This window comes from Dermacentor albipictus, chromosome 7 (genome assembly GCF_038994185.2).
Source record: "Dermacentor albipictus isolate Rhodes 1998 colony chromosome 7, USDA_Dalb.pri_finalv2, whole genome shotgun sequence".
Lineage (NCBI taxonomy): Eukaryota > Metazoa > Arthropoda > Arachnida > Ixodida > Ixodidae > Dermacentor > Dermacentor albipictus.
In genome coordinates this window covers 52,050,391-52,119,276 of record NC_091827.1, presented here as the reverse complement: position 1 = coordinate 52,119,276, position 68,886 = coordinate 52,050,391, and the positions used below count along the sequence as shown (strand labels likewise).

The 68,886-nt window shown below is 42.8% G+C and overlaps 1 protein-coding gene and 1 long non-coding RNA gene across 4 annotated transcripts; both read left to right on the top strand.

Annotated features, from left to right (window-relative positions):
* Nucleotides 1-10,827: 10,827 nt before the first annotated feature.
* Nucleotides 10,828-43,658, top strand: LOC135910140 (uncharacterized). 3 transcript variants are annotated; one of them, XM_065442178.2, is made up of 9 exons: nucleotides 10,828-10,871; nucleotides 18,147-18,220; nucleotides 20,769-20,852; nucleotides 24,139-24,316; nucleotides 29,071-29,138; nucleotides 33,366-33,435; nucleotides 39,338-39,424; nucleotides 41,063-41,164; nucleotides 43,448-43,658. In XM_065442178.2, exons 3-9 carry the CDS (start codon nucleotides 20,829-20,831, stop codon nucleotides 43,477-43,479), a joined length of 561 nt encoding a protein of 186 aa, XP_065298250.1. In that variant the 5' UTR covers nucleotides 10,828-10,871; nucleotides 18,147-18,220; nucleotides 20,769-20,828; the 3' UTR covers nucleotides 43,480-43,658. The 3 variants fall into 3 exon arrangements, with proteins under 3 accessions (XP_065298250.1, XP_065298249.1, XP_065298248.1); XM_065442177.1 differs by lacking the exon at nucleotides 10,828-10,871 and adding an exon at nucleotides 11,633-11,709; XM_065442176.1 differs by lacking the exon at nucleotides 10,828-10,871 and adding an exon at nucleotides 11,639-11,709 and having other exon boundaries at nucleotides 24,215-24,316.
* Nucleotides 43,659-49,193: 5,535 nt separating this feature from the next.
* On the top strand, nucleotides 49,194-66,417 carry LOC135910134 (uncharacterized). The gene is made up of 5 exons (XR_010566913.1): nucleotides 49,194-49,336; nucleotides 50,055-50,213; nucleotides 55,255-55,344; nucleotides 65,061-65,162; nucleotides 66,283-66,417. It is a non-coding gene; the product is annotated as an uncharacterized lncRNA (long non-coding RNA).
* The last annotated feature ends 2,469 nt before the right edge of the window (nucleotides 66,418-68,886 follow it).

Genomic DNA, 68,886 nt, shown 5'->3' with positions numbered 1-68,886 from the left:
GTAACAACAGCAGCAGAGGACGATGTCGGTTACCACCATATAATGACACCAGCGGCGCAAACAGCACTCCTACGGACTGAGGCGCGTTTTCGACATTTCTGGGGTTAGGATCTGAATAGGTGCGAAGGACCCTAAGCGAGAAAATCGTAAATAGTGACGTCATGTCTGAGTAAGTTATTACGTTCTTTGTTCTGTATATATAATTTCTTACGTACTTGTGTGTAAGCCATCTGAAGTTTACCTAAATGACGATTATATGTGTACTTCGAAGAATAAACGTTACAATTCCACTCTTTGAAGAGAGATGACCAGCGAAGCTGTGTTGGCGGACCCTTTAATGACGAACTGCACCTTCGCCTCGGGTCGGCCCGGCGTTGCACTATATTTTAGGTCGCCTCACGTATAGTGCATGCTTAACGCCAGCGTCACCTCCGCCGGGAGTCGGCCCGGCACTGCAGAATCTTTGGGATATTTTTCTACACCTGGACACGATAGTAGGGAAAGTGGTCCTTTACAGCTTTGCCGTAAAAAAAGGTGAATTTGGCTCAGATAAAAAAAAACTTCACAATTAGTGGTTTGAGCGAAGACTTACGCTTTTAAAAGTATTTGTTCATTTTTCAGGAGTATTTGGCCATATCCACTCAAAATGTTACGATCGTCAGGTTGCATGGGGCGCATTTGAAACGCTCCAGTGTTTTCGCTGAACAAAACGCGAAACAGTGAAACAGCAAAACAAGAAATGAGTGTTTTACCCGTGCGCTTCTCTTCAGCGCATGCGATAGCAAATAACGAAGGTAATTTAGAGCAGTACGGAAGTGCAGTTACAGCCCTCACTTGGGCAAAAACACACGCCGGGCTTTTATGTGAACCGGAGGGCAAAGACGGCAAATTATATGTCATTGCACACTCATTCACCAGCACTTTGAGCAATACTTTCAGGCTCGGCCTACATTTTTAATGCACTACCTTCTGAATCGGCCCTTGCAGGCTGTTAAACAGATGGCAGGAAAAGCACGCTGCAGGTGAGAAGATTGCTTCACAATAAAAAAAGGCTGCTTTTTAAGCAGGTCTGTGGACTCTTGCCCTCCCCGCAACATCCAACCGATGCTGTTTGCGGGACAGGTGCTAGTTTTGTCACTAATAAAGGAAATTGGTTACGTCTATTCAATGGTCCGCTACAATAATATGAATGTCTGACATTTGATAGCTCGTTGATTGTTTTTTCTGTATCTGTACAATTCTGCGTCAGCTTGCTTTGGTGGTATGACCTGTTTTATTGTGAACGATTGCACATCACCCGGTTGAGCAGTAATTGCTACTAAGTAATTTGAATTCCTTTACACTATATTTGTATATAGAAATGGTGAAAATGCAACGACATAACTTTTGCAGCCATTCGCATTACCACAATAGACAAATATTTATTTTATTCAGCATGCAGAATGTCTCAAACTTCAATTCCTCGAGCTCCATTTCTGCGCTGCTGTCGCTTGTCGGAAGTGAACAAATAGTAGCCGCATTGGGATAGTCGTCTTCCCACAACGGAACCAATACAAGAGCAGACAAAGAATTGCTCTCGCCAATTTCCATATATTTCTATAGGTGTATAAAGCCTAATGTGTGTATAAGTTGAGAGACTCAATTGAAGATCAGAAATGTTTTAATTCTATTTTGTAGAGCATTATATTGTGCCTTCCTTGAAAACAAATTGCAGCTTTCATAGACCGCATAGGAGTCGCCCACCATTCAAAGGAGCCTGCGAAAGGAAGTGCTGATTATACACACAGTGATTGAGGTTACAATGTCAACTGTTCACTTGTGTCTGGAGTATTTTAAGACATAAATAAATGTTTTCTCAGGGTACTGAGCTGAAACATCACACTGTAGCACCATAATCATCATCATCATCATCATCGGCATCGTCATCATCATCATCATCATAAGCCTATTTAAGTCCACTGCAGGACGAAGGCTGTGATCTACCATCACCCCTGCCCTGCGCCAACCGATTCCAGCTAGAACACACAAATTTCCTAATTTTGTCGCACCACCTAGCCGTCTGCCGTCTTCTACTGCGGTTCCCTTCGCTTGGTACCTACTCTGTCACCCTAATAGTCCAACGGTTATCTAATCTGGGCATTACATGACCTGCCCAGTGCCATTTTTTTATCTTAATGTCTATTAGAACATCGTCTATACCCATTTGCTCTCTGATCCAAACGGCTCTCTTTCTGTCTCTTAAAGTTATGCCTTCCATTCTTTGTTCTATCACTCTCTGAGCGGTTCTTAACTTGTTATCAAGCTTATTTGTCAGTCTCCAAGTCTCTTCGCCATATGTCAGCACCGGTAAAATGCACTGATTGTATACTTTCCTTCTCAATGATAACGGTAAGCTCCCAGTCAGGAGCTCACGATGTCTAACGTTGCTTTGAGTCTGCTCTGTAACGCAGCACTAATCCTAAGCATGGGCAGTCTAAGGGAAAATTTGGGTAAGATAACTTCACGGCACGCGATCTCATGGCAGTCAATAGTAGTGCTGAAATGGTGATGCACAGACGTGTATGGTCTTGGTTGACATTCTCGAATCTGTGTTTAGTGCCTGAACGCAAATGCCCAAAAGTTTGCGCCAGGTGGCATTCTGCGCGGGTGGCAATTTGTAAGAGCATCGACCACGTCTATTTGAAGATATGGTTGCGACTACCACCTGCGGGATATAGTATCTTTAGCTACAAATTTCTACTATTAAAATATGAATGTTATAACTGGTTCCACACTACTTCTAAATTTACTTATTTTTTAATCAAACATATTTCTGAGCTTCACACTTCCTAGGCGTCTTCATATATCAACAATTTATTCTCCTGACAAAATCTAGTCGCTTTGTTTAGCTTAGTCATCTTGATTTATGACGTGTTTCAGAGCGCAGCCTGCAGGCGCCCGTTGCTGGGTTGAGCGTCAAGGTGCCTCGTCGTAATCGCGCGAGCGCGCTCGGGCTACGGCTGGGGTGTTCGTCGTCGTCTACTTCCACAGCTAGCTCCGATGGCGCTCATCATTCAAGCGTTACCATCATAGGGGAAAAAACCGATAGGTTGGAGCATGGAGCAACGCGATTGAAGCCGAATGTGTGGTCGCAACACGTGACTAGCAATAGAGACGAAATGTGACCACAGATACAGGCAGGGCAGCCGAGCACCTGCCGGCCGCGGGCGTATTGAATAAAATCTACCCATAAATTACAGAATCATCTACCGGGCAACATACGCCTCAGCGAATCTCGGTTCTTGCTCCGTGATCTCGACGCGAGAGGTCACGCGTTGGGGCAAGACTGAGCAATGAATTGAGCAAAGTGACTGGCGTCACGGAGAATTCGCTTGCCGAGGCTGGCTGCGTGACGTAATGCTGTCGCGTACCTTTTTCCGTGCTTCATGTTTTTCATACTAACCTTACCTCTACGAAGGTGCTGGCGGCACTGGCCCACTGCCAGCTGGGGTGGTGATTTCGGTCTCAGGTTCCATGCCTCAATATATGGCGAATAGAAAATACGCATCAAGCTGCACCCAAATTTTGCCTTAAGGAGTATCGTAATTGTCGGATACATCTTTTTTTATTTGAGGACATCGTCATTCAAGCGCTGTGCTAAATGATTCATGAGATGATGAAATTTTACTGTGAGCAAGTGCAAAATATAGTGTATAAATGCATAAAATGAAACATATTGGTCCAAGCTGGCAATATTGTGGTTTGAAATTGTACCTAGAAACAGCATACCTGCTATATGCTTACATACTACGATGCGTACCAAGGCGTCAAATGCAATAGCATGCAATGCACATCATTGGCAGTAAGGTCAGACTTCTCAGGTGCTATACAAATTGTAAAGCCTGGCAAGTCTTCCGTAATGTAGAGCAACAAGACGATACATATTTAAGCCTGCGTGGGCGTAGAGCAATACAAGAAAATGCCCTTGAATACAGACGTGTTTTGATAGCTACTCGAGCACAAAGACTAGCACACACGAGATCAAAATTGATTGCTGAAGTACGTATCGCACAACCTTGCATTTTAAACAATAATTGTTGTGTGGCAATGCAAATTACCAATACAAAAAATCAGTGTATAGTCCATTTCTTAAGCAGCTGCGCAGTAGTCGTTTATTTGAAGATCTCCAGAAGAAGCTAGGTAATCTCTCAGGGATAGAAATTTTTCTACCTAATCAATTTGGGGCTAAGAATAACTCATCTGCTAGAACAAAAACGTTTTGAATTAATTACAGATTCAAGCAAACAATGTTCCCAATTAGAAATGGCGAGTACCTAGAAAGAAGATCATACAGAACAGGTTCTTTGATAGTTTTGAACATGGGTGTTCCCTCTTATTAGAGAGAACGTTACAGTTAAAGCTACGTAAATATACATGAACATTTAAAATGCAACACATCATTCAAAATCTTGAGTCAGCCTAGTTAGATGCGATAATTAATAGATTCCAATGTATTTATATACTTTATTTTATTTCCAGGAGTTGCGAATCCAACCAAGAGAACCCAGCTGCACGAGCTTGACGACAACCTATTGGCCATGCCAGATTTGTTGAACATTTAACTGCTTAACAATAAGCACTTGATGACATAAACTACAAATGGCGTCAGATTCTACAGGCCTCCATATTTCGTCTAGATTTACATCTTACGCTAAATATTGAAATATTTGCAACACTTTCAAAATATAAAAACCGGCTTCTCGAGGAACCCCAAGGTGTCCATATCTCATTCTGCAAAGAATATTATTCCTAATAGAGATGTAATATTTCAAATTATATAACAACCATGCAACAGTAACTTTCTTTTTGAACAGTGCGAAGCTCAAGGACCAGATGAGTGCACATACCCAGCGCTCAATTTACAAGAGTTACGTGTGCACTCGTCTCGTCCTTGTCCTTTGCGCTGCTGAAAAACAATGTCACAGCAGCTTGCCCAAGCTTCCACACCGTATGTACAAGTAGTTGTGTTGCTACAAAGTATCCTAAATGAAATATAGCAAAATTTTATCGAAAATATTGTATTGAGCATTCTATAGCACCAAACAAAACCTATCATTGCCTTTACGCACATTTTTATATAGGATATGCTTGCTATCAGAATATACCTGTCAGTATTAGAAAGCAGGAGCAGATATCTACTCACTGCTGCATGCGGTCCTTTTAAAACATGCTAAGAAGCTCAGCCACAGCTAAACAAAATCCTATTAGAGCCACGGCCTACACACAAAGAACAGCTGTGATTGCTTAACGCATGGCGCACCATCCAGCGACAACAAAGTAAAATAAAAGTAAAGCAATGCAGATAAAATGAACCACTACCTGTCTGCATCAGAAGCTCAGTTATTACTGGAAATTAAATGTGCAAGTGTTGTATAAACACCATTTTTTTTTACTGAACTAGCAACACCTTACAGTTACTAAACCGTCGCCAAAGTACAAACAAAAATTATGACGTGACCTTGTGACAGAACGCCGCAAGTTCATTGGTCTCCCTCGTACCATGACATTCCACTCTCTCTCTCCAAAAGACATCACCTTCATGTAACAGCCAGACCGAACCGGTTCCAAAGCACACCGTTACAGAATATGGCCCCTGCATTCTAAAGTGCTGTGTGCAGCTGTGTTACATATCAGGAAATACAGGTCTCTAAATGTGCAAAGGCTTTAAATTTACAGTTTCGCTCGAAAGAATGAGCTATCACAAGGATATCGAGGACGATTGTCGTCGGTTACTGCGCAGCGTAAACACCCCCGCCCAGATCGACATTTGCAATCCACTAACAATTCAGTCCGCCGTAGACTCAGTGCATGACCTGAAAGGTGCAAGTCTGACGCACTGCAATTTCACAACCGCATGATTGCAGCGAAGATTGACTTACGCACACAGCGAACGTGACTCCACTCAGTCGATGCGAGGGTAGCCATGTTATCCGTCGGCGGGGCCACCAGCCGTGTGGCTCATGGCGTTAGTACACGCCGATTGGTGGAAGCTCGTGTGCATTCCCCTTTGAGGGCCAAATGCCGGTGCGTTCTGAAGTTGTACCTGACGATAGATAGATAGATAGATAGATAGATAGATAGATAGATAGATAGATAGATAGATAGATAGATAGATAGATAGATAGATAGATAGATAGATAGATAGATAGATAGATAGATGGACGGACGGACGGACGGACGGACGGACGGACGGACGGACGGACGGACGGACGGACGGACGGACGGACGGACGGACGGACGGACGGACGGACGGACGGACGGACGGACAGACAGACAGACAGACAGACAGACAGACAGACAGACAGACAGACAGACAGACAGACAGACAGACAGACAGACAGACAGACAGACAGACAGACAGACAGACAGACAGACAGACAGACAGACAGACAGACAGACAGACAGACAGACAGACAGACAGACAGACAGACAGACAGACAGACAGACAGACAGACAGACAGACAGACAGACAGACAGACAGACAGACAGACAGACAGACAGACAGACAGACAGACAGACAGACAGACAGACAGACAGACAGACAGACAGACAGACAGACAGACAGACAGACAGACAGACAGACAGACAGACAGACAGACAGACAGACAGACAGACAGACAGACAGACAGACAGACAGACAGACAGACAGACAGACAGACAGACAGACAGACAGACAGACAGACAGACAGACAGACAGACAGACAGACAGACAGACAGACAGACAGACAGACAGACAGACAGACAGACAGACAGACAGACAGACAGACAGACAGACAGACAGACAGACAGACAGACAGACAGACAGACAGACAGACAGACAGACAGACAGACAGACAGACAGACAGACAGACAGACAGACAGACAGACAGACAGACAGACAGACAGACAGACAGACAGACAGACAGACAGACAGACAGACAGACAGACAGACAGACAGACAGACAGACAGACAGACAGACAGACAGACAGACAGACAGACAGACAGACAGACAGACAGACAGACAGACAGACAGACAGACAGACAGACAGACAGACAGACAGACAGACAGACAGACAGACAGACAGACAGACAGACAGACAGACAGACAGACAGACAGACAGACAGACAGACAGACAGACAGACAGACAGACAGACAGACAGACAGACAGACAGACAGACAGACAGACAGACAGACAGACAGACAGACAGACAGACAGACAGACAGACAGACAGACAGACAGACAGACAGACAGACAGACAGACAGACAGACAGACAGACAGACAGACAGACAGACAGACAGACAGACAGACAGACAGACAGACAGACAGACAGACAGACAGACAGACAGACAGACAGACAGACAGACAGACAGACAGACAGACAGACAGACAGACAGACAGACAGACAGACAGACAGACAGACAGACAGACAGACAGACAGACAGACAGACAGACAGACAGACAGACAGACAGACAGACAGACAGACAGACAGACAGACAGACAGACAGACAGACAGACAGACAGACAGACAGACAGACAGACAGACAGACAGACAGACAGACAGACAGACAGACAGACAGACAGACAGACAGACAGACAGACAGACAGACAGACAGACAGACAGACAGACAGACAGACAGACAGACAGACAGACAGACAGACAGACAGACAGACAGACAGACAGACAGACAGACAGACAGACAGACAGACAGACAGACAGACAGACAGACAGACAGACAGACAGACAGACAGACAGACAGACAGACAGACAGACAGACAGACAGACAGACAGACAGACAGACAGACAGACAGACAGACAGACAGACAGACAGACAGACAGACAGACAGACAGACAGACAGACAGACAGACAGACAGACAGACAGACAGACAGACAGACAGACAGACAGACAGACAGACAGACAGACAGACAGACAGACAGACAGACAGACAGACAGACAGACAGACAGACAGACAGACAGACAGACAGACAGACAGACAGACAGACAGACAGACAGACAGACAGACAGACAGACAGACAGACAGACAGACAGACAGACAGACAGACAGACAGACAGACAGACAGACAGACAGACAGACAGACAGACAGACAGACAGACAGACAGACAGACAGACAGACAGACAGACAGACAGACAGACAGACAGACAGACAGACAGACAGACAGACAGACAGACAGACAGACAGACAGACAGACAGACAGACAGACAGACAGACAGACAGACAGACAGACAGACAGACAGACAGACAGACAGACAGACAGACAGACAGACAGACAGACAGACAGACAGACAGACAGACAGACAGACAGACAGACAGACAGACAGACAGACAGACAGACAGACAGATAGATAGATAGATAGATAGATAGATAGATAGATAGATAGATAGATAGATAGATAGATAGATAGATAGATAGATAGATAGATAGATAGATAGATAGATAGATAGATAGATAGATAGATAGATAGATAGATAGATGTGCTGAAGACGGTTGAACTAGGCAAACATTTTTATTCGCCTTATAGCAATGCCATTCGCAAAAAAAAGTGGATTGCAGCCTCAACAGCAACTACGTTGTCTGCAATTGTACGTACCTATGATTATGCCCTGTGGTTTGTGCTGAAACGATGACAGTATTTGCAATCCAGCGATGAAACGTTAAATACAAATCGGCCGGAGCCGTATATGAAAGCAGTACCGCATCCCACATTTCAGTGTACCGTTAGCGGTTACGTGCAAAATACTAGCAGATGTGGGCTGATACCAGAAACGGTGTAGTCTGAGTCAGCTTCTCAAAAGTGCCAGGTTACACGAAGAAAGAACTCGACAAACTAGCGTGTAACGCATGTGCAAAATGTCCCGAAAACCTTGTCTGCCTTGGCGACATTTAGTACGCTTGGGCTAGTGCTCCCGACGTTGGAGAATTGGGCTGCTGCGCTCAAAAGCAGAGATTTGATTACATTGTCGCACTTGCGTTTCTGTTTACAACAGACGCCTGAAGTTTGGCGAGACAGGACTAACGTATTTGTCGCAAAGTGCCAGGAATGAGGAAAGTTATTCGTCGGAATATAATACCATAGATAACTACACTTAAACGAATAAACGACTGTTATTTTGCCTATTATACCTGATATGAACCACATAGCGATTCATTGGAGGTGGAGTGGTCGGGACTGAGGCCGTAGTCTTGAAAATGGAGGTAATAACTTATATACGTAAAACATGACAATTACTCGACAACATTCCAGCACTGTTTCGCTAAAACAGTGCTTTTAAAAAAATCGTTTACTCTCAATATATCTTGTGCTAGGTGTTTCAATAAAGACTAGATACAAAATGCAGTAACAGGTTTAGTAATACTGCTTTCTCAACAGCTGGCTGAACATACTTAGGATCATTTTCTTGCAGCTAAGTTATCTTGAGCCGCAAGATGGTCATTCGCCTCCTTAATCAAGCACAAACAACATGATTTCTTCAGAAATACCTTTACTTTCCTTCCTCCTTCAATTGGATAGGTACCTATTACGGAAAGACTAGCTCGGAAAGACTTAAAGTGTCTATGAAAGTGCCACGTCAACAATAGTATTTCCTGCTCTTGAAAAAATCTCGGCTTTACCTTGTAAACAAACAAAATACGGGGTTTGTGGCTCACTCAGTGCCAGATGCTGAATGCCTACGTAAGCGTTCTCGTACGTCCTGAGCTAAGAGACTGGCAAGGCTGACTTGGTCACCAAATTTGCTGGTTCTGAGGAAAATCTCATTGGCTGCTTAGTCCTTATTCAACGACCATGAATAGGGCTTGTTGAAGATTCATATTTGATAACCAGAATCAGAAAATAAGACCATTTCTCTTTCTGCACGGAGACATTTTCGCTTCGTACGTCGGTTGGCTGCAGGCGCCGCAGGCGAGAACACGCAGAAGAAATCTTTTGTATTATGTTCGCCTGCGCAGTGCTCCTTCAGTCGGCTTTCGCACGTCGCGAAGCGCCAAGTTTTTTGCTATGTGTAACCTGCTGCTGCAGTGTACTGCAGTGTTCCAATGGACACTTAGATTACTCTTCTTTTCATACCCCTTTGAATTGATCCTCTGGAAAGGGCACTCCTACACTAGCCAATTTTTATCATAGGCGTCCTTGCGAATTGAATTCGAGACCCTATAAGCATACCTGGGTTAGTATTATCGCCAACCTTGCTTTCGCATTGTTGCACTTGACAGTCTTCATAAAACTTTGAAAGTGTATTATTTCTATGGGTGTGTTTTTATGGGTATTTTTATCGTGCATTTGCAAACCTGCATACGTGTAACAGGATATTTCGCATTAGAAATTGCCAACGTACAGCTCAAGGTATTTTGTCTTCGCTGTGCCCGAACAATGCGATTGTTTAAGCAACATTTTCTTACCTCTTTTACTCCGGTCGACAGCTGAAAAGCAGTTGCAACTTCCACTGACTTTGTGTGGTGTACAGCGTCGATAGCAATCGAGATCAGCAAAAAAAAGGGGGGTGGGGCACTGCACAAATTTTGCCTGGGACCGACGCTGGCAAAATCATTGCATTTGCATGTGATGTAGACATATTTTTTTATAAATTTTTGATCCTATTTGGAGCAGTCTAAAAGAAGGGACACGTGTTGGTTCACGTAGAGTAACATATTCACATAAATTCTAAGCAGACAATGAAGAACGGGTGTGCACTATGTCTGCCTGTGCAACGGGTGCATATATCACATGTGCGAGAGACCACATGTCTAATAGAAGGTGAGAATTCCCTTTCCAGTAAAATTTTCAAATCAGACGCGAAACAACGACTTCGGATATTTCATGCACTCATAGTAAGTTACATGTCCTGTAGTATATCTTTCCAGTGCCTACACGTGTACTCTTGGTACATTTCTTATCGGTTAGAGCTTTCGTAAAGCAACATATTTAAATTCATTCAGAGTTTTTTCATGCGACTGCTAGGTTAGATTTGTTACGTGTCAAATACTATTAAAGACTGTATAACATAATCAAATGTTTTCGTTGCGATCGTTACAATAATAAACAATGCCTGATTCGATTGATGGGTGTTTCGTCCAAAGACCAGGAAATAAGGATATAATTACAAGGCACGCCATTGTGGGGCTGACAGTTTAAGCCGTCTCCCAAGTAAAACTATATTCGCATGTTTTCTTTTGCACTTTGGTAAAGTTGTTTAAATTGCCGGGTTTAACGTGCCAAAACCACTTTCTGGTTCTGAGGCACACCGTAGGGGGATGCAAGAAATTTTGACCACTTGGGGTTCTTCAATGCGCCGCTAAATCTAAGTACACGGGTACTTTTGCATTTCGCCCCCATTGAAATGCGGCCGCCATGGCCCTGATTTGATCCCGCGACCTCGTGCTCAGCCCAACACGATGTCTACTAAGCAATCACGGTGGGTGGTAACTTTCTCTCGTCCGTGAGTCTACCTTGATCTTTTTCCACATAAAAGGAAAAACTAGACACAATAAATATGACCTTGCGAGTATATGATTCATGTAGCATTGAAGATGGCTACTACACTTGCTGCCAGGTACAACAGAATAGCTTTACACTTCATTTTCTGTCTTTCAGGTAAGCCGTGATGAGGATTTTCTTTACGTTTTCCTGGTGGCTCCTTGTCGCGCTGCTTTCCGGGACTTCAAGCAAGTAAGCCACGGTTTTCGCAATAATATCATCATTATTACCACCGCAAACTAACATAATTCCCGTGAAATAGACTTTCTTCTATTGAGCTTGTTTCAGAAAGTAAGGTCCAGTTTTGTGAAAGCTATGGAAAATTATTGACAAGCACATTAAATTTAGGAGGTTGGGACACATCCGTCGCGACGAAAACGAAGATGAAGAGACTCGTGCGCGTGCTGTTGGCTAAGCTGGCAAGCGTCGCAATGCACTATGTAGATACATCGTGAAGTCTTCTGCATAAACAGCGCTTTACTCGCGTAGCGATTTGGTGGAGTTGGACTTTTCCTGCTGCTCACCACGGAACAGCTCAGCCACCATACTGTCCAGCTTTCTGCCATGGCTTCAGGTAATGACAATTCGACGGGACCGGCAGCATCAGTTCTAGCTAGCAGACACGTTCCGCTTCCTCAACTTCGCAATTCTTGCTTAGTCTCCCACCAGAATGGTCTCGACTTTGGCAATTGGCTCAGTATGTACGAGCGTGTTAGTATGAATACTTAGAAAGAGCCTCCCAGCTCGTTGGCAATTCTAATTTGAAACCGGACTGGTGCCAATTAGTGCCCTCGCAGAGATCCGTACTTGCCCTACGGTTTCCATCTCTCAAATAATTGAAAACCCCCGACTACAGGCCGATATGCTTCTGTTGTCGCCAAATCCGGCGCAGGTTTTTTTCCGAAGAAACTTTTATTCATTCGCTCGTCAAAATATATATATATATATATGGAAAGAAAATATACGGGAGCAAGTCCGAAAGCTCTGGGCTCTTGGGTAACCTCCTGACATCCTGACACTGACACTCGCACTAGTTGTACTGGTTCTGCAGCAATCTTCACCCTCTCCGTCCCTTTATCTCGGTTCACTGACCACCTGCCGCTACTCACTACACCATACTGCACCTGATCCTGACCTCCCTATGAATGATCTTCGCTGGACTCGCTCATATGCGACTTAACGCTGTCGATTTCCTTTACCTGAGCCTCACTACTATTCTTCTGTGACCACCAACGCTTTTTGCCGGACGGAAAACTATATTGTGCCGCCCTTGCAGATGATTGCGCATCGTGCCTTGGTTCCGAAGTGCTCCAATTTTGCTTCCTTTGAAACAAGACATAACTGCTCTAGTACTCGGGGATGACGCATTGGGCATACCACAAGATCAAGGAAAAAATCATGCTATTATGTCTTTTCCTGTTTCTCGGTCACTAAAAGACGTTCTAAGTTTTGCTATGGCTTCTTTTCTATTCTAAACGCCTCGTGCATGATTCCGCAAAGATTTCCCCACCACCTCCTGACTATCTAAAGAAAGACGTGCCTTTTACACAGGCGCCACTGAAGCGCCTCTTCTAACCTCCCCACCCTGCTCACTACAACACCTATCTTGGCCCACATTTACCTATCTGCTTCTTCAGAGGTCAGTAAAGACGCTAGCAGTCACTGTTTCGGCGCCGCATTAGCTTAGCACCAACGTGGTCGCAACCGCGCCAATGCCTATGAAAGCCAACTCTTGACATCAGCAGCGAATACCTACTAAACCTACTATACCTACTAAACGTCTGAGTGGTGTCCAAATTTAAGCCCCGTTAAAACCGCAGGCAGTTCTTTGTGATAACAGACGATAATGCCCCGTGCTGGCTGTCGTCACTGAAGGATCCCACAGGCCAGCTTTTTCACTGGACCCTGCGACAACAAATACAGCCCCATAAGGTTGTCAACGACACACTCACTTAGATCAACACGCAGACTGTTCGTGTTGTTACCCAATAGACAAACTACCTGCACTAACTGGGGCCGACCAAGTCGCTTGCGATTTTTCTTTCTGTTTCACAGTTTTTTCAACATCGCCTGCGCACAACGTCATGAGGTTTCATTCCGTACCATAACTGACCGTTTCAAGTTTTCACCTTCCGATAAGTCCCTCCATTTATTTATTTCAAAAGGATGGAATATCATACCATCCCAAAGTTCAACCGGATGGTCCTGCCTTCCTCCGTGTCTTTCCCAGACACCTGCGTGCCATTCTCATCCAAAACCTCACGACAAACGTACGACTGGAAACCTCGCCATCTGTCTCTCTTAAGACAGGGTCCATCGACGGTTCTTGTCCGGCTTTGCACAAGTCGTGCGAGGAGAGTCCACTGCGTTCCAGAAGTGCCAACGCTACGAAACACAGTCGACGCTACCTTACTTTGCAGGCTACCATCTGCAGCCTTTCGAAAACCCGTAAGAACCATTTTTTTGCGCTAGCTTGTACTTTGTGGACACTTTCCCTCTATACCTGTACCGACAAGTGTGACGCCGTCGCCACCAAGTACTCCACACGCTACGCCTCCATACGAGCGCTTCGAGCAGGCTACGTTACAGATGCCACCGATTTGCGGCTGCATGATGTTAATTTACAACCTGGAACACTACGCCAGCTGCTCACTGTTCGTGGCAGCACTTTCGGCTGGCGAGTCATCACCGATATCCTGAATTCAATGCGCCACAACTTCCCGCCGTCGTACTGCCCGCAAACAAAAAGGTCTCTCAGAACATCTGAATTGGACGCTTACAGACATGCTTCCGAAGTATGTTTCGCCTGACCACACAAATTAAGTTCTAGCTTTAACCTATGTAGCATTCGCCTATGTTTTCTTGCACCATGACAACAGAAAGCTGGTTGCTCTCCGATCTTCCTGCAGTCCGGTCGAGAGTCTACGCTACCTCAGGACAAACTGTTTCCATCTCCCATAGCCCCAGCTAGTGAATATGTACGTGATGACATTGGCTGAGACGGTCATTCAAGTCGCATTGCAAAAACTCGCCTCTTGACCTTGCAATAGAAGCAGCGGCGTTTCTACAATCAAGGACACCAAGACGTCCTCATTACGCGAAGCTATTTGGCGCTGCTCTAGTTCCACTCTCGACACGCTGGGCTCTGCGAAAAGCTACTTTCTCGGTACACAAGCACCTATATAGTAATGTGTGCTGTGAGGCTGGTTACGTATGATATGACCCCCACTACTTTACATTGAAATCTTCATCCAAACCAATTGATATCCACGCCCCTCGTCTTAAACTTTACTACTCCACTGCTGTCACCAAGATCTTCCGAACGAGGACAATGATGAAGAGACTCCCGCGCAAGCTGTTATTTTATCTGGCCAGCGTTGCAATCAGATGTGTAAATGCATCATGTGCTGTCGTCTGCGTGATCAGTGCTTCATTCGCGCAATATATAGAAAATGTGTTCGATGTAACCGTTACGCAAAAAAAGAACCATTTTTATGTATCGCACGAAGTAAGTAAATGCAGAATAAAATTCCTAGATTATGTTTACCTGAACCGGTCTGACAGTTTATACCAACGTAAGACTTAAGCCCACTAGCCCAGTATTTTATATACGACGCTGCAGACCCCGAAAAAGCTAATGTTAGCTTGATTTCCATTTCTTGGGGAAATTTGTTAGACAATTAAACAACTGGCGTAGTGATTTGTATGTAAAGATAACGCTATGAATTCCATGTAATTTTGATTTGCTTTCTTTTTGTTACGTATGGAGCTGTGTTAATGTTTCAAATGTATGTTTCCTATAGCACGCAAACTCGACTTTGGCTATCCGTCCGAACAATCTGTGCATCAGGCACGTACCCAGGATTTTTTTTTTTCGGGGGGGGGGGGGGGGGGGGGGGGGCGGGGGCAACCCAAGGTAGCGTTTCTATGCAATATGGGCGGAGGTATCTTTACTAGTACAAATGTTCATAACTCCCAATATTCGCCATAAAGACGCGTAAACCCGCAAAATAAAAATGAAATAAGGTGTATCTCGCAGGTACGCCGGTGAGATACACATCTCCTTTACTAGGCAAACAAGGAACCATGTCAAATTTAGTCGCGCAGGGAAGAAATGTAAAATAAAGCTTACTAAAGTTGAATACAGCTAAAAAAACAGCATTTGACAACGAAGGCACACGGCCCACACAGGGTTGTGTAACTCCGCCAGCCAATCACATTTCTAAAGATTGGATGCGCTTTGTAGACGATGACAATGAAGAAGACGGGACAGGCGCAAACTAATAACTGGGGTTTATTCGAGGGAAACACTTAAATATCAGTTCATGCCAGCGCAGGTGCATCAGGGTATCAGCAGCATATAAGAGGAGATCACGTCCAAAGGGCGTCCCATCTTTCCAGATACAATGAACCAACTTGCCCAACAATGCATTCTGCTAAGCCAATCACAGTAGCAAACAAAATCATCATCATGCGGTCTTTTCAAAATGGCGTCGTACTTTATACCTCCGGAGTGTCTGCTATTCTTAAAGAGTCTCTTCATCGACGGAAAGAATGAGGTGTGCAACAGACATTGAAAAAATGTATGCAGTCTGAGCATTTCACTTTTGAAAAGTCTACCTGCCACGGTTTCTTACTGGCTATGATGTTGGTCTGCGACGCACGAGGTTGCGGGATCGAATCCCGGCCACGGCGGCGGCATGTTCTATTGGGGTGAAACGCGAAAACACCCATGGTACTTAAATTTAGGTGCACGTTAAAGAACCCCAAGTGGTCCGGAGTCCCTCACTATGGCGTGCCTCGTGTTTTCGGCACGTAAAACTCCATAATTAATTAATTAAATCTTCAAAAGCCTGCGGTGCAGTTCATTTCACTCCTGAGCACGTCTTACTCATGAAACTTCACTGCCAACTGAAGTGCAACTTTACAAGATACTGCATAGTTGCAGCGAAGCAAGCATTTTATTTCAGTTCAGTAAAGAATTAGGCATTTACATTCCACTATAATAGGCAGGAGAAAACGTATAAATTTACGCCCTACTAATTTTATTTTTGTGCTTACCGCCTGGTTCGTGTAACAAGTAAAGCTTGAAGTACGAATTATTCACAGCCTCGCGGAGGAACAGTGGCTGGCGGTTATATAACAGCGTGTGGGGGCTTCACTGTAGACTTTAGTTGTATCCGACTGTAGCAGCGTTTTTTATTTGCTCTGGATGAATTATAGAGAAATATACATTTGCGGAGCAATCACAGTTCTTTTGGATCCTTCGTTTACTGCTGTAACAAGTTAGGTGCCACAACCGACTCGTATTGTTACTTGGGAAGTTGCGTCAAAATGCGTGGCCGCCATTCCCGTGTAACGGTGTAGAGCGAAGGACGCTGTGGTTATAGACGTACTGCGCCCATTGCTGAAGGTTAGAAAAACACCTATACATAGGCACAGCAGAGAAGTGGCAACATCAGGTGGCTCGACTGATAACTGTAAAAGCGTCATTCAGAACACACGGAATTGTTCTCCATTTCCGGTGGCATTTTATCAACTTACTTTTTAAATAAAAAGATGTTGAACAATAAAGATTTTCATAAACAACGGTTAAATTTATTAATATTCGCTTTTTCTTGTTTGGCTGTTGCCTTGGCACTCTCTTAGAAGATCGCTTAATTTCTCAACTCCTTCTCAACGAAGACATGAAGGTCAGTTCTATGGCTGGGTCGGATAAAACGCTAATAGTAGGACTTTGACCAATTACACATTTATTTATAGGCTACCAATTTTATATTTATTTCTTCGTCGTAATAGTATTGCGGGTGATTCACTTAATTGCGATCATGACTAATGATACAGAAACTGTTCACGTAGTTTCTTGAATATGTGGCTCATAACAGTGCAGGAAAAGTTCCCAAACTACGACTTTACCACTGCGACTCCACAACCAATTAAGGACGTGCAATTGCAAATTATCTGTGCCCATGATCAAGAATATGAAGAAGACAGCTTTTGTTAAAGAACACCTTTTCTTTATCCCTTGATGTGTAAACTGAAATTGAACATCCATTTGAGGCAGCACTGCAAGCACCCTCGTGAATTCATCATTTTCAGGCCGTTTGTTTGAGTTGCCAGTAAATTTTGATATTTTCTCAGCAGTGCCTTTCCCATATCGTTTTATTCCTGCATGGAGCACTGCGTTCGAGGAGGATAAGATTAGTTCTCATAAGAAATGTGTAACTGAATATTCGATTTATTATTTGCTAAACTGAAGTTGGAAGCACGTACTCCCACTATCCCTAAATAAATTCAAAGTTAGCTGTTTTACTTTCGCTCTTTCTTTAAGTCATAAATGTGTTATATGTGCAGAACATATGCGTACAAAAGAAGGTAGTGCTGAATCTAAAGTAATTGCATCGAGAAAGTTCTACTAGGCGATCGCGTTTTGCTGAGACTCCAGAGTTTCATACAGCTTTGAATGTGCGGAGTGGTGATTTCGAAATGAGAAACTCATTTTACCGCAGATAAATAAGTTGCAGCTGAATATCCCGTGTACGTCTTCCATTAAAACAATCTTGAAGCATATGTATTTATTGATGCTTCTCATAAAAGTACGTAAAAGCGTGCTTAATATATTTTTCCAGGCCCCGCAGGTATCGCCAAAGATATGAAAATCACAACTTCGGCCTTGGCTCTTTAGTACATTTTACAGAAAGGCGTAAGTAGTCCCTGTTTACTGTTTGCGGCAAAATATCCCCCGCGAGAAGTTTCAAGTGGCAGTAAGTTATATTAGTGTGCATGAACATCTTGAATAGGCCGAGTTTAACCTTAAATCTTTGTTTTAATGGTAATGACGTGACCCCTCAGGTAAGTAAAATGGCAGTTACCAAAGCCACTGATAGTGACGGAGCAAAGACTCAGGTGTGTTGTGTTCCTCTACTTAGAAGAAATTGCATTTTACTGTGACAGAATATGTGTGGAATCAGAAAGCGTGTTCCTCAAGTCACCATCACCAACGGTGAGAGGAAATATGCGGTATTCTTACCGACAGCTGGCATGGCATGCACACTGGGCGTTCGAAGTCACATGATCTCTTACGGATACCATAGGCAGCGCCAGCCGCGTGAGGGCGGATAGCGAAGGACTAAACTCCAGTGCCTTCCTTGTAAGCGCATCAAAATGAACTCGCAATGTTTTCAGTTTTTATGAAGTAGAAGCAAACTTGAAGGACGGAACCTTTTTTTTTTTTTTGACCACCGAACGAGGAAACAAAGTGGAGACATCGTCTTACCCCGAACAACCTATACACGCACAAAGTCAGGTAGCCTTTCGCGTTTCGCTTTTAGAATGAGCTTCGTGTGTGCAATCACCAGTTTTTCGACGAGACTCTGCGGGGAAACCATGCTATAAGCGAAGCAGAGGACAAATGTCTAGCTAACGCTATGCCATGCGATCACTGTGCACTGACAAGCGCTGACGGACTTCCCTCGGTGCATTTCACAAACTATCGAGGCTTCAAGCAAGCATCTATCTGCGGAAGCTGTATTCTTCCTCGCGAGAACTCAATGAGATAAGCAATAACATCTGCCTCCTTTCGCCCTCGGGCACAGTTTCTGCAACGTAGCAACAGTTTCCTCTCGTGCTGCTTCCTGTCAGCGCGTCGCCCTCACAGTCATCTCTCTCCACACTACCGCGTATTCTTATGAAAACCTTCTCGCGAGCTCAAGTTGCTCAAATACACTGCTAAAAATTCGAGAGCAAGGCGGAGTCATATGCGAGTGCACGTCCAGGAACGAACGTACAGCTGCGCTTGTTATGTACATTGCTACTCGTAAAACAAGGAGTGTTATTTTACTTATTACGCTAATATGTTGCCATCGGTTCCAGTGCGTCTCCCTACGAGTGCTATCGCCATGTTTATTTCAACTCTAAGGTTGAATAACGGGCAACACTCTGCCGCAACCTGTCGTTAAAATGCAGTGGAATGCCTTGCGTCTGGGAAGTCAACTTTAGTCGTGGAGAAGAAATCGCTCCACTGGCATTGAATATTCTTCTGCGATTACGTGAAGAAATGTGGGTTGATGTCTTAAATACCAGACACTACGATATTTACTAAACGTATATTTTAGTTATTCATTCATTCATTTATTTCAAGATACCCACAGGCCCCGTGAGGAGAAATGAGTAAGGGTGACATCACTTCGAGAAAGTTGTACACATAACCACCGCACAGATGAAGTCGCAAAGTCATACGTCGTGGCAGCCAAATTATTCTTTGCAAGGCTAGGTTTATTCTTCACCAAATACAAGCACAATATGCTATATAGGCTGAAACTTCTGTGGACAGTATTCGTTTATGAGGCCAAGCATGTGCATTTCAGTGCAATTTCAATAAACGCATGAATAGACAGAACATGAAGAATAGAAAAAAGTATTCAAGGCGAGGAAGGTTACACGTCTACCTATGTTTTCCTCTTGCTATTTTCTGCTCGTTTATTTTCTGTTCTTCGAAATGTGCCAGTTCGCACAACTGACGTTAGGAATAATTTTCCTAACTCTGAGTCCAAAAGGCAAATTTATCTCCACTTAGGCGACTTGTCTGCGAAAATTACCAAGTAACTTAGAAAGAAACATAGAAAGCAAGCTTCGTTGCACACGATAACCCGGAATAGTTTATAATGTTAAAGAGATATGCGGGTTATTTAGCCCTAAAATACGGTCAAGGTGCTGTTTTTATTCTAAGGAATTTTGATGCGGAAAAGACAAACGTCTATGCAACTTTCAAACTTCCATCTTTACAACACTGCCAAAAATGTCGTTCTTCAACGCCTACTATGGGCAGATTTTATAAGCGGCCGCCTTTATAGCCATTCATTTATAACCTTTATATAACCTTTATATATATATATGTATATAACCTTTATAACCATTCATTTAATATAAAACTGCAATAACATACGTTCAATATTACAATAATACATGCAGTACACCTAAAATTGAAAGCGTACCATTTCTTTAGTCATCAGACATTGTCACGCTTTGGGAACATTAAAGCCCTTATTTTCACACAGCACATTGATATCTTTACGCGTACTAAATGACTCTCATATATGCATTAAAAATAGGCAAGAACATTTTGTGATTACATTGATTACACTGAATGCCTGGTTTGCGCCAGTAAAGAAAGAACGAAGTTGCGTTTGGTATATGTTCTCGATATTTCGGAAAGCATACAAATGATGCATCTTTGATGTCCATCTTTCCAGGTTATTCTTGTAAGCTGTCCTGTAAAAAGCCACCCGGTTGCTTTTGTATAGAAAGCTCGGATGAGACATGTTTCTGCCTATGCGGTAAGAATGCTATGTATAAGAGGTGCATGCATAATTCCTTGTTCAATATGCTTCATGCTCCCAAGTTAGCGACTTCATTTTCTGTGCTTTTTTTATCATGTACTTACCTGTTCTAGTTTTTCAGCATGTTCAAGTAGTATTGCCGTAGATGCAAAACTTTATTTCATTTTTCACATATAAATGGCTTTAAGATAACTGCCTGAGCTGTTACAAATAAGATGTTCATCTAGGCGCAATATAACGTAAAACTATTCCAATATGTTTTCCAATCTCCTGACGTCAAATTTGCGTATCCGCCAACACAAGCATCGGGCAGTGTCCCCATGGTTGTCTGAACAGACCAATTAAACGCTCTCCTTGTTCATGGGAGGTCGCTTTTATTTTCTTCAAATATCGAACAACATTGCCTACACTGAGCTACTTGTCTTATCTAATTGGCTGACAAGAGGCGAGGAGCATGCTCAAGTGGAGGGACTCGATGGGGCCGGGTCACTGCACCGAAAATCGATAACCGGATGAAGAGGGTGGTGCCGGCGTCTGCGATTGGTACGCTTTCCCTTACTTAGTTGGTGCTGGCGGGTCGAAAATCGCGGCGGCATGCAACGGAAGCTTAAGAATGTCGCTAAAAGGGATACTAAGCAAATAAGACTTGGCAGAACCAGGTCGTAAACGTACCAATATGCAAATATGCAAATAAAGGTATGCTCTGCGGCAGGTGCGATGAGCTTGTGCCTGAGCGATCCGCGGCAAGCCATCTTTTATTCCTTTAAGAACGGGTAGGCCTGCGGCTATTCAGAAGAAAATTATGTTTTGTTCGGCATATTAATGCATATTTAACGCGTATACGTCACTTTGACGCGGTGAGTGTTTCCGGTTTTGTGGCGTCGCGTGAGCAGCAGGTGAATTGGGGGCAGCGCGAAAACTTTTGACCAATCGCCGAAGGCTAATGGCGAAAAGGAGTCCAATCAGAAATAAGTATTTTCCTTTCTCTCGGTCGAATCATGCATAATTAGTGCGACCACTTCAAATCAGATGAGGAGCTATCGCAGTTTTCGTGACTTCACGTGGCACACAGGCGAAGTGGGGGTCGTCAAAAAAGTTTTTCACCAATCGCGGACGCCTGATTGCAGAATTGGAATAAGATTGTTTGGAATAGTTTTACGTTGTAGCGCCCCAGAATTAAGATTGCCGCGTGATAAGTGATTGGCGTAACACGTAAACAGAAGTTCTAATGTTTGAGAGCGCAACCTGACGCCCGCGTACTGTTCGCATTCTAATGCTCACAAGGGCATGCGAAAAAATTAAAGCGTACAACGACAAAGTAAAAAAAAATCTCAGTAAGCTTCCTTTGTTATTTTTGGCCATGGAGCATCAATGAGCTAGCAAGAAAAAAATTGATATAAAATTTATTGAACACTTTCACTGATTTTGCTGAACGACACGAACCCATTGAATTGACACTGATAATCATTTCACCGCATTTTTGAAGGTCTTTCGTTGAACAAATGTTTGAGTTTTCCGACATCAATATTTATAGCTACGAACCTTGTGAGATAGGCAGAACAAAACAGAAATGCTGAGAAAATTGCATACTCTACATTTCCCAAGTTTGCGCAAGCATAAAGACTAGCATCCAATGGTTACTATTTTCACTGCGTCATATGGCATACATACTGCATCCGTGGTTATTTCACGTTTTGATGTCTGGTAGTGAAACACCTGTAATAGAACATATGCCGTATGAATTATTACTTTAATAACAGGCTGCTGAGGACGGTAGTCATATTTAAGTTGATATATGAGAAAACGAATGTAAAGCGTACATGGCAAAACATCTGATTTATCCAATGTTGATACATCCATGTGGGCAAGCGCATCGACAACTTTGTAGTTTCGTTCTACAGTTGGTCTTATGGCAATTCTACGCATCATGACTAATTCAATATCCAGGCTGTCCCAACTATCATGAACAAAGATTTAAAAATATTGAAATACCACGTAGCTGGACAGAAGCAAGGTTATGCTGTTTACCATCGCTTGGAGGTACACAAATAATTTTCTTGCATACCGCCTAATATATAATCAATGTTAATTAATTATTCAGCTTCTCAAGTATTGTAAGGAGATGAAAATGTCTAGTAGAATATTGTAGTGAGATGAAAACTATCAATAGAACTTTCTCTTACTGAATGCATCCTACACAAAAGTGTTTTCCGATCTTGAAAGAATCATTCGAATAAACGCAAAATTGTGGCGCGATTGGCACTTTGCGTGTATTTGCGTTTATTTTTTTTTTTTGACGACTTCGAGTTGAGAATTCAAACTTGCGGAAGTTTGCTCAGTACAGTTTTAGGTGCATATGAGGGCAGTACCGACGACATACAGCACATTGTTTGATGTTTTCCATGACGCAAGTCCGCATTGGCAGAGCGAGCAGTTATAGTCGATCAAATCGCTGCCGGCAGAAGGGTAATTAGCACATATGTTGAAATATGTGGAAACCCATTTATACGGAGGTCTCAATGAGTTTTGTCAACAGTTGCATAAAAAAATTTTTGGTATGTTGATCTCTGGTGATAAGAATTCAATACGCCTAATGAACGGCTACGTTAATTTGAAAAACGGAGTCTGAGCTTGATATATTTACGATTCCTTCTGGTCTTACGCATAATGTGGCACCAACACAAGAATAAATCAGGATCACTCCGACCGCGGACTATACGCAGATACGTAGACCCAGACAATTAATGGTCATGAAGGGCTGGTGTTTTTGCGATGAGTTCATTTACGTAAATTGGCCAATACACTTGGTATCCCATATAACTTTGTTTTGTTTGTAACTGCTATATAACACAAAGACCTCTATGTGCATAGCAAACGTATTTTTTCTTCCAAAGGACAGCCACGTAGAATTTACTACAAATTTTGTTTTCCTCAGACAAGCCGATAGCGTGCTTAACGCGACAATATCTCAGAAAGGAAGTTTCAAAGCTGCTGAGCACACATATATGTATCAGAACACCCTTTCAGGAAATACAATGTTATAGGAAAGTTAAGGTGTGCTGCCAAAATTAATAATACTTCTGTAGAGAAACGCTCCCATTCCAGTTGTAGAGGTTCAAACTCCGTAACATGTGCGTCATGCTATTGGGCTCTTGACTATATTGCATATATTTCTAAAGAATGGCTGCTCAAACTGGTTTGTATTGCTGATGCAAAAGTCGCGCAAACAAACACAGTACCAGCGCTACCAGCTGACTGTTTTTTTTCTAATATCTATTTGCAGATCTTTCTTATGATATTAGTTGAACAAAATATAAAACTACCACCAATTTTTACAACCTGGTTTCTCTTGCATACAGTAAATAACGCACTACCATGTCCGCCTTACCACAACGCCACTTGCCTCAGTGGTGCTCCGCCCACTTGCTACGCGGAAAAGAATTTCTGCTTCTGCAAATGCTGTAAGTGCAGAATTTTCTACAGGGTCCATAAAAGCGGGTATTAACCAGAAAGTATACCTGCGCTAAAGTTATGTAAAATGGTAGGTTTTTTATCACATAAAGTACCAGCTCATCTGCGCATACTTACTTAAACTGTGGTTGCTTCCCGTTATATATACTTTATATGAAGAATCGGAAGGACAGATGCGACCAAAATCGAATGCTCATCCTACAACTGCACGCTAAAAGCCGGGATTTATTGAATCAGGGTTTTGTGTTGAGTATGAGCTACAATGTACGTGTCCGCAAAGTAGTAAAAAGCATGTATGCTTATTTAGATAAATTCATTCGAAACATGCAAGTAGTTCGAGATTCAGTAATAATAACAATTTTGAAAACAATGTAGTCTTGGCGCCTAGAAACGTGTTACCATTTAAGCAAGCAGCCAGGCTTTTTCCTTTTGTTCTGTTGACACGGGAGAAGAAGGGGGGTTTAGAAGGCAAGAGAAAAAATTGCAGCTATGCATGTGTTCTTCAGTTCATTTGCTGCGATAGGAGGAGGTATTTCAGCATATACAGCCATGTTTCTTACCTGCTTCAACCTCAACTTTTTTTCCTCCTTCGACTTCAGCAACGGCTAAAAGGTGAATGCTTATATTGCTGACCATGATGACTTCGTCCGCTATGGTATTGGTTTCTTATCCCCGGCAGCGCAAGCAAAAAAAGCACTACTTTGAGATTTTACTTCTCAAAAGCCCGTAGACACCGCCTGGGGTTAAATGTTGCTCAAAAGTTCAGTAGACTCAGCGCCTGAAAAGAGCCCCTGAAATTCCCAAAGTGATCTGCCCCCGCATCATAAGTCGGTATTGTATGGTAGTGTTCAGGCACAAATGCGCTTAGACGTGCTGGGGTAAGAAGCAAGCTGCTTACAAGCCATTAGGGGGTAAAATTTACGACATATTTCATAGACCACTACTCCAGGCTCTTTACGAAAAGACCCTTCACACATGCCTATACATCAAGTATGTAATATGGCAGCCCATACCTCCCAAATATGCCCTCCTTTTAGTGCGTCACGTTACGAAATGAACCTTTTCGTAGCTGAATGTATTTCATTAGCGGTGATGGCGGACGTTTGGTTATTCACCACATTATGGGGGTTGGCGAAAGATGTTACGAATATAGGACCACTTGACGAAAGCGCCGGGATTAAGAAGACTGCTTAATATACAAGACCAGTGGACACTAGGTAAGAGTCGAACACTGCTCGCTCATACTAGTGGACACTTGGTACGAGCTAAACTTTGCTTCTCTGTGAAAAAAATTAATTTTAAACGAAGTTTTGGTGAAGACTACTTAGGTTATTATGGGAAAAGTTGGACACTTATGTAACAATATGAAAGGAAAAAAGGTTGTATAACTTTGTAGCAAATAAAGCTTAGCTAGTGTAAATCGGCAGCGCTTCATTGTAGTTCACTGTCCCTTGTTATGTGTATAGTGCCTATTTATTAACTAATGTCAATCTAGCCCTGAGTAACTGTGACAGTAGGCTCGTAGCTGGGATCACTAGGCTCTATGGTAAAATATGCGTTGTGAGGCGTCAATGACAAGAAGAAAATGCAAATGCATGGTTGCCAAGCAAGCTAGACAACCGCAAGGCTGTTGCATGTAGGCAGAGATGTGGTACAATTCCACGGAAAATACTAGCAATATTTAAAATTAAGTGTGTAAGGTTACATCAAGTTTACGCGTAAACAATCAAGTTTGCTGCCCTAAAGCTATGGCAGAATGACAGATACATTAGCAAAATGGTGTCCTGTAACCGCATTCCGCGACACTCCCCACTATCGGCAGGACACAGTGCTTAGAATACGACCGCCTCATCGTCTATACGCATACCTTTTCCTCATTAAATGTGCTAGGTGCAGACCTACGCTGCAAAATTTTGCACACAACTAGTCAAATGAGCATGAGTTCTATTACAATTAATCGCTCATAAAGAGCATGCCATTGAAGTTGCGCTGAGAAGTAGCCAATGCCGAGGCAAATGCTGATTACTTTAAAGCCATAAATTTCGCCAATTGCCTTGCTGACATTTGAACCCCCTGCAATTTTACATGCCTTACAGGGTAGGTGCAACAAGACGTCCCCTTGCATTTAGGCTTTGTTTATTATCTCTGAACACTGCACGTCATACGCCACCTGCTTACTGGAAAAACCAGAGGATCAGTGGAGAAAAATAAAAGAGAATGAAATAGTGATGTACATTGTTGTTTATTTTTACTGACGCTAGGAGCAAAGATTCAGCTTGTCTTCTTAGAAAATCTAGTGTTACACTTGCTAAAGTTAAGCATCTCTGGAGGGAATGCATTTCTGAGAAAAGAGTAGAAAAGGATCCTTGAACATTTACGTTGTTTTGCAGGTTGAAAGCACGTAAAATCAATGCTACTGAATGACAAGCATCATTTATAAAAGCCTACGTAAACACGCAAGACCACTAAACGAATCATCGCATATTTGTTCCCTGGACCGGAATTACTGACACCTGTTGGTTTTGTTAAGTCTCCACACCACCAATGGTGTTAACTGAACGTTTTCCACGTGTCGGACCACCGCACGTCCTAACCAGACGTCAGCGCGGCGTGAACAACGACTAAAGGAGCACCACCTCCCCCCCACCCCCCCCCATAACCTAGAAACTTGAGAAAAGAATAAACGAGAGGGAACCACGGAAACGAATGGACAGGCGCAGTTAATTAGACGACTCAAATCAGCAGCCATCCCTCGGCACTTATCCAGTCAAGACAGCGTCTTGCATAAACCGGCTGTTGCAGGGTTCTAAGAAAGGCCCTCAGCCCGCCCTTCACCTGGCAGAATGTGCGGAGAACATGGTGGGCAACGACCTATGAACCAGGTGTAGCCGGACGATTTCTTTCTTCCACTGATTCCAAACCTGGCTCTTCGAGGGGGAATTACGGCGGGTTATAGATAGCATGGGCGCGGCATCGCAAAGGAGTCGGCGATGGTGATTTGCTGCTGGAGAGTCTTCACGTTCCCTAGTCGAGTCGCACGTGGAAGGCAACGACATTAAGAGCAGAGACTTTTCAAGAGCGAGGACAGAGTACTGATGTGAACCTTTAACTTGCTCCTGCATGCAGTGGGATTTGGTAGTGGAGCCATGTAACTAAGCTAAATAAACACCTTTTCCTTCTTTTTCTACAACTTGACGTCGTAGTCGGCAGGCTTGGTGGATTCCATGCCCTGAAGGCCACCCTAGCCGCAACAGTTTCGAATTTGCTCGAGAAAGTTATATCTCAAAGCAATGGTGCATCGGGATCTCGGGAGCAGCCTACAATGCAGCCGCACAGGTCGAGGGTTCTACCGTGTTCTATTCTCAGACTATTTGCACGTGAGCCCATCTTCTTCTTCGCGTAATTCGGAGACGAAGAAGGTGGGCTCAGAACGCGCTAGTATGTATGTTCCATTCTGGCGCTGCCTGCACATGAGTCCTTAAAACAACCCTTAAAATTATCTCATGCTGAGCAGAAACGAACCCATGTCACAAGGATCCACAGCAACCCGATGCTTTAGCATATTCTGCCACAAACGCACTGGACACAGGACACTTAAGCCTACTTGGGTAACTGAGTGTTTGCCACCGAGTGTGCGATATGTAAGGGAGCAGTACTCGGCGTTCGCAAGCCACGGCGCGCTCCGTTTCTTCTCTTGGAGGCCACGCGGGAACTTCTTGGAAGCACCGCAAGATGTCCAGAAGGAAGCGCGAGAGAGGATCCCGGTTGCAGCATGACGCACTTCTCAGTATCTGTACGCAACGGCATATTAGGGATCTTGGAGGCCACGCGCAGGCTTCGTAGCCCCGCCACTCTATGGCGCAGTAGATTCTATTGAAAGCGTGAACGGGTAATCCTGCTGTAGTACACGCCTCGTATATAACTTGTTTCTACAGCGCCAATAAATGGCATCACTATATTAATTAAATGCTTAACGCATGACCGTCAGTAGTCATTGTAAGATAAGTTCTGTCATGTTTCTTTTTTGCGCACTGAATGCATGAGCTTTTTGTACTGTCCTCATATGCATACTTTGGCCAAAGGATATATTAGGAATACGCAAAATATATTCTGCTCACAGCGTTACTTAGAACATCCTTCTAGAAGGGCCCAGAACCTTGACACTGACGAGGTATTACATCTGATATTTCTTTAATGGAAGCCTTTATTGTTGGACACATTAGTTCAATTATATATTTAAGCGTATACCTATATCAACATTAAAGATAATATACATGGAACGTTGGCGCATCCTTCAAGAATGATCCTGAGCCTCAACGTTTTTGAGCTGTTACATTTAAAATTATGCTCGTGTCTGTCTTTTTATAAAGTATCGGAGCTGTTCTCTTAGGAGCGAATATCACCCCGGAGATTCAGAGTGTACCCGTCCGTCTGCAACTGGGATGTCAATTGTTTCGACAGTGCACAAAAATACAGATGACTAAGTTGTCTTTCACCACGTGAAAGGTCTTTCAAAAAGGCATATTGAGCATACGCACCTGTGCAGTAGCTGCACTTGCACTCAGGGTATATGTGGACATGAATGTGATATATTTCTGCTTAGTCAAGACGTACAATCCTGTCTGGTTCTCGCCCCCAAGTTGCATTGTACACTTGAAGAAATGTGCAGCAAGACAATGGGACATTTATGTCATCTTTGTTGAACCGTTATAGCGTAAATTTAAGAAAAACCTTCATTCTATAGCGGCGACGAGAGACAAGGCTTTTCAGAAGATGCGAATGCAGGCTCCAGATTGGCCAGCCGATGAACAGGTAGGTTAGACACTGCAGGTGTTCCGACTGATTTGCATGAAGGAAATAGAAACATTCTAGATCCCTGTGTATTTAGTAGTCCCTACTTTGAAGTAGCTTTTTACACTGGCAGGACACTGCAAGAGCACAAGGTGAGATGAAAAGAAAAGATGCTCTGGTATGCTACATATGACGCGCAACGCGCAACCAAATAACAATGAAAAGAATTTTGCTAAATCCCTTACCACTTTACAAGCCGGATAAGTGGTAATAATTGTTTGAAATCAGTATCTCATATAGTTACCATGCCTGCTATAATGTTATTTTTCGTTCCGGAAAATATAATAACAATGTGAGGCATTTTTAGGATTTTCGAATTGATTTAAAATTTTACACGAAGTAAAAATATGTGAAATTTTGCGTGCAGTGGCTAGTTCGTTGTAAATCTTTTTATTTTTTTGTCACACGGTGTTTATGCTGTTGTAGATGAGGACGCATATCTTGTGGACGTTTTTTTTCCTTTATTTGTTGACGCAGAAGCCAACTAAATTTCGTGCTTGGGGAATCATCTATTAGGCTCTCTTCGGATTTTTTCATGCAATGCAGTCATGGAATATCCGAACTGGAACTTATCACGCATCTTGTTTCTTATATTATTGAACGTCGCAATCAAAGAAAACTGCACATTAGTATAAGAACGGCTAAAAAAGAGACACTTTAATGTTCCTCGACCTGCGTCCACAGCTGTCGTGTCTATTTATTTGTTTACTTATATATTTTTTTATAAACACCCTCAGGATAAGTATATATTATTGAGGGGCGAGGCTACATAAAAAGAGGCTCGAACAAAAATTATACAGAAAAAGCGCCTTATCCATAAAAAAAAACATTTGTTCCCTCACGAAATACATATTATAATAAACATTTTCATATGTAATAATGGTAGTTCACGACAAAAGTTTCATGATATACTTTTCAATAGATAAGTAAGGAATGATAGATCTATTCTTAAATAATTATTTGCAAACATCGTGTTTATACATAAGCCACATGATGTATTGTCCAAACAAGTTTTATGGTTTAGATATAGTTAACTAAAGCCGCTTTAAGTACTTTTTGTTTTACAATTGTGTTTTCCAATATAGTTATAAATGAAAGCCCACGTACAGGTTTACAGGACGAGCCCCACCTCCTCTACATAATTTTCATATTCTTGCTATGACAACTATTTCTCTAGGTTGTCCTACGCCCCCGACCTCCCAGAAAAAAATATCTCTGCTATGCTTGTGTTTCGAAAGACAAGCAATGACTATGTTAGACGTACAAGTTAGAAAAGATAAGGCAATATTATTATGCAATTTTTTTTTTACTTGCACGGTTGCTAACTGCATTTGCATACTTGGCTACATACACCACACATAGGGCGTTTATTTGGACCCCTGAGGAACATATAAACAGTGGGAGAGTTCACAGTCAAAACAGTAACATCCATGAACCGGCTTGGTTTTTTGCACTCTCGGAAACGGTGCCGAAATATAGTTTGAACTTGCACGAACAAACTGAGGCTGCTTTTAGGCACGGCTGTCGCTGTGGTGATGCGAGTGTGCAGACAAAGTGATTGGGGTTTTGCGACATCCAGTTCACCCTTTTTCTGAAGAAGTCCCTTGGGCATTTCACGCGTCATTAAAGCATATCTATTTTGCGCGCAATCTATTTGTTGCGTCCGACGGCTGGGTCCGACAACTGTGGTCCGCAGATGCCGATAACAGCGTAGAGTATGGTGTCATTCAATGAAGTGCAGTTGTTTCGTTACCGATGTAACGAAATTCAAGAAACTCACTGACTAATTTGGAAAAGTGGTTGAGCATTTCTCCTTGTTATTACATGACTGGAGACACTGCAACTGGGGTGCTGCGCGTGCAGGAGATCATGCGAAAAGGTTGATGCGACAGGCAGAACATGTGGCTATCCTCTCTGTTCGCAGAAATACGGTTTGTAAGAAGCGTCTAAAGCCTTTTCAAGAAAACCTGTTCGAATAGCTAGTGTGGGTTGGTTAAGTAGGTTATACCGAACGGTAAAACTGAACGGGCGAAAACGAGAGAGGTGGACAACATAGATCGCTAGACATACCTGACTCTTGTGTTGTTATGCATTGACGAAAGGCCTGTTGGGCATTAACTATACACTAAGCTCACAAGAATGAATACACATAAAACGCAAGAATGCATTCGACGTATATCTCTACATATTAGTGCCATCGAAAGCGAGTTTGGGCATTTGCCAGCGCCTTTCAACTGCACAACACCTTACGTTTCCTAAGCGTGTGCCTGCTAAAGAATAGAAAGAACATAGTTCTAAAGGGGAAACGTGCCCGCATGCGTTGCACTAGTGAACAAATAGGCCAACACTAGCAAAGCGTTCACATTTGTTTTGTTCCCTGAAGCGATAACTTATATGGTTTGTTCTGTTGTTTATACAGATTAAGAATGAATGAGGTAAAGTTTCTTGTTCAATTTTATGTATTTAAAGCAAGATTTAGCTAAAGGCAAGCTGCAAGCTCTGTATTGTGATATGGTCCTGCTAAGAACTATTGCTGAAAAAATATTTTACATTGTTGTCATAGAATATTAACCGTTTCTTTCAATGTAGTTCTACCAAAAATGTCAAGGAAGGATAGAAAGCACGTCTATGCGATGGTATAGCTTTAGTTGGCTATTTGATCCTTTTTTGTAGTTGGTGGCACCTGGTCTGATTTTCACTGCTGATAGAAACGGCATGCGCTCTGACGTTGCCGGGATGCGTGCAGGACGCGTAAGACTAGCACCAAATATATCAGTTAAATGACCTTCAATACGAACGTAAATCTCACAGAGGATGAGTTACAGATATAGATTTCGCAACTGTAAAAAAAAAAGAAAACGTAGGGCGTAAATTTATTTAACATACCGGTGTATTCTGGACCCTATTTGAAATAGCGCTGAATAACTGCGCAAGGAAAGACAACGCAAGGCCCTTCTGCTGCTCCTTAGCTCTGGTAGAGGCTTCGTGACACCATGCATGATTTTGCTTGTATACGCGAACAGTCAGGCCTGGCGATATGTGCTGTGGCGTGAGTGCTTGGAGAATCTGAAGATTTACTCGTGATATGCTGTGGTGAAGCGCTCTAGAAGAATTGCCGTTCTTTTTTTTCTGACGCTCTGACCCCCTGTCGCCGCTGAAGCTGATGACCCAGGCGCCTCAACAGGTGTTTGTTGACGGTTATCCTCGCTAAGGAATTACGCACTGAATCGACAAGCCCTACCTTAATGTCCTCATTGCACCAAATGCACGCTTTCAAGCTACATGATTTTTTTTCTGAACAAATAGCTTTTTAACTTTGCCTATTGAGAACATTTTTAGATTGTGTCTGCAATTTTTTTTGTTACGTTGAGGAAGTAATAGGAAGGACGTTTCTCATCAGCATGGAAGTAGCAGAAAACATCAAGGAATAGAAAGCGCGTATGAATTGTGTAAAAAACAAAGTATCGCAATTGGAAGTGCTAACAACGTAAAAACCCCGCCTTGGTTGCTTAGTGGCCATGGTTTCGGGCTGCTAAGCACGAGGTCGCGGGATTGAATCCCAGCCCCGGCGACCGCATTTCGATGGGGGCGAAATGCGAGAACACTCGTGTACTTAGATTTAGGTGCACGTTAAGAAACCCCTGGTGGTCGAAATTTCCGGAGTCGCCCACTACGGCGTGCCTCATAATCAGAAAGTAGTTCTGGTACGTAAAGCCCCATAATTCAATTTTAATTTAAAGCACGTACGAACTGTGCAAAAGGAAACTACTGTGATTTAAAATTATTGATTCAGATTCGTAGTTCACACCAGCTACCACCTCCTCACTCCACTACAAGGCAAAAAGGCAGATTGTAGGCAAGAAACTACCTATTGAAAACTTGTAGCGCTGGAATATCAAGTATTCAACATACGTATAGGTTGAACAATGAAAAATAAAGATCGTGCGGCTAGCCTCCAGTCACGGACGATATTACCGTAAGCCAATTTGCGAAATTGGTGCCGTAGCGATCGATCCTTAGGTATGACTTTATTGAGCGCTTTAATGCTTTTCATGCTTTTAGGTGGATAAGCATTTTCATGAGAATTTTTCTTTGTTTTGTTTTTCCATATAACTACGTGCATGCGTAAAAACTACATATATATTAGTAGATTCATGACGCTTACACTGGCATGTGTGGCATTTACAGCTATATATCATGATGAAATTTCCAATTTTTTGTGGCCTGCTGCTCATCGGTATTATTGCAACGACTTCAGGCAAGTGTATAATCTTTTCATCCATAATTCATACAACAGTATGCGTGCCACCAAATGAATAAAAAACAATTTAAACACCTAGTTATGGCCACATTAATTTCTTGCTGTTGACCCATGCCAGTTGTCATCGCCACAAACATTGCATGACATAATGAAGGCACCAAAAGTAGTTTTCTAGTTCAGTAAGACCAAACATTTTAGCTGAAATGGTCCCTGAATGACTTTTTATAGAACTGGAGAAATGCATTTAAAGTGTAAATAGGCTGATTCAGGAATACTTTACCGCAAAGAGTACTTCAATGTGTTCAGCAGAATTGGAGTTATCGGCAATGAAACATGGCCTCCGCTGTGCTCTGTTTCCTTCTTCAAAACCTTACACTACTAAGGCAACGGCGCGGTGGGGCGTGTCCACTACGCTCCGCCTTCTAAATGTCACCGTGGCGCGCAGTTCAAATTTCATTTTGGATTTTAACGTAGACAACAAGATCTGCGTCTATGGTGCCTACAACGCGCTAAACTTAAGCCAAACGCGCTTGCCCTCAGAGAGTCGCAGTGCGCTTAGCCAGTAAACTCGTCGCGGCACCCCGCGGCGACCACGGTATCTACACGTTGTAGCCGACCGCAGCTTGATGTAAGCTATTAGCGAATAACAGCCGTCTAAGGGAATGACAACACAGTGAGTCTAGAAGAGACTCAGGAGAGGGTCTTCTGTTGAAAAGAGAGCGATTCAGAGAAAGGTGACTTCGCGATCCGTTCGGGAGCTCAACGCACCGCGTAAGACGGCAAAACTTGGCTGAGATGTTCACAGCAGCGTATGTTACCCGCGGACTATGTTATTCGACAAAGCCCGAGGGGTGGTTCAGGGCCCCTTTAAAAGTTGATCAGCCGCGGCATCTGAGAACAAATAGAAATGTTGTACACATTGCGAGCGTAACCACTTCAGCAATTTAGCATTATGTTTCCCGCATGCGCTTCATTTGTTTGCGAGCATATTCAAATTATTGAAATCTTTTGGAGTTTTCGAAGATGTCCGACATTTCATGGCAACATAATATGAGCTTGAAGAAACATCAGTCTCATCAAAGCTGATCACAACCTCTCGTGCATTCATTCTGTCATTAATGCAATCACTGTTCACAACTATAGCTGGGCTGCGGCGCCTAAGCGCAGCGCCAAAGTTTTGCTGGACGTAAATTTACAGCGTACGTGTGGATGGAGATGTTGGTGCGCATTTTTTATTTGTTGCACATGTAGCCCTCACATACCACACGACAACGACGAGGACGTAAGCGTGTTCTATTGGCAGAAAGACATAACGCATAAAGGGGATGAACGCCTTTTTTTCCCCTGTTAGGGGCGCAATGAAAGGCGGCACCATTGTTGCCAATAGGCTAGCAACGCATTCAAAGCCGATGGGAAAAGGAACCTGTCGGAATAAAGACAGGATTCTTTCTATATATATAATTTTTCTGTTTTTCCTATATCTTTGCCACACTTTAACGTATGTTTGTGCTCGGTGCTCTCGAGGCCTATGCTTTACGTCCTAAGCAGATAATTGTTTTCCGGGCATCAACCGAGGCGCCGAATACTTTCTTTCGGTAAATGTGGCGGGCTCCTGCGGTTTGAGGTGGAATCACAAGCACCTTTCGGATACGGTCAGCCTAATATATCTACTTAAAGGAGGCACCTCATCCAAAGCCTATCACGAATACCCGTGTCACAATGTAAGGCCAACACAGGAAAATTCTGGGACGCGTACAACGTATAGTTCAAGACAGTATACATTTGACAGTATACAGTATACATTATAAACGCTCTTTCGGACTCCAAGCGAAATCTGGGGTTAGAAATGCCAGTGAACGGGTCCCCCTAAGGCTCCAAGAACAGACATTTTTGATACTGAAACTGGAAATATTGCTGACATTATCAGTCTCCAAACGTCATGAGCTACAAGATTAGCCATTTCTCGTGGTTTCCCGAGGAAAGCTCAAAAATTTAGCGGGTAACACGCGAGCGTGTAGGTCATAGCGTACAACCATCAAATCCACACGTCGTTTTCTTCGCTAACAATTAAAGGCTATTGATACGAAAATTCCGTAACGAATCGCCCTGTAGCTTCACTAGGCTGGTTAAGTAATGCATGTATCGACGAAGTCCAATGTATCATTTTTGATACGCTGGGTCTGAAGCCTAAAGACTCAAACTTAAGAGCAATAAAGCCAATGTAGAGGCGATACTAGTGTTTTTTGATATGGTGAAGGGAGTTTTCAGTTATAGGTACTTCAACGAAAAAATTACTAATGAAGGAATTACAGTACTGAATAATGTTAACACAAATATTATTGTCCTGCTTTTTGCTTACCAATACACTCCCCACAGGAAGAAATAATGTGAACAATATGTTTTAGTTTTCCTTGATGGCCAATATAGTTCGGGTTTTTGTGAGGGTATACTAGTCACTTGCAACCAATTTATACAAAGTCATAATGCGCTACCATTGGACTTCGTCAGCGTCTCTTGCTTATAGTTTTCTTTAGATATTGATGTTTAAAGACTAACAAAGCATGTCATTGGACGCTATAAACTAGAGGTATGTGATTCTGGCTTGATTCCGCTCTCCTGACGTCAAACTTGCGAAGCCGTCGACGTAAGCGCAGTCGGCGACAGGCGAGGTTGTTTAAACAGCATAATAAAAATGCTCTCCTATAATATGGGATGTGGGCTTAACTCTGACTTAACTCTTTTCTCACCGCGAGAAAATGGTCGTTTATTTATAGGTCTCGGAAAAAATAATTTACTACTACAAATAATATTCTAACACACATTGCAGCATAGCATATTGTGCATAATGAAATGCTCTTTCGAAAAACATACGTTGCCAAACAAAAAGTTATTAGGTAAAGCATAAAAAATTCTAGCGAGCGCGATTTTTGCGACCAGTTCATAAAAAAACAATAGAAAGGATCTATAAAAACCATATCAAAAGAAATTCAGAATATACATTTCAAAGAAAAAGAACCTAGAAATAGGGCCTGAGAAAATAAATTCTCAGTACACCGCCGTTCTTCGGATACAAAAAGTTCATTATTCGTGCCGTGCGGGGAAGCACTTCCTGGATTTTCTGAAGCATAGGGGCACTCTGCGCTTTTCCCACAGTACATATGGACATCGTGCCGTGCGGGGAAGCACTTCCTGGATTTTCTGAAGCATAGGGGCACTCTGCGCTTTTCCCACGGTACATATGGACATCTGCAGTAACACGCCTACAGCTGCGAGCGAGAATTCAGAAAGCCGCGACACAAACTGCTGTCTACCTCCGTAGTCGAGGCCTGGAAATTTCCTCCGAGAAATGCGCACTAGTGCCATTTACGCGCAAACCCATGGCAAACTACAGTGTAACGATAAATGGCCAAGTAATACGACGGGTCCGATCGTACAAGTTTCTAGGTGTCATAATCGACAGGGACTTGTCATGGAGCCCACACATATCTTACGTGAAAAAACGGTTGACAGGCATATGCCACCTGTTCAAATTTTTCGCTGGCAAGACCTGGGGAATGTCGCCTAGTGCCATGTTACAACTGTACAGGGTGCTTTTTCTGGGATTTCTGCGATACAGCTTGCCAGCAATAATCAACACAGGCAAAACGAATCTACGCACTATACAAAGTCTTCAGGGTCAAGTGCTCCGGATCTGTCTAGGCCTGCCTCAGAGTGCTTCAACAGTGGCTACGATAGCAATCGCTAGAGACCACCTTGTCAAGACCCACATTGACATTGAAGTACTCAGGACCCATATAAGGCATCTAGCCAGGACTCCTCGTCACCATTTAGCCTCTCTACCAGCGGACAGGCCACACACATCTTTCTGCCAAACGATAACTGCATATGATGAATCATTGCCAGCTTGTTTCACTCCGGCTGCGAGACCTTCGATCCCTCCATGGTGCCTCGCTCAGCCGAAAATCAACCTCGCAATACCTGGTATCTCGAAAAAAGCTGATCTGTCATCACCAGCCCTTAGACAGCTCACGCTACTATATTTGTACGAGAACTACCGTGACTCTACGCATATTTACACTGATGGATCTGTCCTTCCAAGCAGCTCCGCGGCGGCAATCGTCATACCAGCGAAAGCTACAACAATCAAATTTAAGACGACCCACGCGACAACATCGACAGCAGCAGAGCTCGCAGCGCTCTTTACTGCTCTTCATCACATTGGTGATGAACCGCCACACAAATGGACTATATTCTGTGACTCGAAGGCGGCACTGCAGTCTCTACTGTCACCTCTACGACGCGGACCGCACGAACAACTAATATTCCATATTACAGAGACATTACACCATATGAGTGATGCAGGCCACGACATAACCTTTCAGTGGCTTCCAATTCACTGCGGGATTGTCGGCAATGAACGGGCGGATCACGCTGCCCGCTCAGCCCATACTGAGGAGCGCTACGTCCCCATTCCTCTTTCTAGAACTGACGCTGCACGGAAGCTCCGCCTACTTGCTCGGCAGTGCACCGCGTCGCAATGGAATGAGCCACATTTAAGAAATCCGCGACTGCACTCACTTGATCCAACATTAAGTCTTCGAGCGCCATCACAGCTTCGCCGTAGAGACGCCACGCTTTTATATCGACTTTGGTTGGGCGTTGCCTTTACTAAAGCCTATGCCTTCCGCATAGGGATGACCGACACCCCAACCTGTGACCACTGCGGCCATGAAGAATCAATTGGCCATATTTTGTGCACCTGCCCGGAGTACAGTCCACAGAGGGCATGCCTCAGCCAGGAACTAGACCAACTGGACGACCAACCGCTATCTGAAAAAAGAATTCTGCAACATCGAAAGGACCTACCGTCACAGAAGAAGGCCGTGCAAGCGCTTTTGCGCTTCTTGCGATCTACCGGCCTGTGTGAACGACTTTAACTGGAACGCCTTTTGTGTATGTGTCTCCATGTGTGCGCGTTCGTTTTTTTTTCCTTTCTCTCTCTGTCATCTTTCTAACCCCCATCCCCTATCCCCAGTGTAGGGTAGCAAACCGGAGACTCATATCTGGTTAACCTCCCTGCCTTTCCTCTTCATTCTCTCTCTCTCTCTCTCTCCCACAGTACGTCTCGTTTTTGTGCAATTTCGTGGTCCTCGTAATATGCTTTGTAGTTCCACCTTTTCCGCATCTTCTGAGGATGCTCCAATGTAAAATCCAAAGAACATGCTTCAACAGTTCGTCTAGGGTCTTGCACCTGTTCCTAATTGATAGTTCTGAGCGTAGCTGCGCAATTACAAGACTATGCATCCAAACATATCAAACTCTCTTGGGCCGATCGATTGTGCTGGGCCGAGATGTACTACGGGGGGCCTCCTTGGAGTGGCCGGAAGTTTCTTTGCTGCTGATGGCAGCACATAATAATGAAGCCAAGTATGCACTTTGAAGGCGATCAGTAGAGATCTGAGGTCGTGCAAAAAGATCGGCAGCTAAGGAGACTGCCCAAGGCCGTAAAGAAAACTCGCCGTTGAGCAGGTGCGGATAGCTCACGGTGACTCAAAACATCGTCGCCATCGGAGCTTGAATCTGTTTCGCTGCCATCACCGGAATCATGTTTCGCCCTCGAGGCGACCATTTCTAGTGTAAGAACGTGCATACCTCTATGCTCACTTTCATAGCTTCAGTGCATGTATCGGCTAAATTTAGATGCACGCAGAGGTACATTTTCAGTAAAGTGTGAAAGCGACTGACTAGTCTCCTCCACAGCGAAATAGATTATTATATTTTTCTGTAACAATCCTCCACGTGTAGTTTGTTTCTAAGTGTAAATCATTCTTCTTTAATCACTTAGACGTTCTTCAATGTAAATTGCACTTGCTCTTCATTTGCTTCACACGCCACACAGAAGCATCCGCATGTATCAAGCAGTGTCCATGGCCGTCAAAATACGCATGTTTTCAATACGTGACAGGAACCTGCACATGCAATTGTGGTAAGAATATTTTTATGACTTTTCTACATGCTTTATTTTGCGGTTCATCATAAGCTTTCTATTCCAATGAATGAAAAAAATTCTACAGCAAATATCACATTGTGTCATTATCATGTGGTTGCCCCATAGTGAAAAATGTTATTCCAAAAGATCTGATGAAGACGGGACACTTTAGAAACAAAATCTAGTTCTTAACCCCCGTATGCAGAAATGCAACTTAAGTCGAATCACATGCTTGACTCGATTTAGCTGACGCCTGGCCTTAACGTGCCCAAAGACGCTCACTGCGTTTCCTTCGGCGCGTTCCCGATAGGCGTCACTCGGATCAAGTCAAGCATGGGCTTCAACTTAAGTTGCATTTCTGCATACGGGGGTTATACACACAATGTGCATGACATATTACTAACATTTATGTATTGCAGTTGTCGCAATTTTGAAACAGGTCTCTGGGGCTGAGTTCAATTTCTTTTGTCAGCAGTATGACAAATTTATAGTAACACCATTTTTGGGATACGTCTTCGGATCTCAGACGCACTGCCTTAAGTGTCACTTCGTTAACACAGTTTTACCAGCAAACTCAATGGCATTATATATACCACCGATACATTTAGAAACTTAGCATGTATTGCACACGGTTTGAAGTGTATCCTGAGGGCAGCGAAGTACTATCTAACAGAAGTTATGGCTAACTTCATTCAGTACCAATAATGAGTATGTGGATTAGGCAGACGCAAAATAGTCGAAGGAAAAAATTAGAAGACGAGAGTGATAAAATTTCTAACGAAGCTCTCGTGGCTGAAAATTGGTATGTGAATATCGTTAATTAGCTAGCTGGTAGAGTTCTGAATTCCAAAAATAAACAAAAATATTGTACTTACAGAAGGCCATGATTTCATTTTCAACCAAAGCGAACGCGTAGTTTGCCATTGCCGACAGCAGGGCTTGCTGCATTTCATAAACAAGCAAATATATATGTGTATGTATGTATATATATATGTGTTTCTCGGCGGGTTCAGATGACAACCAATTGAAACAAAATGCACAATCTCGCATTCACAAAGCATTCCGGTACAGTGCGTGCTATGTCAACTTCGAACTCCGTCATTAACAAAAGGCAACTATTCCACGCAAGGGCCTCGCGACGCGCCGCTTAGTGAAAGTTAGAATATCGCTCTATAAATTCTAGCCGGCACATAATCTCTCGATGAAATCCCCAGTAGTAACCGAATTTATATTCCTCACTATCCGCCCTTTCACGTTTGAAAATAATACTGAGAAAGCAATTAGCTATTAAGCTGTGCCTCGTCTAGGTAAATGTGGCAGTATTGTCACTAACCTATTCATCTAGCGCCGCTTCTTTTATGTTTTACCTATGTGCAGGAATAAAAGCTGCCGCTCATACCTCCTAGCTACTTTCATTTATATGGATTCCAGAAGGCTCCACTGGGAGCATACACGTTAACCTTTGTGGTAATAAGCTGCTTACCTCTCAAGTAAGTAAGTAAGCTTTCAAGTATTGCTCTGTGCAATCTAGCAGTTAGGTCAAGATTTTGAAAAAAATATGTGCTCGTACAATAATAGCTGTCCGTTTTTCTCGAACTGAAGCTCACCACTAACAGTTTGTTTATTTTCATCCAGTCATGGATGAACTTTCCTGCAAGTCCATCCGGAATTCTCGTTGTCCGTCTACTTATAGACTCTGGTGCACTCCATCGCACCAAGGGTGCTTCTGCAATTGTTGTAAGTACTTTCATGCTAAAACACACAGCCCCAGTGACTTCCAGAGCAAAGAAAATTACAGTGTCAATTTATTTGGTCTCTATTATACATCGTTTATGTTTCTGTAACGTGCGTCCGAAAAGATAGTCCTTTTAGTCTATTTTGCCTTTCCCCCCTTCAAACAGCCTCATGAATTAAAAAGCAACATTTTCCACCTTTAAATAAGACTACTACTCTGAAATATCCTAGTTTTCCTCCTTTAACGCGTCTTCTTGCAATAAGAACCACGCTGTCTACAATATTTCGTGCATTACAGTCATGTGGAATGCCTAAGGTAAAGGAAGAGTATAGAATATCACGACTTTTACGTGATCTTGAATATAAATCAGCCATATACTCGCGTGATTTGCGAAAGCTCTGAACAAAAAAAAAAGAAGCTTGCACTTTTGGTTTTCCAGCCCCAAGTTTGTCAAGGTTATTTTTTCCCAACCTCATGTTACTATTTCTTTGAAAGTGATTTATTTCCCGCAGCTCATTTGATGTCGAATGGGCAGAGTGTATAAAGTAAACACCACAGCGTGTTAATTGTGTGGAAAAAAAGGACATGAAATTTAATGAATCTGTTCTCCATGTAACCTACGACACTATTAGTTGCGAAATGTAGAGCAAATACAGATGCTGGGGTCACTTTAGGCTATTCGGAATACGAATGTTTTGCCTTTACACCCACAAGCAATCATAGTGTTAGATGGAAGCTAGGACAAGTTGTTTAATGAGTATTGTGCAACCAAGTACTCTATGTATGTTAGAAGACGTGCATCAGCACTTTGTGCAGTTACGAGAACTTCTATATTTCTTCAGAACAGGTAATATCTTAAAGAAAACAAATATGAAAGTTTCCAGTGATAAGTTTTCGGATGATCACTGAAAACTGATCAGTGATCAGTTTTCAGTGATCCTGTTACCACAAAAAGGAAAATAAAAAAAGAAAAGACTACAATATCGCATACAGAGACGCGTTTTAACACTTGTTTTCTCGCAGCATGAAAGAAATAATGGTGCAAGAATTGTGGGATTGTTTACTCACTATTCCGCTGAGTAAGCAGAAATGCGCACGTTTTGTAAGGATCCTATCTTTAGTGGTGGGCCGTAATGTACATTCATTTACGCCACAGAGAGCGAACGACCACCGAAAGAGCGCGGCAGCAGTTGATGCACTCTATTTTTGGCATTGTGGAAGATTTTTGTTCCTTAAGTTCTTTAAGTTTGTAAAGTAACGCAGAAAGCAGCTCGAGCGATGCTGGCCGTGTTATGAAACCGAGTGATATCATGTAACGCACTTAAAATATAGCAGTCTGTACAAGTAGCACCTATGCTCTCTAAAATAAAGTAAATATTATGGCTAGAAAGGCAGGAATTGTAGGTAAGAGCAAAGAAATATTGTACAATTCATATGCATAGTTTGTCACACTAAAGTGTCTATGGTTGTCGCTGGTACTGCAATCATGCTGTAGAATTACTGTTCAATTTTTAGGTGAACGTTAAGTTAAAGACGGCTTCGCGCAAACCGAATATAACTTATATTACTGGTGTAATACCCAGGCATACTGTATATATATATATATATATATATATATATATATATATATATATATATATATATATATATATATATATATATATATATATACACACATCCTTGAAAGTGAATATCTTATTCATCAAGAAAAAAGTTTCAATCGAGTATTTCGGTATTGTTACATTTTTAATTGTACAACGTTAAATTTGCAATCGAATGCTGTTTATAAAGGGGAACATTGTCATTCCATGAGGCAGGTGTGTAGCGCGGTGTCTAACTTTAAGATTTGCTTTCGATGTAAAAGTAAAAATGAAAAAGATTGCCATGAAAATACATAATACAAGCTATATTACCAATAAGTTACGATCTCTTTATTGCTAAGACGCCACTTCTGGATTGATCTCAGAGAACACAAAAACATAATTTATTACTCAGTGGATGAACCTTAGTCATCGGTGCCTGCAATGAACGATAGTATATCATGACGTCTCTGAATTTTAAGCATTCATTTGTACTTAATATTCCTGTCCACTCAGGTTCAAGTACCTTCCAAAACTTGTAAGCTAGAACTAAGGCCTCATTAAGTCTTTCTGGTCTCCAGTTGATGCTTCTCTGCTTGATTACAAAATTTGTCTGAGATTTTGACTCCATCTTGAATCTCAGTAGATTCGCTGATAAAACATTAGAATGGCGAAGATTCGTAAGATTGTATATTCTACTTACAGTGCTCAAGGAGCGTCCTTATACCAAAGGATGACACCAGAAAGATGCCTACTTCTTCAAGTACGTCTTATGTCTCGCTCCACTGATATCAGCACTTTCAGGAAGTTTCGTCAGCAAATATGTCCCCTGAAAGAGCACTGCTGCTTCGCTACGCTGCTAATGGAGTTCTCATATCCTAAATAAAAACGAAGTTGAACACTTTTTTCTGAAACATTGCTTTCTTTTATTTATTAAATAAACTGGATCACTTCTTGTAAAATTAGGGAGACCGTAATCAGTGTTCAAACTAGTCATTATTTTCAAGTTTAAAGTTGCCATTGGCAAGACAGCTGGCCGTTAGCAATTTATATTGCCGTCAGCCAGTGCCTCTCACTCGTAGCTAGGTGCTAGTGCTGTTTTAAAGAGACTTTGCTAATTTATCTTAAAAACAGCGTGAGTAAGCGATATCTTTCCGTCTCTACATCCCCTGTTTTCAAAGCTTCAGCATTTAGCCCCGAGGCTTTCCGCGAGCCTATTCATGTCGCAAGAAAGTGAAGCAAATGCGAAAAGTGAAACACACCTGCAGCAAGCGGGTTGGTCCGCCAAGTGACTTCAGAGTCGATACCTTACCATGAAATAGTAAATACAGCGCGTACTTCGGACGCACGTGTGAACGTGTGTTTTTCTATAAGCACTCAACTTAAAACAATAAAGTGGTGTAAAGGGTACATAAGTTGGTCCCCACATCAGAAGAACGAGAACAAAGGTAGCGACACCTTGCCAACAGCCACGCGTTGTCGAAACTTAAGCTGTATACGAGTAGGAATAACCTGTCCTCAGCATGCACGGAAACGCTTCCTCCTGGACTAATTTTCCAGTGTGATGAAGAGCTGGAAGCCATGCCCTCTGTTTTTGTAGCGATTCCTCCGCATGACGGCGCTGTCTTCTGACCCTCTTGCTGATGAATAGCTGACGACACGTAGCGTTTGTTCTCACTATTGTCTCCTAAGAGGAAAGCTGTCTTAACTACGCACAAGTAGTATTCATTTGGACGATGTAGACAAATTAAAGTGATGTGAACAGAAGCTGCTTGGATGATTTGGAAGCGATAAGGTGCTAGGGTATGGTTTAATGCAACTACCACCAGTGACAAAAGCCAGCCTGTCATTCTTCTCTACGATATTGTTAAGGAGTCCACACGGATGACACGTTCGTAAGCGTGATTGCGAACAAGAACCGAAGGCCAAGCCTATCAATGCTTATAGCAATATGTTTGCACTACATTACGACAATTTACGATAGCGAATTGAGTTAAATTGATACTTCGCATCTTTGCTATGGGAATAGGTTGTGTAGCTGCATTTCTTCGATGCTACTGGCATTACCCTCAGCACTCATCATAAGATCGATTTCTGTAGTTTTATTTATTTTCATTTTTACAGAGCAATGCTGCTAAATTTACTAGAGAAGCTCAAGAACGTTAGATTAACGTTTTAAGTGTTTTCAGAATAAAGCTATATTGCTCAAAGTTCATATGTTAAGGCAACGTAGACATATAAAAGGCAATGCGCTGCAAATTTTGAATCCTGTTAATCAATTGGAGATTAAACAAAACTTGCAAAACCATTGTTTTAGTCGGTCTGAGGTGTTATATGAAACATTTCATATTTACCCTACTTTCTTTGGGCTCCCCAAAATGTCATAAACCACTAGGAATACTTTTCTACTTATTGTTTTAGCAACAGAAAAAAGTTATGTTGATGTTGGAGGTTTTATGTAGTGCAGCAATGATGGCCTTTGTTAATATCTGCTAAATGGCTGAAAAATTGTGTAGAATTTAGTCATATTTATCGGCGTATCTTATAGTCGTTGCTGGACGGAGGTTTTTCGGTGTATTCATCCTAATTTTATCTGGTATACAAGATACATGACTTCCTTTCCATTGCCTACAACTAACTCCCTGCCTCTCGAAGAATAATACACGTGTTCCTTTCCATTGCTCTTCGTGTCATGACTAGCTGCTTCTCTAGCTACACTGTTAAGTGCAAAAAATAATCCCAATAGTTTGGTACGTGCAAAACACGCAAACGGGCCGCTTGAAAGTTTTGTATTAATGATTTGTGCCCCTTGGCACTTCTTTGCTTACATAACTGTAAACCTTCGCTTCTCAACATCAATTCAACTGGCAGCATACAGGCGTTTTCGTGAAATCATAGGCACTGGCTACCGCAGCCTGGAATTGAATTCGTCACCAGGAATTCAGGCGAAGGCTGCCATTGCCGTTGACCCACAGCGCAGCGGGGCTGTGGGTCATCATTCGTCGGGCTACAGTTGCAAATACCAGTATTTCACTACAATAACATGCTTACAATACTTTACATAGTTTCCTGCTTGCTTCTTTGTTTCTATGTCTATGTTTTTTTTCCTCTCACCTTGGGTCAATGGCAATTCTATAGGCTTGTGGGTGGAGCATCGGGGAGGGGGGTGCTGCTGAGAAAACCATGTCGGAAAGCAATGGTTAGACCAACTTGGGTCATTCAGCATGGGACGTTGAACATGTGACCCACTTTACTGAACCTTTTGGATGCTAATTTGGATCACTCGTTATGTGACACTGAGCATGTGCCGATGTTCACTGAAATTGTGCTGGTAATTTCTGCTGTGCCTGGTGGAACCGAATATGCGTGGTCTTAAGTATGGGGCGCTGGGGAAAAAGAAGTGCAAGATGTGATTTTCGCTTGATCGATGCCATTTGTGTAGAAAGGAAATGCCCTCCATCGCGTTGCCCTTCGAGCCATGCTTTCCATACTTCGCGAAGCACAATCACTTCCATTACTTGCTGAAGCACATCACTTGCCCCGGAGGCTACAAGCTAGCCACAAAGAACTATATCACATCGAACGTCTGCACCGTGCATTGGATGGCCAAGCACCTCTTCACAGACTGACGCAGCACCCATTGCGTCGCATGGCAAGAGGCGACATTGTATACAGCCATCGCTGCCAGTTCGGAAGGTGCTATTTCAGTTACGCCTCCGGGAATATTAACCACATTTCTACTGCCCGTTTATCTTGAAATTCCTCAAGTACACAAAACGTGTCCACTGCCTGTCCCGACGTTGTTATAATTGGTCCAGTCAAACTATTTCGAAATATTTGGTCATTATATTAAAGTACTTACCGACACCTCTATGAACACCGATGGCCAAGACGACCCTTCAGCTTCCGTTTGCGCTTTGACCTACGTCCGACAATTGTTTCGCATACCGCACCAAGCCGCATCAACAACTGAGGAGCTTGCAGTGATAGGTGTTACTCTGAAGTACATGCAATGCAAGTTAAAGGCATTGAATGTGGTCATCCTTACAGGCTCCCGCGCTGCTCTCAGCAGACTACAGAAAAGTGACGCTGATTGCCCAGTTGTGCGCAGCATTATTGCTTGCAATCGCAATTGCAATTCTGTTTTTCTGCAATTCTTTTCTGCTTTTCTGCATGCAATTCTGCTTGCAATTCTGCCAGCAGAATTGCATGTCGTGGAGTATCCTTAGCAGGCCAGTGCATACCTTAAAACATATTGATCGCCCGAAAGAAAAAGGCCGATCAACTCGCTTGCTCTTGTGCAAACAACAAATGTGAGGGTCCGGAAATTCTGTGTAAGCTTGACGATGCTCGTATTTTCATTCGAAGATACGTACTCGAACAGCACCTACACCACCATGCAATAAAAGTATCATTTGCTCCCCACTTTCGTTGTCGAGGCTTGCATAGTTGTGCTAGAACTGTGACGCTCAAGTAAAGTGTTTGCTGTATCCTGATGTCTGAATATTTATAGAGGCAATGAGAATTGTGCGACCGCCTTTGAACGTTGTAGCGTGTAATTTCGCGTTACTGTGTGAATTTTCTTTCTTTCCATTTTTTTCCTCTTCTTCTTCTTTCTCCTTTTATTCCCTTTACCCCTTTCCCCAGCACAGGGTAGCCAGCTGGTACTTACATTGGCTAACCTCTCTGTCTTTCCTCCCCTTTGTCTCCTCCTTATAGAGGCAAGGGCATGCAAACAGTCCGTCCTTTGCTTCCCACGGTTCCTGCGAGATACTTGAGCAGATTATATTAGAGTGAAATTAGATGCAACTGATGAGTTGGATGCCAAACTGTCAGCGTTAGTCAACACCCATTGAAATCCGCGGCACCGTTAGGTTTGCGTTCACTGCGCATATATACCACCCTTACCAGTGTATAGACGCTGCAGCTCAGTGCGAACATAAGTGTGCTTATGGAATGAGGGCGCTTGTGGTGTGACAGCCGCGGAAGATGGAGCGTTGACCTGGCTTCACCGACGATTCAATTGGGGGGCTGTCGCGCATCCACTTAGGATCGCTCTTTTTCGCAGCCAAGCAAAATGACTCTTATGGTGGTCGTTACTGCCTCCCACAGCTGTTTGATTGGTTTTGCACTTCCTGCAACACCTGGCAAATGAACATTAACGCTTATAAAAGCGACCTGATGTCCTTCTGTAAAAAATCTTCTCCTTCTCTTTTTCATTACTCCTTCAATAACCACGCTGTGTGTAGGATATCTGAGCATAAGTACCTCGGTGCCATTTCTACGCGTGTCATGGTCTAATCACATTGATTGTATTTGTAACAAAGCACTCAAAAAATTTGGCTACGTACGTCATACACTACCCCATTCTCCGAAACATACTAAGCTACTGGTATAGAAATCGCTAATCCGTCCTGTTGCTGACTACGCATTTGTCGTTTGCAACCCTTTTAAGTCGTGTGAGATTAGCAGGCTAGAAGCAATTCATAAAGAAATATGTGCGATTTACTCGTCACCATTCTCATCGTGATTTCCACACTCTTACGCACTTCGTTCCTTGAATGTACCTTAGCTCTATTCACGTCGCCGCATATCATCTATAGATTTTTCGCACAGCATCATCGATTCTCCCGTTAGACTTTCACAAAAGTGCTATACTAACGCCGCACCAGCATCATCGACGAGACGACATAACTTCAACTTGATGCCCGACTTTGCACGCCCTAATATGTTTAAGTACGTTTTTTCCCATATTCCATTGGGGACGGGAATTTCTTATCTAGCTCTATTCGCTTATGGTCACCCCAACCCAAAGTTTTGTATCTGCCATCCAAGATGAATGGTCCTAGCACATCACCCTCATTGTTGTATCGTACTTTCTGTGTATAATTTTCCTCTCTAAATCCACACCTGCTATAGCCTTTATTGCGCTGCGGTATCAGTAAATAAATGAATAAACAAAAACGCAATCACTTTTCTTGGAGGCCCTCTAATCATCCCAACTGGAGTGGTCCATGCACTGCTCATACCGGGGTTGGACAACAAAAACGGCGCGGGACCCCTCGGCATTGGCGCGAAGGCGCCTCAATATCTCACATATTTCCTATTCTAGTGGGATAAACTAGTAATACAAAAACTCCAATCGTGAGGCTTCCTAAGATGAAAACGCCCTACAGTGCGTGAATTCTCATTTGTAAACACTGAACGATGATTCTTTTCATGGCGCTTAAGGTTTTTAACTTAATACATGTGCAGATATTCTACAAGTGAAGCAATTAGCAGCTAACGCCCTTTAGGTAGGTTGAATGCTCAATAATAACCAAGACACTAAGTCGGAGTACCAGATATAAACATTGCGCAGCTTCCTGTTAACACTAGGAGTCTTTTAACCACAGGTGCACATGAACAATGGGACTACATGCTGAAGTCATTTTTTTCCTGCACCTTTTGCTGCTCGGTCCAAGATTTACGTATTGCGCTATCTATTGAGAACTGAAAGCCGAAGACCCAACTGCTATTCCTTGCAGCTAACTATGGCTTCGAGACCATTTGCCTCCTTCCACCTCCTTGTAAAGCTTGTTTTGCTGACATCAAGTAAGTGAAATAACTTTGAAAATTTTACGAGATACAGCTATGTGGGCTGGAAGCCGCAGGGTACCAAAAAGTGTTTAGAAACTGTGAAGTACGGATTTCAGGAAGGCCGTCTCTTAATTTTGCTTTGCTCTAACGAAAAAGAAAACGCTTTTGCGATTTTGATGTTTTAGTGCAGTAATGTTTTCCGGCCTAATGCCATATGTATGGGTAGTTGAAATACCGATACCTATAATTGTATTCTTCCTGCTCCACCGATGTCCCTCTAGGTATTCGTAGATTACGATGACATGTAAGTGACACTACTGAGCAGTAATCTATATATGAAACTAAGGTAATAGCAGGCATCCAATCTATAATGTCAATGTGATCTATCGAAGCCATTATTGTTCCGGTGCATTGCTTTTTATAATTACCCATTTGGAGTTCCGTAAATATAACCCTGAGCGTCCTAGATGCTGCAAGTGGATGATTATATATGGAATGCATATATAACGTAGTGCACTTAGTAAACAAAGGCTCAATAATTTCTTCTTTTTGCTAACTAATTAAATATAAGATCACTGGTGTTCCTCACCTAAAGTGGTAGATAAGAGTAGTTGTTTTTTTTAATGGCAATGGCATCTTTTTAACGAAAACATTCTACATTGACAAACTTAGAGCACAGGAGGGTACGCAAGCAGAAAATACTAAACACATGCAACTATACGTTTTTTTGCAGTATGGTTATCGCACGTGCTGGAATCGAAGGTATACTCGCCAGAAGAAAGTCTGCGTGGTTTTGTAAGCACGTGGCATGGATCTACGGGCATAATTGAGCCCCGTATGGCTTTATCGGCATCTAGAAGTTATCGGCGACGTTATTATGGTATACCGGGAGGTACGAGCAATCTTTAATATACCCTTGTCTTCAATCATACTTACAGTTTTGTAGAAAGAGGTGAATAAGCAAGTGAAATCAGACATCCACCTATTCGTAGCATATGCTGCAAAAGGAATCCGTAGGGGTTCTTCGAAAGAGAAGATTTCCCGTTGAAGAAAAATTCCTCCTGGTCTGAGAGTCGAGCCCGGGACCACCGCCTTTCCGGGGCAGCCGCTCTAGCATCTTAGTAAACCACGCAGCTAGCAGATGGCAATGCAAAGTCGAATTTGTCAACAACTCGAAGACAAGCGTTTGACGTAATAATTCTGCGGAAAGCCGCGAGGTGGACAAAATTATTTATTAAGGGACGTCAGACACCCACCCAATTGCACCTATTGCTACAAAAGAAACCGATACAGGTCCCTCGAAGGAAAACCGTCGCGGTGGAAGAAAAATTCTGATACCTTCGATCAGATGGTATAGCGGTTGCATCGGGAAGGCGGTGGTCCCGGGTTAGAGTCTCGGACCCGGACGAATTTTTCTTCAACCGCCATGCTTTCTTGTTTTGAGAAATCCTTATGGGTTTTGTTTCTAGCAATTGCTACGAATGGATGGATGTCTCATTTCTCTTAATTTCTTCTCTCCAGCTTGCGGCTTTCCACAGAACTATTCGTCAAACTCCTGCATTTGCTTCAAGTTGTTGACAAATTCGACTTCGCCTTGCCTTTTGCTTGCCGTCTGGCTAGCTCAGATGCTAGAGTGACCGCCCCGCAACGGCGGTGGTCCAAGGTGCGAGTGCCGCTCCAGGACGAATTTTTATTCAACCGCGAGGCTTGTTTTTGAGAAACCTCGATGGGTTTCCTTCGTAGCAATAGCTGCAAATAGGTGAATATCAAACTTCTCTGAATTAATTCATTCTCTCTAGCTTGCGGGTTTCCGCATAACTATTACGACAAACTCCTGCCTTTGCTTCAAATTGTTGACAAATTCGACTTCGCATTGCCCTCTGCTAGCCGCCTGGTTACCTCAGGTGCTAGAGCGGCTGCCCCAGAAAAGTGGTGGTCCCAGGTTCGAGTCCCGGACCAGGACGAATTTTTCTGAAACCACGTGGCTTTTTTTCGACGAAGCCATATGTGTTCTCTTTTTAGGAATTGCTACGAATTAGTGGATGTCACATTCATCTTAATTAATTACTTCTCTCCACCTTTCGGGTTTCCGCAGAACTATTGGATAAGAACAGGTGCTCAAAATAAAACAAGAAACTTGCATACAATAATTCAAACCATTTGAGCAACGCACGTTTCCGCGTTCTTTGCTATCAGTGATGATTTAATTAACAATTGAGAACTACTGTGTGCAATCGGTTCATTTATTTTCCCCATTTCGTGCACTAGCAATTAAAAAAAATGAGACATATTTTATGTGAATCGTGGTCTCTCGTAAGTGTCTCACACGCAACAAAATCTGTTTCACAATTTGAATCTAGTTCTTAATGACACATCAAATACGAACTTACTTGCGTTCCCGAGCAAAACAATAGTCTTACGTCTTCCGTCTTGACTATAATTACCATGGACTCAAATGCATATTTCAGAGGCAACTTCTGCTTTTTATCTTACTAATCACGACCTGTTTTCTGAATAGAGGTGTTTATGCAACTGCAGCTTTAAGTCATAGACGACTGGCAGTTACTTTTTGATAACTCCATGAATGTACTGCGTGAAAGTAAACCTAAAGGTAAAATAGTTTGGGGAGATCTTCGTTGTATGCTGCAAAACACATGAGCGCACCAAGAAATTAAATTTAGACAAATGCATTGACCGCGATCCTTCCCTCTAGCTACAACATATATTATTAAGCATGAAATGCTTTTAGCTCGCATTGTCGACGACCTTCAGCTCACCTTGAAACTAAAGCCACAGCCATTATCCGGGCGTTCAAACGAGAAAACCTGGGCAAGTTGCGAGAACAACACAAGATCACGCGAGCAAGCCGTCAAAAGTTAAAGGAGTGCGCTCTCTGGCCCACTAGATTTTGTATAAAACCACATTACATAGGCTAGTTACGGCGCAAGTGAGTTAAAAAAATATTGCATTAGAGCTCTTGTTGATGTTTATGGTTTGAAGGTTTATTTACCATAAACAACATTTACAATTGGAAAGGACACACTTTCGGGATCTAACAAATTCGTTCAAAGGTCCCACAATAGGAATGAAGCTTTAACTTTTACTGCACTCAAGTTTTATATACCATTTCCAATGGCGACGTTCAAAAGGCGCATACAAGGCACCATACACTTCATCGTCATCTTCACCGATAAGACAGACGCCAGTGGTCCATGAGTTCCGCGACGCGGGCTTCGCGTCGCCTTGAAAGATGGTGCCACGCTGTGTGGCTCCTCCTTTAGGCGATTTTCTTCAAGCTCTGCAGTGCGCTCGGTCGTGTTGCCTTCAGCTTGTTGCCTTCGTTCTGCTGGTCAGCATCCATATGGACTAACGCACAGTATGGCGTGGTGTGGTGGTGTGTGCCGTTCCGAACATGCACTGCACTCATTTCATGACTGTGGCTAATGCCATCGCCAACCATTCTGTCTTGCCGGTTGCCATTTCATTCTTACACCTACTATCGATTATTGTAGAGCCAGAAATGTTTATACTTCATTGTTACGACAGCAGAAGTGACTGCAGCAGGCGCTTGTAAAGTTTGATTGCAGTTCATCCCGCGTACCTCTCATTAACACGAAGAAGACATGCTCCCTAGACCAACAGAAACCAAAATTGTTAGGTCTATTTAGCTCGAACCAGTAGCTGCAACTGCTGAAAAGGATTACTGTTACTCACGCGTTCTAAATCATTGCGAAACTTCTTTTTTTTATTTCTCGAGGATTTGAGACGCATGGTGTGTAGCATAGACGAAAATAAAGCAGTACATACAAAGCTATCGTGCAGAAACTGCAGTAATGCCATGTAAATTTATTGTCTGTGGCGAAATCGGTGACGTTTCCGATCGAGCAACGAACGCGAACTAAGTCTCCAGCTGTTGGGGCAACGTCAAAAGGTCGTAACCTTCTTTAAACGTGCCTTTTGAATAAATATTTATATCTGCATGCATACTATAGAGATCTACAAACAGTGCTTAAATGCCATCGATATTCAGGCATGGTTGGAAGACATTCACAGCGCAATATCCGCTATATTCAGTGTTGTACGCATGTTTGGCAACATATTCGCAGAGATTTTGTTGGCGTTAAGTGGACTTCTTCCTCCCTTAGATAAGGGGCAAATCCTGTTTTCAAATTGTTTGATAGTCGATATGTTAGGCATTACAACCGATATATACGCGTTCTCCTTTCATGATATATAATTCGGCTGATTGTTTGTTTATGCTCCGAGACTTCTCTGCTTGAGGATGCAACACAGAAGTAGAGCCTTATGTTGTAGCCGAAGAAGTAAAAGCATTTTTTTTGTTAGGAATAATCTCACTGAAATGGGCAGAAAATCAATGCTCCCGCATTTGCTAGCGAAACTAGTAAAAAAAAAGCACAAAGACCAGTATCGGTTTGCAAAGCCAACCCTGCAGGTCACATGTGATTTTCTATAAAAGCAACACAAGCAAGCGCGCATACAAGTTTGTCTAATTGTGTTAGCCCAATAAACAAAAGTATTGCCGTTGAAGGTTTCGTATTCCTCCTGGCCAGATAGCTTCGCCCAGATTCATATTTCTATTACTGCGGCACCTAAGGTGGGTGAATCATTAGTAGGGCTGCCTGCTACATTGATCTATTGCCGATTTTGTAACAGAACAGCAATTTCGCTTTCCTTTTCTTTCTTGGCTGAGGGCTGTGAGCAGCAATTATCCATATATTTGGTATAAATGAGACTGACGGATGGTATATGTAGCAAATTATGCCAGTTAGGGGTACCCTCATGCTTATGTGTCGTATATCGCTTGACCAATCCGTACGAAAAGAGGAGCGGTTGCACGTTTTTATCTAAAATGCCGCAGTCAGTAGATTCGTTTCAAATGGTGTGAGACATGGAGGAGGCAGCGAGGGAATGATTATCACGCTATAATCGTCACACCCACGCCTCCAACCTACTTGAATCTTTCTACTTTACTAAATTTCCACTCATAATTTGAGTATCCCATTACTACGTCTCCGTTTTCAAAACAGTGTTATTCCGCCTGCCTACTGTTCGTAGTCACTTTTAAATGAAATTAGATAAGTTCTCAATATCACTAAGAAAACCTTAGGGTATGTATAATGTGTTGTCTACGAGCAAATATGCGTTTACGAAAAGGTTGATAGAGTCACGCCTGCATGGTTCTGATTGCAACATATAGTGTAACAATAATAACAAGGTGACACTGCAGAGCTACTCTGTCAAAACAAGCTTATTATTCCAGGGTTAAATAGAACCTGGCACTCTATGGCGCAAATCAGAAAAAAATTAGGTTGCTGGTGTACATGAGCTTACTGATTTATGGTAGTGTTGTGAGTAACGGTTGTGAGTAAGCGCGCGTGTATCTACCTTCTCTGCGTGTTTGTCTATTGTGCGCGCTGCAAATTTTAGAATGACACTTACAATCTCGCCCAACTATCAAGTCTGCTGCAGTGTTCCTAGCAAACAACGTCAAGGAGAGACATTCCAGCTACACATTATGTTCTTACGGCAAAGGGTCAATATTGAGGTTTACTGTGTTCCTTAAGCCGTAAACTTTTTATAAACTAAAGTAGTGTTGCTGTATTGTAAATTAGACTATAAAGCCGGATAAGAAGCGTAACATTGCCCTCACCAGATTTATAAGCATCAACATGTTTCCAAGAAGCGTGCAGATCTGAAACAAAGGAACAGCTAATGGTGAGTTCGTCGAAGTACGAGAAATTAACCTTTTTCTTGCATGTTCCACAATATTTATGAATTGTCATTTTATTTTAAACAAAACGTAAGAAATGCTATGCTGCTCCGAGGTATTTTTCAAGAATGAACTGATCGCACATAAATCTTTGTTGGTCAACCAATTCCAATCAAATTTTTCTTGTTATTACTCAATTTAGTGTCTCCTCATTGCAAGATGGAATGTACAAAAGGGAGAAAATCTCTTTGTTTTACCAGCCCAGGATGGAAGTCTTGCATGTGCGCCTGCGGTAAGGATATCACGATATCAAATTCTCCACTGGATTGCTAAAACATTTCGACAAAACCCATCTCACGATGACTGTCAACGGGAATGCGCTTAGCATTGAATTAATACAGCGACACTTAGAAGTGTTTCCTCCAATGCCGCAGATCCAGTGGCACATACACAGTAACTCAAGTTGGTGAGAGGTTCACGGCACATATCTATTGATTTGTGGCTATACTGTTAAAGGATAGGGTTGCTGTCTTTGACGAACCTGTGTGACGCCGGTTGCATTGCTCCCAGCATTGGATAAGTTTAAAGCACCTTTTTATGGTTGTAGAGGGGCACGCACCTACTGGTGTGGTAACACGCAGTCAGCCAAGATGGCAAGAAAACGGTTAGACAGACAGACAGACAGACAGACAGACAGACAGACAGACAGACAGACAGACAGACAGACAGACAGACAGACAGACAGACAGACAGACAGACAGACAGACAGACAGACAGACAGACAGACAGACAGACAGACAGACAGACAGACAGACAGACAGACAGACAGACAGACAGACAGACAGACAGACAGACAGACAGACAGACAGACAGACAGACAGACAGACAGACAGACAGACAGACAGACAGACAGACAGACAGACAGACAGACAGACAGACAGACAGACAGACAGACAGACAGACAGACAGACAGACAGACAGACAGACAGACAGACAGACAGACAGACAGACAGACAGACAGACAGACAGACAGACAGACAGACAGACAGACAGACAGACAGACAGACAGACAGACAGACAGACAGACAGACAGACAGACAGACAGACAGACAGACAGACAGACAGACAGACAGACAGACAGACAGACAGACAGACAGACAGACAGACAGACAGACAGACAGACAGACAGACAGACAGACAGACAGACAGACAGACAGACAGACAGACAGACAGACAGACAGACAGACAGACAGACAGACAGACAGACAGACAGACAGACAGACAGACAGACAGACAGACAGACAGACAGACAGACAGACAGACAGACAGACAGACAGACAGACAGACAGACAGACAGACAGACAGACAGACAGACAGACAGACAGACAGACAGACAGACAGACAGACAGACAGACAGACAGACAGACAGACAGACAGACAGACAGACAGACAGACAGACAGACAGACAGACAGACAGACAGACAGACAGACAGACAGACAGACAGACAGACAGACAGACAGACAGACAGACAGACAGACAGACAGACAGACAGACAGACAGACAGACAGACAGACAGACAGACAGACAGACAGACAGACAGACAGACAGACAGACAGACAGACAGACAGACAGACAGACAGACAGACAGACAGACAGACAGACAGACAGACAGACAGACAGACAGACAGACAGACAGACAGACAGACAGACAGACAGACAGACAGACAGACAGACAGACAGACAGACAGACAGACAGACAGACAGACAGACAGACAGACAGACAGACAGACAGACAGACAGACAGACAGACAGACAGACAGACAGACAGACAGACAGACAGACAGACAGACAGACAGACAGACAGACAGACAGACAGACAGACAGACAGACAGACAGACAGACAGACAGACAGACAGACAGACAGACAGACAGACAGACAGACAGACAGACAGACAGACAGACAGACAGACAGACAGACAGACAGACAGACAGACAGACAGACAGACAGACAGACAGACAGACAGACAGACAGACAGACAGACAGACAGACAGACAGACAGACAGACAGACAGACAGACAGACAGACAGACAGACAGACAGACAGACAGACAGACAGACAGACAGACAGACAGACAGACAGACAGACAGACAGACAGACAGACAGACAGACAGACAGACAGACAGACAGACAGACAGACAGACAGACAGACAGACAGACAGACAGACAGACAGACAGACAGACAGACAGACAGACAGACAGACAGACAGACAGACAGACAGACAGACAGACAGACAGACAGACAGACAGACAGACAGACAGACAGACAGACAGACAGACAGACAGACAGACAGACAGACAGACAGACAGACAGACAGACAGACAGACAGACAGACAGACAGACAGACAGACAGACAGACAGACAGACAGACAGACAGACAGACAGACAGACAGACAGACAGACAGACAGACAGACAGACAGACAGACAGACAGACAGACAGACAGACAGACAGACAGACAGACAGACAGACAGACAGACAGACAGACAGACAGACAGACAGACAGACAGACAGACAGACAGACAGACAGACAGACAGACAGACAGACAGACAGACAGACAGACAGACAGACAGACAGACAGACAGACAGACAGACAGACAGACAGACAGACAGACAGACAGACAGACAGACAGACAGACAGACAGACAGACAGACAGACAGACAGACAGACAGACAGACAGACAGACAGACAGACAGACAGACAGACAGACAGACAGACAGACAGACAGACAGACAGACAGACAGACAGACAGACAGACAGACAGACAGACAGACAGACAGACAGACAGACAGACAGACAGACAGACAGACAGACAGACAGACAGACAGACAGACAGACAGACAGACAGACAGACAGACAGACAGACAGACAGACAGACAGACAGACAGACAGACAGACAGACAGACAGACAGACAGACAGACAGACAGACAGACAGACAGACAGACAGACAGACAGACAGACAGACAGACAGACAGACAGACAGACAGACAGATAGATAGATAGATAGATAGATAGATAGATAGATAGATAGATAGATAGATAGATAGATAGATAGATAGATAGATAGATATCCCTCGACAAGTACGGGAAGTACCCTAATAATGATACCGTAATGATATAGATACAAACTTAGCTCCCGGGAAGTGGATGAAGTAATCTAAGGATGCTTACGAAATGCTCATATGCTCATTTTTTCGGTATATAGATGGGAAGCTTGGTTTCGACTTGTACCAAGGTTTACCATTATGCTTTAAGGAGTGCAACTCATGCCATTTGCTCGTTGAACCACTGAGGAATTGTCGCATGTTGAAGACCGAGTCTTTGTAAGACAGCCACCCATTTTATTATGGTGCCGCGCCACAAAAGTGATCCATCGTTCTGGGTTGTCATGCAACCTGTCAAAAACTTCTCGCTGTAATATTTCAAGAGCATTTTTCTCTTGTGAAATAAATCACACAGCGGAACTTCCGACCTAGGATCTTTTGTGAAAAGTGCGGTTGTTGCATTGTTATGGCGTCAAAGATTGTTTATGTCTCGTCATATAAGGCCACACTCCGGACCGGTCATTCGAGTACCAGCTGGTTTAAGAGGGCCAATCCACATTCACCTTCCCCGAATCTAATTTAACAAGCTCCTCGGGCTGCCCAGAAGCTCGATCGAGGACAAGATCATGGAGCTAACCTGGCGTTGTGTACACAGCGAGGTCGACGGAAGACTCATCTTATTGTTGTTAGTCTTTGAATTTTATAGCTGCATTCGTTGCACCTCTCGACGAAGGAATTCACCCACATCTCCGTTCCCTCGTCGATAGCGCGTAAATATCTAACAAGCCCGCACATATCAAATAAATCAAACAAGCGTCATGTAACCATTTTCAAACTTTGTAATCTTGTAGCTCCCTCTCCCTCCTATGTTCGCGGACTTCTTTTTCTGCTTGCTTCACGCATTCAAAAGCTATGTTAAAAGAACGAATATAATACGTAGATATGAAAACATAGTTATAAAGGGTGAAGTTTATTAAGCGCATAAGCTAAACATACAAGAAATGCAGCTTATATATATTGGAAAGTTTAGACGCTAACTCCTCAAAACAGAGAAACTTGCTGAAAAACTCTAAAGATAAGAAGAAACCTTGAATAATAACAGCGGCTATAAGCTTTCCAAGACAACGTTTTATCCTGCATTACTGAGATAATATTGTTTATTTTGGATGTAAAACCACAAACGACGCCTTGCCCTAGGAAATTCTATTTTGAGTGGCAAGGTGTTATTGGCTTTCTTGGCTTCTTGGTAATGGTAAGACTTCAAAACATCGTTGAAACATAACTGAGGGTGCAAATGTGAACACACAAATGATAATATATGCGTTGTAAGCGAGGTTTTTTTTTCCTTCAGCCTCTTTCAATCCGGCCTTCCCGTTGGCACGAAGTATACACAACAATGCAAAGATAGCGTAACATATACAGCACGCAATTTTAAAAAATGGAGCCGTTAGACTCTTAGTAAGAGCAGCGTGTTTTTTCTTTGTTTCCTGAAGAGCGTTTGGCAATAGCACATCAAGTTTAACCAGGTTTTTTAGTATTCTAGTGAGCTACAATTACGTCTAATTTATATCCTACTTTCTCGACGACGTAGTAAGAGATGCTACACTAGCACACAATATGAACATCATTTGTGTTCGTTTTCTCAACGCTATTGCGGTTAACGCGGCAAAGTGCCTTTTCAGGTGCGTTAGATACAATGTGACATCGTGAATATCCCTTGTAAACCGGTAGAGCATACAGGGCCATACATTGCTAACTGATGCGACTTTCTTTGCTAGCGAGAGTCAGTGCTATCGGCGGCTGGTGTTACTTAGGGCGAAAATGACGAAAAATCAAGGCGCATGAATATCTCGAACTGACAGGCTGATGTGCTATATCAAACAATTTATTTATTCAAAATGTAAAATTCAAAAAGTCGTTAATACCTCTTTCCAGAACTTGGTCATAGCACGAAAGTGACCCCTATATTCTAGGCAACATTCCGAGCACTGATCAAAAGTGAAAAATGGGGCGAGTTGGTATGGAAGCAAGGCTAAATTCAGGGCACGAACTACTGAGACAAGCTAAAACACAAACGCCGTGTCATCTCCTTCCTTGTGCCTTAGCGTGGGTGCCAGTAGTTCGCACTCTGAACTTGGCCACTGAAAGCGTTGTTGCACATACACTTGTACAAGTAAATAAATACACACAGTATTCCATTATTTACAGCTTTACTCAAAGGGTGAACCAATAGCAGTGATGGCAATTACTTGAGGTCAATGCTGCTGCGCAGCGTAAACAGTAACTTGGAGGCTACCAGGGATCTTAAGTATATACGACGCAACGTTGAGGGCGTTATATGTCGCGAAACTTTGTGGTTAAAAGGTTTCGTCACATCGCGCCCTCGTGACCCTACGAGTGTTCAATGGTTAGCAGAAACACTAACACGACGTGAAACCCGGTGGCGCCGCAGATTAGTGACAGTTGTCGGGTTAACCTTGCAAACGTTACCACTTTTAAAAAACCTATGGTTCTCCAAGCTGCCTTGTTTTTTACAGAATTACACACTGAAAACATAAACCATACCTAAATATGATCCCTCCAAGAAATATAGGCCACGAAGAGCACAATGCCTTTTATAAAGACATTTCTAACGTTTGTGGGCCTAACTTTACAGTCGTTACGTAGGTGTGAAACAAAAAATATGCATTGCCACAACGTACATTTGCGTGATGGTGATTCCGTGACGTACGTCCATGGGGCAGATCTTCGCTGGAACCCAGGAGAGAAGTTAATTAATTGAAACAGGAAAAAATAGCATTCAGGCCGCTAATAAAAAGTTGTGTCCACATGTGCGTTTAGTCAGCGTTGAAAATCAGTTTGAGAGGTGTATGCAATCCAGGTCTCTTGTTTTTCTTTATAACATGTGTGTGCGAAAGATTATACAAGGGCATTAAAAAGATAATTATAGATGACGAGCCCCGAAATGTAAAAGCTACAAGTAATAGATGATATGCATAAGATGTCACACGAACGTAAGGAACCTCACCTGCTTCTGTGATAAATATGGATTTTATACTGTGTCTACCCACGTTTTAGGGATTTCGTGTAAATTGACTAAAGAGGAGGAAAATACCCAGCCTTAGGAGGTGAAGGTAGAATATGCCAAATTCAAGAATAACGTAGTATAGTAATTATCATTGCTTTGCACTATCATACGCGTATGACAATAAAAACTCACATGAACACAACCTGAATATAAACAACCTGTACTACTATTTAAGGTCATTCTAGTGCACGCCATTTCGTATAAAACCAGGTTTCTGAGGAAATCCTGCTGTTATTAGGTGAGGAATAAGGAGAACACACATAAAGGAGTAAATATTGCTTTAGTAAAACCACAATTGTTTTAAAAAAAAGAAACCTTCTACTAAGTGCCCCTCAATTTTGGGCAGCCACCGACAGCCACTATACCTGCTATTCGTACTATTCAGCCACTAAGCCATAGCGTTGAATATTTGTAATATCTTATGGCTCAAAAAAAGACAGTCGCCAGAACACGATAATGAATACTGTGCCTATGGTCTTAGCAAGATTTATTTAACAGATTACTTTAGCCAAACACCCTATGTTTCAAGCCCCAAACAGGTTTCTGTACACAAGCCTATCCGTATTTTAAAAACTTCAGTCCCTACATTTTGCTAGGCAGGAATCATTTTTGTTTGGATAATGAATGTGCTTGTCGACATGATAAAGTGGAACCTCATTTTTCATTCAAGTATTTTCTTTAATTCTCATCTAGAATATCAGCTGCCAGTTTTACATGAGAGTTTCTCCATTCATGTATTTCAAACATTGTTTGCGCCTTCATTTTGAGGTCTTTTTTTGCTTGCTGGTGGACCGCGCCCGGGCTGCGGCATTAGCCAACGGCTTTCTGGACTAAGAGAGCCACCCACCTAGGGCGAAGAAAGAACACCTTCTCGCTGTTTCACACAATAAATGTTCATTCCTCCTCCGTCTACCTCTTTCCTGAAGTTGGAGCTCCTAGGTTTCATACTAGCATTCATTGCGGGCTCATGGACGCACATTCATGTGAAACCCGCACTTCTTATTTGTCTAGCCGAATCCCAGCAGTATAGTAAAATTGCTACTTGCATCAAGACTATAAACAACAGCCTTCTTGACCTTATTGTTGCTGCAGAATTGGTTGCCTCCAGGGACACTTTCAGTGGTCCAACAGGGGATAGTCACTTGAAGCAAGGTCAGGATTGTACTGTGTTTTCAGCAGTAACTTTCAGCTACGATATCACCCATTGCTCATTGAGTGAGGGGTGGGGCGTATGACGTGCGGTAGGAAAACGACATGCTGATCACAGGAGATGGTTCCTTTCCGAGGGCAGCGTAAAAAAGACAGCAGAGCCCCACAGAGCAGTTGGTGTTGATAGTTTCACTGCTGGAAAGGAATCACAGAAATAATGCCGCGCTCGTCCAACGAACAATGTTAAGCATTAATTTCCCATAGTACTAAGCCATTAGAAGCTTCGATAGTGCGCAGTTTTTGTGTCTGAGCTCATTCGAAGTCATATTTTTTGAAATATGGCGTTATATATGGAGGCGACATTTTGTAGCAGATAATTTTTCCTTCTAGTACTGCTTTTGGCGTCGTTGTCAAATCGCTGCTTGGGCTATGTGAATGTTTTTGGCCGCTTTTTCTGGACGAAGGCGGCAGGTTTTCTACACAAGCCATGCGTGATAACTTAGCAGAGCATACTCTTCACGAAAAACTGTTTTGATTGTCCCCTGGGAGGTATGCGTCAGATCCGAAAGCTATGAAAATGCTATTGTTTCTCGCACAATTCTTTTTGTAAAGAGTACGATGTGCTCCATGGCAAATACATTCCTTGCTTGTATTAGCGGGCTTTGTAGCCCACTTCTTTAGGTCAGGTGGCTGTGAAAAGGCACAGCTCGGAAATTACTGGCCTGTCACAATATCTATTAGAGGCATGCTGAGCAGCAGAAAAGTTAGACATTGGCTATCACGAACGTTCTCTACACAGCAATGGCCTCTTAGCGGCCTTGTAATGCACTGCCTTCAGTTAATATCTAGCAGTATCAAATCAATTTGCGTGACTGAAATATTGCGCCACTGATAATTTCCTGGCCCACATATTGAGCTCAAAATATGACACTAACCTAAGTCCCCGTATGACCTTTGATCACAAGAAGCTTTAAAACTATACATTGTTCCACCCCTTCCTACTTCAGCAGCGGTCACATAATTCTCTCCGATCCTCTTAACATATAAGCGTTTCCTGCGATCCGACAAAAAAGCACAACGTCATGATTGCCTTTCCGAATACTGACGCCCAGGTGATGCCACTGGGTTGATCTATGTGCATTCTGAGCTCGTGTTTAGCCTTTCGTTCTCCTTACTTTCAGCTGCTTCTGAGGTAGAGTGCCAGGATTTCATATTTTCCATGAACAACAATAAGTTGCTCTTCAAGTTTGCAGAACATCTGATGTGTATAATCAAAATAACTTTGTTTGAAAGTTTTTCTGTTCTTGGTCTCAATCTTAGGTGTTGCGTTAGCCTAGAAAGGCCTATTTCTGCCTAAATGAAATGGAAAGCGACATTTAGCAAAAAAAGTTAAAATATATTCTAAACTTGCCATCTTAAACAACCGAAGGGTAGGTAAAGGCAACACAGCGGGAGTTGTTGATGTTAAGAATAACTTTTTTGTAGCAGAAAAATTACACTGCTGCCTCAAAGTCGAAAACTGAAGCATCGATTTAGCTCTCAGCTGATGGAGGCTCTAAATGTTAGCCACATTACTTTCCTATTGCAACAGCTACGTAATTGGAAGAGACGCCTTTCATATCTGTTTCCAATAGCAATGATCTGCAGATAACACTGCAAATAAAGACAGTAGTTACCGCAACACGGAATGTAGAAGTACGCCGAAATAGATATTGGTAACTTTGAGCTATGGGCCGGTAAGAAAAACAAACACCTTTATTAAAAATCACCTTCTGGGAAATCGGCAATCTATTTAGGCTCTGCTTGTACCCATATGGGCCTAGTCGCACAAAAATTAACACAAAATTGATGAAATATGACTAAAGCGCTCTGCATAATGCTGCTAAAGTGTTCGTTGGAGCAGGATTTGACCACACTGATCATTTTGCACTTATATAGCTGAATTTATGATGATTCATACTATTCCGCACATTAAACACTTTCCCATATACCCTTAAATGATTTCTACAAAGGCGGCCATGACATGGTCAGTGCGCTTGGCAGAGGGTGCCTAGTACAAGAATTTGCTTTGGCGGGAGCGTACATTTAACAGGTGTGTTCAAATAATACTGCTTCTTGTCTGAAAAATATCGGTTAAGAAGTAAGATTTTTGGAAATATATAACAGCAAAAGATGTTATTTGAAAATAGGAACGCGAGTAGGACTGTCTGACTTCCCAAGAAGGCGCATGTGCCCCCCCCCCTTGTTTTGGGAACATTAGTTTAAAAAAACTGCAAATATGTAAATGCAAAATTATTATACAGAAAAACTGGCTACTGCAACGTATATGAATAGCTTGTGGTAAATTGTGTTCTAGCTGTGTAATTTCTCGGGAGTACTTTTAAGCATTACTTTAAGGAGATAGAGCATGAACTTAAACTTGAGATAAATATTTCTGCCGAATAGTGCCCAATTTCAGGCAACATTCCAAATTCTGGCACGTGAAATAAAAGATGAACTATCGCACACAAGTACTTATTATAAATGATGTTTCGGTGATGTTTTAAATAAAAGAAGTTCAAGTTTGCTATTCATTCTGGGGCAAGGAATCTACAATTTGTAGTCGGATATGGTGGTTAAGAAATGCACATTTGTCGTTCTAAAATGATCGAGCTTATTCTTGCAGTGCCGCCCTATGATCCATGCCCGCCAGTTGGAAGGAATGCATGTGCCACTGGCGTCGGCTTCAAAACGAAATCTACCTAGGATATGTGCCTATGCACATGTGGTAAGTGGGGAGCTTACTCACCTGCAGATATAAATACACCATGGTACACATTAATAGATGGTGTTGAAACAAAAGATTTGGACGAAGTTTAAAGAAATATTTACTTTACGTGTCGCCCCACTTGTACAGCGTCAAAATATAGCATTTCGCAAAAAGATGGATTTATATTTATAATGCGGTGGAGGCCTACATAAAAGAATCATGCTGCGGCACATGTGACACAAAAGAAGTTTGAACAAAGCAGGAGAGTGGTAATATCAAAATATCTTACAAATGTCTATGTCGAGCACTATATCGGTAAGTAGAACGAAGATTCCCGTGACCAATTCGTAAGTAACACTGTGTTTTTTACTGGGTGCGGCGGCACATAAGTGCGCAGAGGGTAATTTTTAAAGAAGGTGATGCGCACAATTGTGCCTTCGAATATAAGATATACGTTAGGAGCAGGAATTACAAGTGTGGTCGGCGGTCATCGAATAAGGGGCTGGTGTTTGTTTATGCCCGTAATAAAGCATGTGGCATTAATGTTGCGAGAAGCGCTCGAGGTGACGATGGAAATTCTGGAACGTGGTATCTACTTGGTTTTCTAATTGCTTATCTACTTCCTTATTTTTGTCGCTGCATGCACTGAAATTTGCCGTACCTTCCAGAAATAAATATGATGTCCATCAAAGATGCACCATCAATATCGCGAGCATGTAATTACACGATAAAAGAAACAAGGTTGCAAATCGGTGCATAGATAAGCAGTGCTCGAGCCTGTATAGAACGGGTATGGTTCAAGCTCTCGCACCACATGAAAAACAATTGCCCCGATGCTCTAAATCAATGGCAGCAGTGGCTCCAATCATGCAGACACACAAGAAGGTATACGCAATAAAGAGCACATGTACTGTCGACATACCTGCTAACGTGAATAAAATAGCCTCAACTTCAATAAGGAGACGACATTAGGTCATGTGTGGCGTTGCTGTGACTGCCTCCCTCCACTAGAAATGAATTTTTATAGTCGAGCGCTCCCAACACTTTGAATAAACATATATACGTGTGTGAAATATTGAAAATCGTAGAAGACAATTCAACTGTTGCGAAAACTGAAGCTATTATTTTCTTTTTACAGATAGCAATGGAGTCAAAACTTGATCACGCTGACCTGGGCTCCTTTCACGCATATATACCTGAGCCGTCAACACACCATTGATTCAATATCCTACATAATAAAGTTATGAGCTATGTGCGCTCAACACACTTCAAAATTCAGAAATTTTACAGTCTTTACTTATCCTAGTGCTCTTTCTACATAGCACATGTTATCGATTACAAGGCAAGTTACTGAAATCAATTGTAGGAAAAAAAAATTATACAGATCCCATATACTGTGGGAATCGATGTAAGGGAAGCTTTCCGTGCTGCTTCGATTGACTATAGTTAGCGGTGATATTGACGACAACAGCCTAATTTCTTCTACGTTAGGCTAACACGAGAGTGGTGAGTTGATGTTTGTTTCCGTGATACACAGACCACACAGGGACAGGTGTTTGCTCGAGGGGTTGTTGCGGGTCTTATTTTATACCTTCTTAGAGGGTTGAGCGTTCTCATTTGCTCGCATTATACATTGCATTGTGGCAGAAGTAATAAACTTATATTGGATTTTTGGGCTGTACGTTACAAAATCACACTCGGATTACGAAACAAGCCGCAGCGACGGACTCCGCATTAATTTTGACACCGTGATGTTCTTTAACACGTTCCAAAATCTAAATGCACGTGCGTTTTCAATTACGCCCGCGTCGAAATGCGCCTGCCCCGATAGGGATCAAGTCCACGACCTCTAGCAATGTCATAGCAGCAAAGCTAACGCTACGGCCACAGACGTGTTCATTTGAAATGTCGACCACTTCCGTAGTGTTTCCTGGACCCTGCGGTGCGCTTTAATTAATGCGGCTCTGCTTCCGCACGCCCTGCGGAAGTTGCCCACTTGACATATTTGCAAGGCGGTAATTTGCAGAAATGGCAGCAACGTACTGTACCGTAGCTTGAACTTGAGCATAACCTGTTTCCCCGCAACCGCTGTCGTATAGCAGTGGGGTTTGCTTGCCTTCTTTCGTCTCCTCCCCCCTCTCTTATATTTCAACTGTCTCTTCTAGCTCCCCTTCTGCTCTGTACAGTACTTTACCCCTCCCCTGTTGCCTAGCACGTCAGTAGAAAGGGAAGCGCTGCACTTTGTGCAAGACTTCTGAGGGGAGTCACGGATAATTACAACTGTGAAGCGGCTAACGTGGCGACGGCCACGCAGCTCCAGAGGGAAGTACTAGTGCAACCCGACCAGCACTTTCTGCTACACATTCCAGCGAACAGCACGCAACGGTGACATTTGTCTGGATTTATCATCCTATATGGCAAGACGTTTGATGGTCTGCCACGAAGAATCCATTCCGTGAAAATTCGCAGAGTCGTAGAGAGGTGATAGGAAGGCCCACTAGAGTGTTTATATATATATATATATATATATATATATATATATATATATATATATATATATATATATATATATATATATATATATATATATATATATATATATGTATATACATAATATTAGGGCAGTTTCAGACCAGCCTCAGATTTAGTTCGCTTGTCGAAGAAGCAGGATGTGTGTAGAGGGAACTTCTGCACACCGTTTTAAACAATGGTGAATACGGTTTGAATCGTGAATCTGGAAACTTTTTTCTCCCATTTATGGCCTAATGGCTGTTAAATCTTATAGTCGACATTGCAAAGGAATATGAGATGCTATCCCTGCCTTTTCTGCAATTTAGTAGCGCCGCTGTTTCAGAAAAAAAAGCAGGGTGTACTCTTTATGTAGCGTGGCTTGCAGACTCTAGTCTGTGACCTTCTTTACACACCTTAAGCACAAAGAAGCTAAGACAGGGCAAAAAAATTACCTATTGCAATCCGTACCCAGGCCGTCAGGCCCAGACATCTTGTCCTTATCTAGCGAGCGTCTAGTTGCTTTAACTTGTGCAATGAAGATGACAGTTTAAGTCTAATGACGTTTTTCGTAATTTATCTGCGGCAACAAAGAAACAAACTGTTCTGCTGCAGCTCCACTACTAATAAAACTATGAAATTGACAACATTTATAACGTTAAGGCACAGATACCAAAAATGCACACTAAAAGTTGCAGGGATGAAGCAGGCAGCGCACGTGCTCGTACGTACTTTCAACTACAGCCTTGTAGTCAATCGCATGGGGATGTACGTTGGCGTGCCCTATCCAAACGTTCCAGATAGGGTAATAAGGGTAGCATTCTGGATAATGAGGCTAAAATAATAAACGCCTTCGCAGAACATCTTTACACATCTTTTATTGGCAAAGCTACCGCCCAACAACGCTGCTGGTGAATTGAGGAAAGGTATAGCGCTCCACACGAACACCGAGAGAAGTGGGATCTATAAATATATTTCGGAGGCCATAAGGAGCAATACTTTACTGGGCGGACGGGGGGGGGGGGGGGGGCGGGCAGGTTACTTTATGTGCATAAAATTGAAATTCTTCATCACCAGATGGCGGTGGGTTCGCAAACAATTCTTTGTTGCCATGCTCGTGAAGAAAGCGTTCAGCAGCATGTAGAGGAATGGGCGTGAAAAGCCTCAAACAAGGCACATACCTAAACAAAGTGTGCGCTGAGAATAAAATTGTTGACTAAAAAACGTCAAAGGT

Excerpts from the sequence above, each read along its gene's own strand:
- LOC135910140 (XM_065442176.1), top strand. The coding sequence starts at position 11,645 with ATGAGGATTTTCTTTACGTTTTCCTGGTGGCTCCTTGTCGCGCTGCTT. Across the intron at positions 11,710-18,146 it reads CTTTCCGGGACTTCAAGCAA|GCCCCGCAGGTATCGCCAAA; the intron begins GTAAGCCACGGT and ends ATATTTTTCCAG. Across the intron at positions 29,139-33,365 it reads ATTGGCCAGCCGATGAACAG|CTATATATCATGATGAAATT; the intron begins GTAGGTTAGACA and ends TGGCATTTACAG.